At 33.9% G+C, this 71273-nt stretch overlaps 7 protein-coding genes across 33 annotated transcripts; 3 read left to right on the top strand and 4 right to left on the bottom strand.

The window, feature by feature from the left end:
* Positions 1-5931: 5931 nt before the first annotated feature.
* On the bottom strand, positions 5932-7767 carry LOC112722030 (uncharacterized). The gene has a single exon (XM_025773016.1). The coding sequence runs from the start codon at positions 7765-7767 to the stop codon at positions 5932-5934; it is 1836 nt and encodes a 611-aa protein (XP_025628801.1).
* A 4969-nt stretch (positions 7768-12736) lies between these two features.
* LOC112723063 (protein LATERAL BRANCHING OXIDOREDUCTASE 1) lies at positions 12737-14983 on the bottom strand. Its single transcript, XM_025774296.3, has 4 exons — positions 14604-14983; positions 13965-14212; positions 13314-13641; positions 12737-13113 (listed from the first exon to the last, which is right to left on the bottom strand). Exons 1-4 carry the CDS (start codon positions 14862-14864, stop codon positions 12871-12873), a joined length of 1080 nt encoding a protein of 359 aa, XP_025630081.1. The 5' UTR covers positions 14865-14983; the 3' UTR covers positions 12737-12870.
* Positions 14984-22111: 7128 nt separating this feature from the next.
* On the top strand, positions 22112-24193 carry LOC112723062 (pentatricopeptide repeat-containing protein At4g15720-like). Its single transcript, XM_025774295.2, has one exon. It carries the CDS (start codon positions 22210-22212, stop codon positions 24028-24030), a length of 1821 nt encoding a protein of 606 aa, XP_025630080.1. The 5' UTR covers positions 22112-22209; the 3' UTR covers positions 24031-24193.
* Positions 24194-25798: 1605 nt separating this feature from the next.
* LOC112723060 (sucrose nonfermenting 4-like protein) lies at positions 25799-33172 on the top strand. Of its 24 annotated transcripts, none has more exons than XM_025774287.3 (14): positions 25850-26208; positions 26446-26689; positions 26886-26973; positions 27617-27796; positions 28147-28281; positions 28388-28447; positions 28757-28846; positions 29868-30002; positions 30534-30678; positions 30749-30922; positions 31164-31227; positions 31374-31443; positions 32391-32505; positions 32620-33172. In XM_025774287.3, the coding sequence occupies exons 2-14, from the start codon at positions 26565-26567 to the stop codon at positions 32709-32711; spliced, it is 1473 nt and encodes a 490-aa protein (XP_025630072.1). In that variant the 5' UTR covers positions 25850-26208; positions 26446-26564; the 3' UTR covers positions 32712-33172. The 24 variants fall into 24 exon arrangements, with proteins under 24 accessions (XP_029146140.1, XP_025630077.1, XP_025630079.1 ...); XM_072207571.1 differs by having other exon boundaries at positions 25958-26339; XM_025774291.3 differs by having other exon boundaries at positions 25961-26034.
* Positions 33173-34233: 1061 nt separating this feature from the next.
* Positions 34234-45665, bottom strand: LOC112723059 (protein ALWAYS EARLY 3). 4 transcript variants are annotated; one of them, XM_025774286.3, is made up of 21 exons: positions 45314-45601; positions 43916-44119; positions 43665-43799; positions 43367-43465; positions 43076-43138; positions 42588-42665; positions 42172-42358; positions 41707-41957; positions 41242-41620; positions 40933-41010; positions 40194-40396; positions 40029-40079; positions 39430-39756; positions 39163-39341; positions 38654-38936; positions 37492-37725; positions 36699-36860; positions 36438-36581; positions 36106-36330; positions 35286-35582; positions 34234-34860 (listed from the first exon to the last, which is right to left on the bottom strand). In XM_025774286.3, exons 3-21 carry the CDS (start codon positions 43794-43796, stop codon positions 34696-34698), a joined length of 3537 nt encoding a protein of 1178 aa, XP_025630071.1. In that variant the 5' UTR covers positions 43797-43799; positions 43916-44119; positions 45314-45601; the 3' UTR covers positions 34234-34695. The 4 variants fall into 4 exon arrangements, with proteins under 4 accessions (XP_025630071.1, XP_072063670.1, XP_025630068.1 ...); XM_072207569.1 differs by having other exon boundaries at positions 36438-36557; positions 45314-45451; XM_025774283.3 differs by lacking the exon at positions 43916-44119 and having other exon boundaries at positions 45314-45665.
* A 14020-nt stretch (positions 45666-59685) lies between these two features.
* Positions 59686-64154, top strand: LOC112723058 (zinc finger CCCH domain-containing protein 34). The gene is made up of 7 exons (XM_025774282.3): positions 59686-60067; positions 60213-60358; positions 60662-60724; positions 60959-61078; positions 61196-61510; positions 61588-61911; positions 63109-64154. The coding sequence occupies exons 1-7, from the start codon at positions 59980-59982 to the stop codon at positions 63511-63513; spliced, it is 1461 nt and encodes a 486-aa protein (XP_025630067.1). The 5' UTR covers positions 59686-59979; the 3' UTR covers positions 63514-64154.
* A 1487-nt stretch (positions 64155-65641) lies between these two features.
* Positions 65642-67035, bottom strand: LOC112724101 (uncharacterized). The gene has a single exon (XM_025775373.3). It carries the CDS (start codon positions 66983-66985, stop codon positions 65897-65899), a length of 1089 nt encoding a protein of 362 aa, XP_025631158.1. The 5' UTR covers positions 66986-67035; the 3' UTR covers positions 65642-65896.
* Positions 67036-71273: the final 4238 nt, after the last annotated feature.

The following is a 71273-nucleotide window of genomic DNA, read 5'->3' as shown; positions in this document are numbered from 1 at the left end:
TCTGTTATTATAGATAATGATCGGGAGATAAGGCTGACTAAGTCAGAGGTTACCGTTGCAGTTTTCCTCCGTTGCCGATATTTTAGTTCGGTTTTGAGTTTGGCTTTGTTTCCGAGTATAGCGTGGTACACGTCATAGCCCCCAAGCTTAGTTGGTGTTGTGTTAGGAACGGTAGCTGAGCTTTGGTAGTTTGGATTTTGATTTTTCTTTTTGCGCGGTAAATGTTTGGTGGGCCTGCTTTTTGTTTGAAGGGGTTTTTTGTAGTTGGTTTTTTATTTTTAGTGAACTGTGTCGTCTTTAATGTGCGTTATTGTCGTTTCGGTTTCCCACGTTTGTAGTGGGTATGAATTTACTTTGCCCACTAAAATAGTGGGCTCGCAATAATCCCTTCTTTTGGAACTTACGCCTTGCTGCTTCGTCTTCTTCACCGTTTTATCTTGCTATGTCTTCGAAAGGTTAGTGTTTTCTCCCTCACCTTTTACTGTTACTGCTTCTACGCGTTCATGGCGGGAGAAAAGTTGAAAGAGAAGTTGAAAGCTGTTGAGGTTAGGGAAGACGATCCTTATCACTAGGTTCATGAGGATGTTAGAACCCGTTCCTCTTCTTTCACTAGTGTTGATTCCCTTTCTGAGTTGAGAGGTTTGGACTTCGTGAAAGGTGGTTCTGGTGTCACTGTCGAGCTCCTTCCGTGTTCCCGTGATGATAGGGTTTATGAGAGAAGGGGAGATTGGCTGTATTTCTATATATATACTCCATGCATGATTGAACTTAGTGTGAAATTTCCATTTTCCTCTTTTGAATGTGATGTCCTTACCCAACTGAACTGTGCACCATCGCAGTTACACCCTAACTCCTGGGCGTTTCTTCGCGCCTTTCAGTGTCTAATGGATTACCTTTCATTTCCTTGTTCGTTGCCGTTGTTTTTCTCGCTCTTTCAAGCGAAGGGTGTTTGGAAAGGTTTGTGGGTTTGCTTTAGCAGCTTCCCTAGTCGTTCCTTGTTTCTCCTTTATAAATCTTCTTTCAAAAACTTCAAATCTCTTTTTGTTAAAGTTCGATCAGTCGAGTCCGAGTATCCATTTTATTTGGATGATGAGCTTAGTGAGAAATTTCCTCTTTATTGGTGCTCTAAGCCGAGTCAGATTCTTGAGGCTTCCGAAAGGAGTGAAGAGGAGGAGTTTGTGTTGGATTTTTTGGTTGAGAGTGTTGCTGCTGGGGAGTGTATGTCTATTTCCGACATTCTGCGTTTTTATGATTCGGGTGATGTTGAGGGTTTGAAAGCTTATATAGGTAATGTCTTGTTTGCTTGCCATTTGTATTAGTGTTTATTTAATTTTTCTGATATTGATGGCATCTTGTAGGTGGACGAGCTCCTCTCTTGGATCCCTTGAAGTTACAGTCCTTTTTGAACAAGAAAAAGGAGAAAATCGGTGGTTCCGTCGAACAAAAGGATGGTGGCGAGCAAGCTTTTTCCTCTGTTGGTCGTCCGACGTCCTCATTCAAGAGAAAGAGCGATGACCCATCTTTGGAGATTATTTCGGAGGGTGATCAAGAGGTTATTGGTGGTGGCGAGCCTGTCTTTGATCGGCAGAAGAAACTTCACGGTTTCATTGCGGGGTCAAACTCTCATTCTCTTTGGAGTGAGCAATTCAATTTTGCCGAGCTTTCCGACAGGGCATCTCAGTATCCTGGGGACATGCTTATGACCCGTCGGATTGGTATGGAGGGGCTTGGCAAATTCGTTCAGGTTGTATTTTAGGATTCTTTTTCCTATTCTTTTCTTCATATTCTTGTTCTTATTTTGGGGAGGTCTTTGCAGATTCTTGGTTCTCGTTTGATGTGCGTTGGTCATACCACCGAGCTTATTGGTGCTGAGCAGCAGGAGGCGGTGAATAAAATAGCTGCTGTGGAGGAATCGTATAAGGCGAAGATTGATGATTTAGAGAAATTAGTAAAAGAGAAGGATGATGCTGCTGTTAGTGCTGTTGCAAAGGCGAAGGAGTCTGAAGAAGAGGTAGCTCGATTAAGGGACCAGATTCGATTACTGCAGGCTGAGGTGATGGAGAATGATGTTGCCAAAGGGGGTCTCACAGCTCGTATTCATGAGTTAGAGGAGAACGGTATGGAGATGTTCTCTTATGGTTTTGAACGTGCTGTGAGCCAAATTTCTTTGCTGGCTCCTGAGTTTGACGTTGATCGGCTTGACATGACGAAGATAGTGGCTAATGGAAAGTTAGTTGTAGACGGGACTATGGAGGAGCATGATGAGAATGTCCCCCATCCCTCTTAGTTTGGCTTTGGTTCTTGCCTATTTTGTTTTTTGAAAGTGATCATATGTAAGTGTAGATTATGGGTTTGTTATTTCGAACTTTGTTTGCTGGGGCCAACCATACTTAGGTCGGTTTACGTTGATATTTCTTGTTTTTGGGACCCTGTTTTTTGTGACTGTAATAGCAGATATGGGATTTTGTAAGATGTTGTTTGGGACCAGTCATGATCGAATATGTATTTGAAAAATACTGATAATGAGCTGTTTTGATTAAATTTGAATATTGATAATGAAGTATATTGTGCGTCGGGCCTCATTAAAACCCACCTTAGGCCAAAAACCCTTCTTTGGGGAAAAAAAAAAGGCTCTAAGGGGGAAAAAGAGTACCTTCATTCGCTATTTGTACAATATTAAGATCGGTACATCTTTAAAGAGGAGACATTCCAGGTTCCTGATATCGGATTGCCTTGTAGTGTTTGGAGTTGATAAGCCCCCATGCCGAGCACCTTGATGACTCGAAATGGTCCTTCCCAATTAGCTACGAGCTTTCCATGAGCTGGTGGCCGTCTGGCCTCCTCTGTTCTTCTGAGCACTAAGTCACCTTCTGCGAATGTCCTCGGAGAAACCCTTTTGTTGTGTTTTCTCTCAGCTAGTTGTTTTATAGCTCTTTGTTTAATTGCTGCTAGCTCCCTAGTTTCTTCAGTTAGGTCAAGCTCGGCACTCCTTGTACGCAAGTTGTGTTGCTCATCGTATAGCTCGGTTCTCAACGTAGGGATGCCGACCTCAATAGGGATTAGCGCTTCCGACCCATAGACGAGTTTGAAAGGTGTTTCGCCTGTGGTGGTTTGTACCGTCGTGTTGTAGCTCTACAGTATTTCTGGAATCAGTTCCGCCCATTCTCCTTTTGCATTGTTAAGTTTTTTCTTTATTGCCTGCAATATAACTCGGTTAGCAGCTTTGGCCTGCCCATTAGTTTGTGGGTGTTCGACCGAGCTAAAATGATGCTTTATGTTAAAATTTTTTAGAAGTGAGCCGAGCTTATTGTCTGTAAATTGCCTACCATTATCGGATACTATTTCCCTTGGTATCCCAAATCGGCATATAATGTTTTTCCATATGAATGATCGTACATTTTCGGCCGTTATTCTTGCTAACGGTTGTGCTTCTATCCATTTTGAAAAATAATCTATTGCTACTAAAAGAAATTTTACTTGGCCTGGGGCTATTGGAAATGGGCCGAGGATATCGAGCCCCCATATATGGAATGGCCAGCTTACCTCCATGCTATGCAGTAGCTCGGCTGGCCTTGTGGATATAGCTGCGTGTTTCTGACAGTTATCACATGCTTTGACTTTCGTTATGCAATCCCTTTTTACGGTTGGCCAGTAATACCCGGTTCGGACGATCTTAGCTGCGAGGGCCCGTCCTCCAATGTGGTTTCCACAAACTCCCTCATGAATTTCGTCCATTACTTCCTTTGCTTCGTCTTTGCTTAGACATTTTAGTAGTGGTTGTGAGAAACCTCGCCTATATAGTTTTCCTGCTATGCTTGTGTAAAGACTTGCCTTTCGTCTGAAGTGTTGTGGGTTGAGCTCGTCTCTGGGTATTACCCCTGTACTGATATATTCAATAAAAGGTGCCCTCCAATCATGGAGGTGGTTAATATTTGTTATATGTAACAGTTCAATGCTTGGTTTTTTTAATGAGAGTTGTGTTAAGGCCGATGTTTGTGTGTCTGCCCTAGTGGCGGCAAGTTTGGATAATACATCGGCTCTCACATTTTTTCCTCTATTCACATGCAGTATAATGAACGAATTGAACTTTGAGATGAGATCCTTTGCCATGAGCCAGTATTGCTCTAGCAGGGAATCTTTTACCTGAAATTCTCCTCGGATCTATTGGACCACCAAGAGGGAGTCACAATGTGCTGTCAGGCTTTGTACTTGGAAGCTTAGGGCGAGTTTGAGTCCTGCAATTAGGGCCTCATACTCGGCCTGGTTGTTGCTTGCTGGGAAGTGGAATTGGAGGGCCTGTTCAGCTATCACTTGGTCTCCTTCTTTGAGAATTACCCCAGCTCCACTTCCTTCTCGGCTTGATGCCCCATCAACGTGCAGTTCCCATGATTTGTTGTGTTCGCCAGGTGTCAATTCTGAGATGAAATCGGCCAGTATTTGTGCTTTTAGGGCCGTCCTGGGTTGGAACTGGATGTCGAATTCTGAAAGCTCAATGGACCATTTGGTGAGACGTTCGGCCAATTCTGGTTTTGTCAGTATCTGTCTTAACGGTTGATTCGTCCTCACTACTATTGTGTGGCCTTGGAAGTAGTGCCTTAGTCTTCTTGCTGTGATCACTAGTGCCAAGGCAAGTTGTTCTATCCTCCGATACCGTTGTTCTGTTAGTTGCATGACTCTACTGACGAAGTATACCGGCTGTTGTGTTTTCCCTGTTTCGATGACAAGGGCCAAACTTATAGAAAAATCTGAAACAGACAAATATAAATATAAAGGTTTACCGATTTCTGGTCTTTGCAACACGGGTGGTGCTGATAGGATGGCTTTGAGCTCGGCAAAAGCTTTCTCGCCCTCTTCTGTCCAGTTGAATTTCTTATTTTTTGATGTTGTTTGGAAGAAGTGGTATGATCGGCTTGATACTGCGGGTAGGAACCGAGACAACGCAGCTACCCTTCCCGCCAATTGTTGCACCTCTTTTATTGTTTTAGGGCTCGCCATGTTGAGTATTGCCTCACATTTTTCTAGATTTACTTCAATTCCCCGCGATGTGAGCATGAATCCAAGGAATTTTCCCCCCTGTACCCCAAAAGCACATTTCTCTGGGTTGAATCTCATTTTGTAGGCTCGGATCTGTTCAAATATCTCCTTGAGGTCATCACAGTGCGATCTTTCCTGGATGGTCTTGGCGACCATATCATCTACATAGATTTTCATGTTGCATCCTATTTGACGACGAAATACTTTGTCCATCAAGCGTTGGTAAGTTGCACCTGCATTCTTTAAACCAAATGGCATTACTCTATAACAAAAATTTCCATGTTCAGTTATAAATGCCGTCTTGCTTTGGTCTTCTGGATGCATGAGTATTTGGTTGTAACCGGAGTATGCATCCATGAAGCTCAAGCTTTTGAAACCTGATGCGTTGTCTACAAGCTTATCAATACATGGTAAGGGGTAGGCATCTTTAGGGCATGCCTTGTTTAAGTCTGTAAAGTCGACGCACATGCGCCATTTACCTGAGTTTTTCCTTACCATTACCACATTTGAGAGCCACGTGGTGAAGCGGATTTCTCTGATGAAGTTGGCCTGCAAAAGTTTGCTGGTTTCTTCCAGGGCTGCCTTTGACTTTTCTGCTCCTAAATTTCTTTTCTTTTAAGCTATAGGTCGGCTCGCCGTGTTAGTGGCAAGTTTGTGACAGATGACATCCATGCTTATTCCTGGCATGTTCACTGGGGTCCAAGCGAACAGGTCAGTGTTGGCTTGTAATAATTTTATGAGGTCCGACCTTTCTCGTTCTTGTAGCGCTTGGCCGATGTATGTTACCTGTTCCGATTTTGATGTCAGTTGGATTTTTTGGAGTTCGTCTGCTGGTTGGGGTCTTTCTTGGGTGTCACCTCGAGGGTCGAGCTCGGCTAGGGACAAAACCTCCATAGTTTATACTGCTTTGACTTCGTGCTGTTTCTGAATTGTGTCCGACTTCTTTAGGCTAGAGTTATAACACTGCCGAGCTTGTTGGCGGTCCGAGTGAATTGTTGCTATTTTTCCGTCTTGTGCCTGAAATTTAACACATAGATGAAAAGTTGATATCACTGCTTTGAACATGTTCAGAGCAGGTCTCCCGAGAATAATATTGTAAGGACTGATGCAGTCAACTATTAGATACTGTATGTCAAGAGTTCTGAGTAGTGGATCATCACCCATTGTTGTTTTTAACCATATGTAACATTTGATTGGTACCCTTTCTCCGGAGAATCCTACCAGTTTTTCGGATGAGGGTTGTATCAGTTTTTCAGATAAATTCATTTTCAAGAAGGTAGAATAAAAGAAAACGTCTGCGCTGCTACCTGGGTCCAAAAGGACTTTTCTTACCAATAAATCGCCTATTTGGATAGAGATTACCACTGGATCGTCTAGGTGTGGGGCGGCCGAGCATATGTCTGCCTTGTTGAAAGTAATTTCTAGGTCGGGCATATCTTGGCTGCTTGGTGGTGGTGTTCCTTCGATCGCTAGCATAGCTCGGTAGCTGCGTTTCCTTGTTGACGTTGTTTCGCCGCCCCCGGCAAATCCTTCGGATATGCAATTTATAATCCCTTTGGGTTGGGTGTTTTTTGACCATTTGTTGGTGTCTTTGTTAGCCAAGGCTTGTTGGCGTTCCTCCTTGTCTCTATCACCTTCTTTATGTTTCCGTCCTTCGATGTACTTGCCCAGTAGTCCTTGCCGAGCAAGTCTTTCCAAGAGGTCTTTGGCTATTACGCACTCGTTGGTTGTGTGTCCGTATTTCTGGTGGAAGGCACAGTGCTTGTTTTTGTCTACAAATCTCTGGTCTTGATAGCTACCTGCTCTTGCCGGAGGTTTTATGATCTTGGCGTTGAGTATTTCTTTGATTATCTTTTCCCTCCTTGTGTTGAATCTGGTGTAATTGTCAAATTTTGGAGTGAGTTTGAAGGGTCTGCCGAGCTCCTTGTTATGAACCGACCTTGGCATTCGGTCCTCTTCTCTCTTAGGTCTTCTTTCTGTTTTATTGGCCTCACGTAGTTCTTCGATTTCCATTTGTCCGGCTGCCCTCTCCCGGAACTCTTCTAACGTCTTTGGCTTGGTGATTGCGATCGTCTCTCTGAATTTTTTGGGTTGGAGGCCGGCCTTAAGGGCGTGTAGGTGGACAGCGGGGTCCAGGTCGAGTATCTCCATTGTTGCTCCTGCAAACCTGGTCAGGTAGTCTCTCAGACTTTCCTGGGGACCTTGGCGGATGGTGCCGAGGTAATCCGATCCGTGGACGTATATTCGTGCTGCAACGAAGTAATCGATGAAGGACTTTGCCAACTCTTCGAAAGAAGAAATTGATCCTGCAGGTAGCTTCGAAAACCAAAGCAAAGTGGCTCCATCAAGGTAAGTTGGAAAAGCTCTGCAAAGCACAGGTTCATTATTAGAGCCGTTAAAAAACATCATGGACTGAAATTTCTTAATGTGAGCCCGGGGGTCACCAATCCCCTTATACGGCTCAAGTGAGGAAGGCAGTGTGAAATGTTTTGGCATTTGAAAATTCATGATCTCTTCCGAGAATGGGTTTTCTAAAGTTAGTTTCTCCTTCGGGGGATTGGCGATCAATAGGTCGGCGCCGCCTTGGGCTGAGCTCTTGGGATTGCCCTCTTCTCGTTTGTTGGTGTTATTCTGCGCTGACAACTCGGTGAGTCTTTTGACCTCTGCCTGGAGTTCAGCCATCTGGGCTATAAGTTCGGCCTGTGTGAACTGGTGGGCTCCGTTGTCGGCCATGTCTAAAGGTCGTGGGACCCTGCAAAAGGATTCTCAAGAGGTAACAAATAAAAAAGGAGAAAAGTGGGGTTAGTGTAATCGGGACCCCACGGTAGGCGCCAAATGTTCCGTCCCGAGCGATCCGAGGAGTGTGATGGTCCTGGAGTTACTCGTCCTCGGCGGACTTATACGTCGGCCAGTGATGGCGCAGCGACTAATCCTCGGATATCTCTGAAACACGACGGCGGGAGCACCTGCAAAAAGCACTCCGACGCTCAAGTAAGAATGAGTTTGTGAGAGAGAGTAAAAGAGATAGCTTAGCGTGAAAACTGTGACTTGTGGGTTGTGTTCCTTGAGCCTTTATAGGTGAGTGGTGTGAATTAGTTCCGATGTATATGGTCGGTGCCGTTATCAGTATCTTTCAGTTACATGAAGTCATGATCTACTCTGATTAGTGGATTCTGTTATTATAGATAATGATCGGGAGATAAGGCTGACTAAGTCAGAGGTTACCGTTGCAGTTTTTCTCCGTTGCCGATATTTTAGTTCGGTTTTGAGTTTGGCTTTGTTTCCGAGTATAGCGTGGTACACGTCAATAGGGGTTGAAAATTTTTTTCATCCTCAACCTGTTTTTACTTACAAAATCGTTTTTAAGGTTTAACTTAATTTTAAAATCGCCTTCTTCCCCAAAATCAAACAGAAACAGAACCAGAAGCAACAACAACAAAACAATGTAATAAACATTAAAAAAAGGATAATAAATAAAAAATATGTATAATAAAATAATGAAACAATGTAATCAACCAAAAGTAGAAGCAAAAGCTGAACAACAACAACAATGAAACAATGTAATCAACCAAAAGTAGAAGTAGAAACAACCAGAAACAACAATATAAAAAAATCATAATAAGAAATTAATTAACAACATAATAGAAGCATAATGGAATTAGAATCAACAATATAATAGAAGCAAAAGCAGAAGCAAAAGAACAACAACAGCAGTGAGTGATGACCGCGAGGAGGACAAGGAACAGCAGCGACCGGCGAGGAGCACCGGCGACCAAGTGAGGAGGAGAAGTAGAAACGGCGAGCATCGAGCGGCGCGCGACGTCCATCCTTGCGGATTTGCTGACGTTGACATCGAGGACCGAATGACCAGGAGCAGTGGCGAGATCCAGCGACCGAACGACAACGAACAGCGGTGACAATGAGGAACAGCGGCAGCGAATTCCCTTCCCCACCTTCCCTTCCCCCTTTTTTTCCCTGAAAAACCCCAGCGTGATTCTCTTTCCTTGTTCCCGGTTCTTTAACCCGTTTTCTTTTATATATATATATATATATATATATAGGTGAATTCTATGGTACCTATAACTTGATGCCTAACTTTTGCCTAACTTACTTTTTATGGCAACTCTTGAATATTTAATAATTATTTATTTTTATATTTTTAAAATTAAATATTAATTTTTAATTTTTTTGGTAAGTTAGACGAACACTTTTAGGTATCATAGCAATCACCATATATATACATTTTAATTAGGAGTAATTTGGTAATAAAAATTAAAATTTTGGTTAAAAAAACGATTTTAAAACTAAGTTTAACCTTAAAAATGATTTTATAAGAAAAAAATATTAGAGACAAAAAAAATTTTCAACCCTTATTTTAGAGACTAAATTCGTACTTAACCCTAAATATTATAAAGCAAAGGAAACAATCCATTAAAGTCCACATAAAATAATGGGAAATGAAGTTCATGAAATGTGTTAAGTCCTTGCTAGCTTCTCATTTTAAAAGATGGCAAATTGCATTATTAAGATGCGGCGGACACATAAAAGCGAGTTAAACTCTAAAATGGTCCCTGAGATTAGTGTCATGTACTAAAATTGTCTTTGAAATTTTAATTGCACCAATTATATTCCTGAGATTGAAAAAAATGCACCATATTAGTCCCTAACCTATTTTCCATTAACGACGTGATGACATGGCATGATGACGTGGACTGTAAGTGATACGTGTCACTTCATGATTTGGCTACGTGTAATGGTATGATAATGTGGTGACCAGTGACACGTGGCATGTTGACGTGGATGGTTGTGCCACGTGTCACAATGTTATTTGGCCACGTGTCGCAACAGTATTCGTCCACGTGTCATCCATTATGTCATCGTTGTATATGCACTAAATTAGTCCCTCATTTTGCATTAAGTGACACATTTTAGTCTCTGAAATTGAATATTGTGCACCAAACTAGTCCTTTCACCAATTTTTTCTCATTTTTTTTAAATTTAAAATTTTAATATCTTGGATACACTAATTTCAATTCTATTTTTTCATATATCGTTTAAATACAAGTGTTTTCATAAAAATTTTTAAGATTTTAGTTTTAATTATATAATTTTTTTAATAATTTAACATTGGTAAATTTTGTAATATATAAGTATGTTATTATAAAAAAAATAATTATATGATTGATTAGACACATTTTTTTCATAAAAAAATATGTGTTTTTAACAAGAAATTAATAATTAAAATAAATATTTTTTTATGAAATACACGTTTTCGTTATGAGTAAATGAACTAGATTGAAGGCACTTCAAGCATCCTCACTACCATCTTTGACCTCTGCAGTCTAGACGAAAGAGGTCGGAGATGGTAATGAGGGAAGCTTGAAATGCCTTCATGTCAACTCCAAGACGGCGGTTATTAGGGGTATCCGTAAGAAAAAAATATTTTATAAAAGTACTGAAAGAGGTCGGAGATGGTAGTGAAAGTGCTTGAAAAGCCTTCACGTCAACTCCAAGTCGACGGTTAGGGTATTCACAAGAGAAAAATATTTTATAAAAACACTTTTATTTGAAAAACATGTGAAAAAATAGAATTGAAATTAATGCATTAAAAAATATTGAGAATTTTGAATTTATAGAAAAAAATGAGAAAAAACTGGTGAAGGGACTAGTTTGGTGCACGACATTCAATTTCAGGGACTAAAATGAGTCACTTAATGCAAAGTGAGGGACTAATTTGGTGTATATACAACAAAGACATAATGGATGACACGTGGACGAATACTGTTGCGACACGTGGCACAACCATCCACGTCAGCATGCCACGTGTCACTGATCACCACATCATCAGACCATTACACGTGGCCAAATCATGAAGTGACATGTGTCACTTACAGTCCACGTCATCATGCCATGTCATCACGTCGTTAATGAAAAATGGGTCAGGAACTAATATGGTGCACTTTTTTCAATCTGAGAGACATAATTGGTGCAATTGGAATCTCAGGGATGATTTTAGTGCATAACGCCAATCTCAGGGACCATTTTGGGGTTTAACTCCATAAAATCATCACTCCCTTTAACTTTAGTGATCCGAGTAATGTTACACATACAAGTCATTTGGGTTTACAAGTCATATAAGTTGGGCCAAACTACACGCATGCTACTCAACAGTTTTTATAGCGTGCTTTGCGTTCCTCCTCCTCCTCCTCTTCCTTCTTCTTCTCCTTCTTCTTTGCGTTTCTCCTCCTTTTTCTTCACGTGTTTCATCTTCATCGTTGTTTTTTTATTACTGTTATTGCTGTATTTTTTTCCTCTTTCTCTTTCTATTAATTTTGCAACATTATGTATTTTTTCTTCTTTATTTGATTTTTCTTCCAAGAAGAATTATAAAAAAACGAAATAAGAAGATAAGGAAGAAGAAGTAGTAGAAGATGAGGAGGAGGAAGAAGAAGAGTTTTGAATTATGCAGAACTTATTAGAATAAAAATACACCCAAATATCTTCGTGTTACACCCAAATATCTTCGTGTTACACTGAAATTTGCTGCAAATACATAAAAATGTTTTCTCTAATACTACATTTTTTTCTTCTTTTTTTCCTTATTTCTTTCTTTCTTTTAGTTAAATGAATGTAAGTTCATCCTCTTCCAAATAATTTTGCAGTATTATGTGTTTTTTCTTCTTCTTTGTTTTATTTTTGTTTTTATTCTTGTTAAGAGAGTAAAATAAGAAGAAACTTGAGAAGGTAAAACAAAAAGAAAAAGATGAATAAGAAAAAAAAGAAGATAGTGATGATGATGAAAAAAAAAGAAGCAGTAGAATATGAGGAAGAGAAAGAGCTTTGAATTATGCAGAACTTATCAGAGTAAAAATATACCCAAAAATTCTTAAAATACACCCAAATATCTTCATGTTACACCCAAATATTTTCGTATTACACCCAAATTTACTGTAAATACAGAAAAAATATTTTTTCAATGCAAAACTTTTACATTATATTCAATTCAAACCATCAACGATGAAACATCATTCACCTACAAAATTATGAATTACTAACGAAAAAATTAACTAGAAGAAATTCTAATGAAAAAAAGGAGGAAGAAGAGGAGGAGGAAGTGGTGGTGTTGGTAACGACCATAACAAAAGAGAAGAAGAAGAAGAAGAGGAGGAGGAGGAAGAGGAGGAGAAGAGGAAGAAAAACGTGTAACAAAAAAAAAAAGAAAAACATGCAGTAACGACTCGAAGCGCGTAAATATAAATGACTTGTAAAGACTTATATGAAAAAATGTTTGTATGTAGAGAATTCTTTAAGTGATCTACCGTCACAATTATTAATTATATTTAATTTTAGTATACTATTAATATATATATATATATATATATATATATATATATATATATATATTAAATTGTGTAATGTAATATTACGTTAATAAAAATAATTATTTTTTATATTAATTATATAAATAATTATTTAAAAAATAATTATAATTAAACGCATATTAAAATTAAATATTTATTAATTTATTAAATCTTCTGTCCCTGTATAAGATACACATGCAATATAATATCATTATATATAGGATACCTAGATGGGAAACTTAAGTAATGGGCCCAAATATAATTATTCCTAGTTTGTGAAATTTAATACTTGTTTAATAGAAAATTTAGGAGAAAATAACTTTTGTATTTTGTGGTCAATATTTAGTCATCAAAAGAAAAATGAATGATCTTTTATTATTGGATATAATATCACACCATTAAAAATATTATTGATGACCAATTGATGATTATAAAACACAAAAATTACTGCCTCTAACACTCTTCCTTGTATAATTTATATTTTTGCGAAGTCCAATGTCTTTTTTCCCTGCAACTTGTTTGTTACATAATGTTTGCTGTACTCTCCATGATTGTATCTTCTATACTTGCATGTGTTTTTTTCATCCACAAATTCTTGCATTGGACTTAGCTCCACTTCATAGCTTGGAGCATAAAATGTCACAATTGAGAGCCTATCTTTGTCTTTATGAGCCACAGCTCTATGCTCCACACTCTTGTATTTTCCATTTGTTAGAACCTGCATAACTCAAAATTATCTTATTTAACTTAAATCTATAATTTTAGATTGTAATTAAAGAATATAAAATAAAGTAATTTTAGATTATTTTGTGCTAATTTCTTATTGTGTTCTGAATAGTTTATATTTTAAATAATGAGAATTGAGTCCAAATTAGAGAGAAAAGAAAAATGGAAGAGAACAAGTGAAGGGAGACATACTTCTATGGTGTCTCCAATGTTAATGAGCAAGGCATTTGGGATGAGTTGAAGAGGCAGCCATGTTTGATCCTTGAGAATTTGAAGTCCCACAGGGCTTCCCTTTGCTTGCTGCAGAACAGTAAGGGCACTTCCATCTGAATGAGGACTTAGGCCTAAAACAAGGTCAGGTCTTGAACATGGAGGGTAATAATTCATCCTTATTGCTTGTACTGCCACACCAAACATCTTCTCAAACACATCCCCTTCCAAGCCTAGGCCTAATCCTATGTATTTCAGCAGATTCTGGCATACTTTTCTCATTTCTCTTGAATACACTTCCACTGTTTCACTGCAAGATTTTACATGTATGTATATGTGATACTACATTTTAATAGTGAATAACTCATATGTAACAACAAAACATGTTTTATATACTCATTTGGTGTTGTATTCTAGACCAACACACTTTTTTTTATCACTAAATAAAGTATATGATAAAAGCTTGTTGACTTGGTATACCAGACAAAATGAGTACAAATAATATATTTTAAAATAAAATAATAGTTGATGCTTAGAGTTGTTAGATGACAATTTAGTCAAACTGTTAAATCATTTAGTGACTCTCATTTACGAAGTTAAATGCACCGAAATTTCTACCAAAAGAATAATTACCTAAATGTGGCTGGCTTCTTTGGCCATAGATTTGGATTCCTTATAAACTGAGGTTCAATTCCAAGAGCAAACATGTTGCACCAATCCAACTTCTGGTCCTCTGAGAAAACAAAAGCCTGGCCATAACCTTGGACTGTACCAGGAGCCATCTGGTATTTCTGTTTTTCTTCCAAAGGAAGCATAAAAAATTCCCTACTACTTTTCTCCATGATTTCCATCAATGTCAGGTCAACCTCATGATTAAGTACCTAATCACACACTCAACTTTAGTTTGTATAAATATGCACACACAAATTGATGGCTATGTAATTATGATAAGTTAATATAATTATATACAGACATAAAAAAGGTAGCACAAAAGTAAAACCAAGAGGTATACATACTTAGAAATGATTTAATTTATATACATTTTTTGTTTAAAAAGATTTTATACAGGTACTCAATCTATATAAGTGTAAAACTTGGTGTATAAAGAGTATCAAACATTATTGTTATATATAATGTATCAGAAAAATTTCAGGTATTCCAATAATATTGATCTTTTAGTAATTTTAACCGTTGATTTGAATTATAAAAAAAATAAAAAATATATATAATATATAATAATTAAAATCAGCTGTTAAAATCAATGATATATACCTGAAAAAAACCCCAACTTTCACAAGCATCTGCAAGCTTCAGAGTTTCAGTTTGGATTTGTTCAGTGTTCCCTTTGGTGAGCTTAGAGAAATCAATGACAGGCATGTCAGAAGATGGTGGTGAGAGTGTGATAGCAGGTGTTGGTCTCTCACTCATATCTCTTACAAATCTTTCAGGAATGGTTTTAGGCCTAATTTTTCTTAGTTCTTGGACATCATCAATGTGCCCAACTTTGATTGAAGAAATGGGCACTGGAGCCATGAAAGAGAGAGAATATGAAAACTAGAGAATCTTCTATATATGAATTTCTATGCTAACTCTTAATATATCTCTTCCTTCTTCTAAAGTTGGTATTTATAGTTGAATTCAGCTGATATGGTTACACAAATTGAAAAACAAAATTGGTACATGATTGGCATACACAAGTCCCACATGACTTTAAGTGACCTCACTTCTCATATTAAATTCAGATGAAGTCATGTGTTATTGATTACTGTAATGTTGCATTGCATATATACCGTTAATTCAAATAGCGAGTAAAATATCGTTTTTGTCCCTAACGTTTGGGATAAATTTTATTTGTGTCTTTAATGTTTAAATTGTTCTATTTGTATTTTTATCATTTATAAAAGTGATTCAATGTTATTCCGCGTTAATTATACTAATACATCAGATTGTATTTTTCAATTATTCTCATTTTGATGTATTCATTCTCGTCTCACTTAGATATGTTTGATTTCAATATTGTACCCACTATTTATATTCAGGTTCAATTATGTTCCTAAAAAAGTGAATTATATAAATGTTGTAGGAATTAGTTTCAATTTTTAATGAGTTATTATTCGGAGTGGATCATCGGTTCTGTCCCAAATATTTGTATTCTAACTTCAAGAAGAGATTTTCGGACTCCAACTAAAGTTCATGATGTATAATTAATGGTAAGATAATATTGAATTATTTTTACAAATGTTAAGGATACAAATAAAATGATTTAAACATTAAGAATACAAATAAAATTTATCCCAAACTTTTAGAGACAAAACCGATATTTTACTTTTAAATATTTTATATGTTCTGTTCACAAAGACACCATTAATCTAGCACATTGTTGTCGTTTAACTAATTAATTTCCTTTCTCAAACCAATGATTTGCTATTTTATGTATTTTAATATGTTTTGGAATTCCATCAGCTGTGGCACCAAACTATAGCTTATGATTATCACCATTAGGGGCATATAATAGGCCATATGGCTTCTAAACCAATTCGCCACTTGTAAATGTTAAAATTCTATTTTGTTATGGTTATCTTAAAATTTTATAATTTGTGAAAATAGTATTTTTATTGAGACTCGGTCAATTAAAAAAGGCCATGCGTAAAAAATTCTAATAATATTGAATAAAACGCAGTTGAATTTAGATTGCAATTGTCAAAAAGTTCACTTTTTAAAAAATATATAATATAATAAACTTTGTATCGAAAAATACAACTCTAAAATAAATATTATAAACTCTTCTATCCCAATAACTAAATTTTGAGATTATTTCTTTTAATCGATGATTTTAATTAATATATATTTTTTATAATCAAAATTAATGACTAAATCTAAAACTATTAAAACACAAGCATTCTAGAAACATTTGGAATTCGTCCTGCTCTCTATATTTCACCTCCATTACTAAACTTTTTTCTTTTACTAAAAGGAAGACAGGAAAAAAATCAATTAAAGTGAAGAGACAAGAAACATGAATTGAGTTCTGTAACAGCACTTGTGTCATTAGCTTCTTTATTTTATTTTATTTTAATTTTTTTCTCCTACCTTTGTCCTTTCCTTCTCTTCTTTTGGTAAATGCACTTTTTTCTCTTGCTTGCTGCTACTTTCTCATATGCATGATTATATGATATCGTCATGGTTTTCTTAACACTTGTGGTTATGAAGTGGGTTTAATGATGAATAGCAGTGACACAATGGTAAATAGTGTCTTATTGCAAAATTATTCTACATTAGTGTCACCATCCAACATACCAATTATTTTGACCATTTTAAAAATATCTATCATTTTCTATTCTTAATAATTCACTTTAAAACAAGGGATATTCAATCATGCCTCATGAATCATGTGTATAGAATAAAATCGAAAGAGTAAAGAATCTTTTTGTTTTTAATGTTTGAGGTGAGTTCTAAAGTTGTCCTTAACTTTTAAATCTAAGTCTTTAACGTTTCAAAAGTGATTCAATGTTGTCCTGCAGTTAGAGATCTGTTAACAGAATTGACGGCGAGACGAAATTGAAACGATTTTAAAACGTTAGAGACTTAAATAGGACGAAAACGTTAGAAACAAAAATGATACATAGAAATAAATTTTAATTTTATCCTTCAATAATAGCAATCTTCTACGATACATAGCTATTCAATTATTTTTTAATCACATCTAAGTAAATTACACTTAATCATATTACTTTCATTCTAAATAATTTTTTTTATAATTTTATTCTTAAATTTTTTTTATCACAATAAAATATGTGTAGAATGACTAGAATCACATTATTTTAATTTATTGTATATGTATCTTTTTTTTCACAAGTTGATGTACTAGTCATTTTACAAACATTTTATGATGAATAAAAATTTTTAAAAGTAAAATTATATAAAAATAAATTTATTTAAAATAAAAGTAATGTGATTAAGTGTAAGTTACTTAAATGTGATTAAAAAATAATTAAATAACTATGTACAGTAAAAAATTGATATTATTGAAGGATAAAATTAAAATTTATTTCTATGTATCGTTTTTGTCTCCAATGTTTTTGTCCTATTTAAGTCCCTAATGTTTCAAAAATCGTCTCAATTTTGTCTCGCCGTCAATTATGTTAATAGATTCTTAACGGCAGAATAATATTGAGTCAATTTTGAAACGTTAGAGAATTAAATAGGACGATTTAAACGTTAGGAACAACTTTGAGACTTACCCCAAATATTGAGGACAAAAATAATATTTTACATAAATCTAAAATATATAAATATATTTACCATTTATCTTATATAAATTTAATTTTTATACACATATTTAATTACGTAACACTACCTTAACAAAAATAATTATTTTTATATTAATTACATAAATAAACATCTAAAAAAACGCAAATGATATCATTTTAATTTAATTTATTGACAATTAAAAAAAATATTTATACTAATAACATAGCATAATGACAATTGAAAAGGTGAAAATTGTAATTAATCCATTATATAAAACGACGTGCACCATTATTGTATTAAAAATTTAAAATTAAACTCTGTCTCTCGTATGTCAAACAAGGTAGAAACTCACTCGACTGCAGGTGAAGTTGCTTCTAGATGGTTGACATGTGTTATTATATGGTTTAAAAAAAGTCGGTTTATTTTATATAAATAGTTTATTTAAAAAAATCGATTTGAATTGGATCAAACGGTTACTTTTATTCATTTCTTCTTCGTTTTCACACGTTCGTTCTCTTTCAATCCCTTTTTCAGAACTAATATCAAACTTTCAATTAGGTATGTTTTTTTTTTTTGAAACATAGAAAGCTCAACACAGAAAAGTGGAGCAAATAACCAAACAAAGTACTACAAGAAAAAGAAAACCAAAAGACCCTGCCATCTCCCACATTGTTCATCAACAACCATGCAGATTACTACTGGTCCAATCTGTAAAGCTCAGCGTTGTCCTCCTTTGTATGGTCTCAACACCTGCTTCCTTTCCTTTGAAAATCCTATCATTCCGCTCCAACCAGATGTTCCAAATCACTGCAAAGAAACCAGTCAGCCACACCTTCTGCTCTTGTTTTTGCCTGTGCATGCCAATCCAATTTTCAAACAGTGCTCTTATGGTTCCGGGGATAACCCAATCATGACCAACGGATTTCAACCAGCTACACCACACCTGCCATGTTATGTCACAAAGAAGAAATAAATGCTCAACAGATTCTACCTCCTTCTGACATAGTACACAGATAATATCACTGTGAGGGATCACGCCTAATCTGCTCAATCTGTCTTTGGTATTTAATCTACCAATCAGCACAAACCAGCCAAATAGCTCAATCCTCGGAGGTACCACTCCTCTCTATAGGGCACTTGTGAAACTGTAACTCGTGATCTCATCTGACAGAGTCTCCGATTGTAGTACCTGCATAAAGGAGTTCGTAGAAAAAATACCTTTACTCTCAAACTTCCAAACCACCTTATCCTCTCTGCCAGTTGACAACTTGACCGACCTTAGCCTCTCATGAAGCTGATGAACGAGTTCAAGCTCTCATTGGAATAACTCTCTCCTCCACTGGAAATTCAAAATCCACTCGAAGCCATCCCAAAAGCCACAATCCCCTATTAGAGTTTCTTGTTGGTTCGAAACAGAGAATAGTCTTGGAAATGACGCTTTTAGAGGCCCACCTTGTAGCCAATTATCCTCCCAAAACAGGGTACTCGTGCCAGCCCAGCAACCATCTTTTTTCTTATCCTTTGGTTCATTATATTCAACTGACAAATATCTTTCCAGGGTCCTCCCTTAACCGGTAGCTTCTGATTTACAAGAATTACATCAGGGTTCAAGTTGTTACATGAACACACAATCTTCTTCCACAAGGGGCAATCCTCTGTTGAAAACCGCTACCACCACTTAAACAAGAGCGCTGTGTTCCTAAGCACATCTTATACACCACATAAATCTCCTTTGCAATGCAATCAGCTTATCTGCAACTGCCTTTGGCATCTTATACAAACTTAGGTAATATATTGGTAGGCTATTCAATACCGATTTAATGAGGATAAGCTTGCCTGCTTTGTTCAGAACCTTCGCTTTCCATAGGCTAAGTCTCTCTTCCACCTTATCTATGATTGGCTTCCAAGTCTTCACCAGCCGCGGATTCGCACCTAACGAGATCCCAAGGTACCTCACTGGTAACACCGCTTGCTTGCATCCCAGTAGGTCACACGCCTGATCTACCCAATCCTGTTCACAATTCACCGCGATCAGATTCGACTTGTCAAAATTAATGCTCAATCCCGACATCAGCTCAAAACACCGCAAGAGCCTCTTATAATTCACAATCGTCTCTGTTTTCGGGGGACAGAACAAGACCATGTCATCTGCAAACTGGAGATGCGACAGGGCGATATGCTCCCCACCAACCAGTAATAGATCAATGCGTCCATTTCTGACAGCTTCCCCCAACATCCGATGCAACACATCCACCACAAGAACAAACAGCAGGGGAGAAAGAGGATCTCCTTGTCTGAGGCCCTTTCCATATTAAATGGCTTGGATGGTGACCCATTCACCAGGACTGACATAGTGGCCGTACTGACACACTCCTTCACCCAATTCCTCCACCCTTGGCCAAACCCCATTTTCTGTAATACAATGTCCACAAAACTCCATCTGACTCTATCATAAGCCTTTTGAAAGTCCAGCTTAATGATCACCGCTTCCTTCCTCCGTGCCTTGAGCCAATGGACCGTCTCACAGGCAATGAGGGCACCATCATGAATCTCCCTACCTTTCACAAATGCAGTCTGTGTCTCGCCTACCAAACCGGGCATAACTGATCTCATCCTCCTAACCATAATCTTGAAAATCACCTTATACACACAGCCGACCATACTAATTGGCCTGAAGTCCTTGATCTCCTTAGCACCCACAAATTTTGGTGCCAACGTCACCCATGTTATATTCATCTCAGCTGGTAGCTTAGCCCTTTGGAAAAACTCCATCACCGCTGCAGTGAACTCCTGACCAACTTTGTCCCAGCATTTTTTGATGAAATTCATATTGTACCCATCGCTACCTGGGGCCTTAGGTATGTTCTTCTTATTTATATTTCTTAATCAAATTTATTATTTCAAATGTATTTGGAATACGTAGAAAATATTAGTTTTGAAATTTTGTGTTAATGATTTTGTGGGAATCGTGTTTAACATAGTTGGTTAATATGAAGAAAGAAAAAATGAAAATAGAGATTCTTTACAAGTCTAAGAAAGATATTATAAATGCCAACATAATTCATCGCAATTTCATGTGGTAGAAGACAAAAATATAATTATGGTATAATGTAGACTGTTTGATAACATGAGCATAGTTAAAATTTTGGCATGATCTCTTCTATATTTGTTTTTTTTTTTACCAAAGATAGGAGACTCGAACCCGCAACCTCTTAATTGAGTATGGGGAGACTATGCCATTTGAGCTATAACTGATTGGCTCTCTTCCATATTTGTTGCATGTCTCTTTAGTTGATGATGTTATAGTTTATTGTGATGATATGATGGTAGTTTAATTGTATGAGTTAGATCCTTTTTATTTGGTTGGATTTTTTCTATGGCTATCTTATTCTTGATGGCAATGCCAAAATAAATATTTTCATTAGTTGTTCTTTTTTTTTTTCTCTATTTTTGGGTTGATTTTATTTTAAAAAATTTTATTAAAAATTTTTGTTGTAGACAAAATTAATAATATTATGTTCAATTATTTAAGAAGACCAAATTAATATTTTGATTAGATACTTTTGTTTTATTAAAAATAAATTCTAATTTCATTAAAAATAAATTCTAGTTGGTAAGTAAAAACACAAAAACGTGCATGACAATGAAATCATAATTTCTAGACAAGTAAATTATCGTCTTATTATCTTAAAAAAATAATTTATTTATAGAATAATATTAAAAAATTAACAATAATTTGCATGAAAATAATTTATTAGTAAAATTAAAGTTAATTGATTGATTACCATAAAATTTAATTTAACGGTACATTTGTAATTGAGCATATTTTTAAAACTTAATTTAAAATCTGTTTACAGCTTAATTTAAAAGCAACTGAAAATGTAAGTTATGAGAAACAAAACAAAGCTCATCAAGAAGATAGAAAGTAGAGACACAACAAAAAGGACAGATGATACCATTTATGCCATTCCTATAAAAAAATGTGAATTTTGTTTCTTTTTCAGAATATTAAATGTTATTTTTTCAAACAATTTGTATACATATATTTGATGAAAATTAAATAAATAAAAGTTTCCGATAAATTTAAAGAAAAATTGGTCAATAAAAATGAAGAAGAAGAACATACCAAATTCATCTGTTAGGAATTTAGGAATAACACGTAGAAAAAATTAAAATTATTTTAAAGGTAGTTATTTGATCTACTTAAACTGGTTTTTTTAAATAAACTATTTGTATAAAATAAATTGATTTTTTTTAAATCATATAGTAACACATGTCAACCATCCAGAAGCAACTTCACCTACAGTCACGTGAGTTTCCACCGTCAAACAAACACATATTTTTTTGTTATATTTTTTTCATTCTTTATAAAAGACAATGAAAAGAAAAAAAAAATCATATAGAAAACATTTCCTATAGTCGGAAACATGCACAACTTCTAGAACATTCGGTCCCAAAGTTCTGTTTTGTTTGCAAATTTCAATGCAATGATATATAAACTCAACCAACCATCATCGTCGGTTCACAATGCCATTGAGAGCAATAGTAGATAGTTTGCGCAATTACCAGAATGTCCTCGCCTTAAATTTAGAGTTTAGCCTATAGCTAAGGACAATATAGAACACAGATGAGGCAGTCGTTGAAGTGCAATTTGGTAATAACGCACACTGTTTCGCGCCAACACAACTCATTCTTCCATTACGATTCCAATGCCAAAGCCTACTTCATTGAACAGCTCCAAACTTGCAAGAATTTAATCTCTGCAACCACCACCCATTCCAACGTTGTCAAAAGTGGGTTATCAAATGACACTTTTACCACTAACCACCTTATCAACTGTTATCTCAGGTTCCTCAAAATTAACCATGCACATAAACTATTCGACGAAATGCCTCAGCGTAATGTTGTGTCTTGGACTTCCCTTATGGCTGGTTATGTCACCTGTGGTCGACCCAATACCGCGCTTTGGCTCTTCCATCAGATGCAAGGGACACTGGTTCTTCCAAATGAATTCACATTTGCCACTCTCATCAATGCATGTTCTATCCTTGCCAGCCTTGACCGGGGAAGAAGAATTCATGGACGTGTTGAGGTTATGGGCTTTGGGTCCAATCTTGTTGTGTGTTCTTCCCTCATTGACATGTATGGGAAATGCAATCATGTTGATGAAGCTAGGATGGTTTTTGATTCCATGTGTGTAAGGAATGTGGTTTCTTGGACCTCCATGATCACCACTTATGCTCAAAATGCACAAGGCCATCATGCCCTCCAATTGTTTAGGGAGTTCACTCACTTGAGGATGGAGAAACCAAACCATTTCATGTTGTGCAGTGTGATCAGTGCTTGTGCAAGCTTGGGCAGCCTAGGTTCTGGGAAGGTCACTCATGGAATAGTCATCCGTCTTTGCCACGACGCAAATGATGTAGTTGCTACAGCACTTGTGGACATGTATGCCAAATGTGGTTGTGTTCACTATTCTGATAAAGTCTTCAGGAGAATCCCAAATCCTTCTGTAATTCCCTATACTTCAATGATTGTTGGTGCTGCAAAATATGGACTTGGAACTTTGTCTCTACAACTTTTTCAGGAAATGATTGACAGAAGAATAAAACCCAATGATGTCACTTTTGTTGGGGTCTTACATGCTTGCAGCCATTCAGGTCTAATAGACAAAGGACTTGAGCTCTTCAACTCTATGAATGGGAAATACAGGGTGGTGCCTGATACAAAGCATTATACATGCATTGCAGATATGCTAGGTCGAGTAGGTCGTGTTGAGGAAGCCTACCAGTTAGCAAAATCAGTTCATTTAGAGCGGGATGGGTACTCCATGTTGTGGGGAACACTTCTTTCAGCGAGTAGGCTTCATGGTAGAGTAGACATCGCCTTCGAAGCCAGCAGGCGGCTAATAGAGTCCAATCAACAAGTAGCAGGTGCATATGTAACATTGTCCAATGCATATGCATTGGCAGGGGACTGGGAAAATGCTCATCAGTTAAGATCCGAAATGAAACGTACTGGAATTTGCAAGGAACCTGGTAGCAGTTGGATTGAGATAAAGAACTCAACTTATGTGTTCCATGCTGGGGACGTCTCAAAGTACTCTCAAGCGAATGAGATTCTGAGCTTGCTAAAGGAATTGAAACATAGAATGAAGGAAAGGGGATATGTAGGAGGAACTACAGGTTTGGTGTTTGTTGATATAGAAGAGGAAGCCAAAGAGGAAATTGTTAGTTTGCACAGTGAGAAACTTGCATTGGCGTTTGGATTAATAAATATGCCTAAAGGAGTCACAATCAGAGTAATGAAGAACTTGAGAATGTGCAGGGATTGTCATGAGAGCTTCAAGATGATTAGTGATATTGTAGAGAGAGATTTTGTTGTGAGAGATGTGAATAGATTTCATCATTTCAAAAATGGTTTGTGTACATGTGGAGATTTTTGGTAACTATTCATTTTAGGCTATTGGGCATTGCAATATTGCAGCCAAGGAAAGCAAAATGCATTTATCAAGAATAATATTGCAATTTGTTCTTGATTAAAATACTAGTTATGTACCCTTAAGATAACAGTTATCAGTATAGTTATACTTATGCAGCCACTTCCTTCTCCAGGTTAATCTCTAGCACGAGCAAGACCAGCAGAATTTATGGCGTTAATTGCAGTCTGAACCAGCTGTACAAGTTCATCTATATCTTCAAAGCTGAAAGCAACAACCTACCTTAAAGAATTTATACAATCCCTATAACTCACCTATTCCATGATCATGTGGAAGGCTCTCTTGACATTTACTAGAAGCCTCCATTGCAAAATTTATGTCCTGTATCTGCATAAAAAGAGAAAGTAAAAGGAATTAGCCAACATTAGTCTAGTGTTTAGGTTTATAATTTAAAATCTAAAGTTAAAAGTTTATAATTTATGGTCTAAAATTTGAGATAAATGACATAATTTTAAAAAAAATTGACTGATGTTAGCTGAAAAAGTTAATTTTTTAATATTATTTATATAAAATATATGAAAATGGATGTTTCCAAAAAGAAAACAAGTAAATAAATAAATAAAGGAAGCAAGAGCACCCATAATGTGTAGGAAACAAATTACAGGACGACAATTTGTTCATAACCTACCATTAAGTGAGATATAAGTCTCATTTCATCTAAAAGTAAATTATGTTTGAATATAAAGTATTTTAATATTACATGTATTCATAATATTTCACATGTTAATTAATTTTATTTAAAGGATTTTTTTGTTACTTGTATCCTATTCATCTTGATACTAATCCTTCAATTTAATATGGAAGAAAAAAAAAATTCATGGTGAAAAAATTACCTTACATTAATATGGATGTAATACAAAGCTTATCATAAAATTTTCTTTTGGGTTTAGCTATGACATGTTTTAAGATCAGATATTATTATTATTATTATTATTATTATTATTATTATTATTATTATTATTATTAGTAGTAGTAGTAGTAGTAGTAGTCAACGTTTTTTTTAATTTTTTATTTTAATAAAAACATAATAACTTAATAAGTATCAATGCATTAATAAGTACTAATTTATTTATTAATCCATTTTTATAAACTAAATAATAATAATAATAATAATAATAAATACGAGGTTAGTCAACATTAAAAATATCTTATATTTTAACTAAAATTATTTTGAAATTATAAAAATAAATTTTATAATTAAAGCATTTCAAAAAAAGAAATTTGTGCACCAAATACTTTCTTTCTATGTTTTTTTATATATGTAATAGATAATAGATATTAAAATTTTAAACTTTATAATTTATATATTTTATAATTGATAAATTTAAAAAATATATAACTTTAGACAACAAGTTAGTTAATTGTTTTTTTGAAAAGAAAAATAAATTTGCACAATAATTAAATTTCCAAATGTACAGCTTCAATATATTTAATGTCAGTTTGACCCAAGAAACAGAATCGCACGTGCATCCACAACTCCCTTGTGATACTTTACAGTTTAACCAGTTACACCCCGCCGCTTTATTGTACTACTATCTATTAAGCAGTAAACTATTATTATTATTATTATTATTATTATTATTATCTTCCAATATGTTTCTTAAATATTTCTAATCATTAACAAATAAAAATTTAACTTGTATTAAAATTTATTTAAAAGTGGTAAATATATACTCTAATTTTATTAAATAAATAAAAAAAAATTAGATACTATATTGCTTTTGTCAATATTACTTTTTCTGCTTTAACAATCTGTGAATCTGGCACCGCACTGATTATTTTACACTAGTAGTTTCATTTCATTGACCATATTCTTTATTTTCAATAAATAATTAGTAAATATATAAATATAAATATATTATAAATGTAATTATTTAAAGATCAAACTTTTTTTTTTTTGGTTTTTGCCATTCCTATTTCCTTCATTGATAAATTTCCAGCATCTATTTCAAGGTTTCGTCTTTTTTCATGGTTGGATTCTTTCGTACCACACCCATCCTCGATTTTCTCAACTTGTTTCCTCTTTCGTTTCAATAGGGTTTCCATTCTCTCTCTTCCTTTCCTTCATTACACTGCCTTCATTTTTTGCTATCAATTTTCGAATTCGTCCTGTTCGAGCTCGATTCGGTAGGTTTTTCTCGATTTAGGGTTAGGGTTTTGTGCCTGCCAGTCAATGGGGTTTGTTGCATGCAAATTGTTGTTGTTGATTTCCGTGCCCAGCTCAAATGCTTATTTGATTGTGTTACAGTGAGAAATAGGCACTTCCCATTTTCGATTTTTTCGCGTAATATAGTATCAAAATTTTAACCTTTTTTTTCCCCCTCAAGGATTTTGATTTGGGATTTTTTGGAGGGGATTTCGCAGTGCATTGAATTGGGACTGCATTTTCTGGATTTTGCTGTACGACTTGAAGAAGCTGGCATGATATGATGAAGCATAGTTGGAAGGTAATCTCAAAGTAGCAGTTTCAATTTCGAAGCGGAATGTTCAGTTCGAGCATGGATTCTGCGAGAGATACAAGTGGTGTTGCAGGGACGGTGTTAATTCCCATGCGTTTTGTGTGGCCATATGGTGGAAGAAGTGTGTATCTCAGTGGTTCTTTCACACGGTGCGTCTTCTTCTAAATTGCCACACCTTAATTATTTGCGACCCTGTTATTATTATTATTTGGCGAGAATGCTCCTTTTTACTTGATTCATTATAATTTGTAGTGGGATTCACGTTACTCAACTCTTGTTCTCTTTTTCTTTTTCTCTCTCTCTCTCTCTCTGGTTCTAAAAAAATTTCTGTATTTTGACTCTAAGGTGGTCCGAGCTTCTACAAATGTCGCCAGTGGAAGGTTGTCCAACTGTGTTTCAAGTTATTCATAGCTTAGCCCCCGGTTATCATCAGGTTAGTTTACAGTGATGGGCTGATGGGCTTAGATGAATGACTGAGTAAGTAAAAAGTTGTGTGTTCTTACTAGAATATACTTTTGTGTGTGTGTGTGTGTGTGTGTCTTGCTTTGTGGATTTCATAATTTTAATTGGATATTATTTAGAGACATCTTTTGGTTGCAAAACCTTCCGCATAGAGAGGATAGGATGAAGCTCTGTGTTAATAATCTGTGTTAAAGTGGATTGGTCTCTTTGATCTCTCACTCATGTTTTGGTCTTTCTCTTGAATTTTTATGTATTTATTTATTTATTTTCCCACTCATAGGATTTGATTTCAACACCATTGATTACCATTTCATACATTAACCAAAAATAAATGAATAAAATGGATTAACTGGTATGAACTATAAATGGATGCCTTAAAAACTCTGGAGTGTATCTTGTGAATGTGGAAGTGTAATTGACATGGTGTTTGAATTCTACAGAGCTTTAAAATTGAAGATCTGTTTTATACTTTTAGCATTTGTTTTGAAATGTTATTTTGGTTTTTCAATGACTGGTTGTTGGTAAGTAATTCTGCTTGTACACACGTTTGCTGGTATCTTTCAATGATAGGTGAGAGGATACTTATTATATTATTTTGAATTATTTGAATGCAGTACAAGTTTTATGTTGATGGAGAATGGCGGCATGACGAGCATCAACCTTATATATCTGGAGAAATCGGGATTGTTAACACTGTTTTATTGGCTACTGATCCTAATTTCGTACCTGTTTTAAACCCAGACATAGCTTCTGGTTCTAACATGGATGTGGATAATGAGGGTTTTCGGCGTGTGGTAATAATTAGTTATTTTGTGACAGCTGTTATTATTGCTATTAACATGGCTCTCTGTGTGCTGTGTTTTGAGAATATTATAGATCATCGAAATTTTGAAGCATACGCAATATGTTAAAATTGATATTGCTATCTGACCGGTGATTATGTGCAACTCATCTAATGACTCCTGATGTCATGATAGTTTTATTGCCTTTCAATCCAGTTGAATCTTCATAATTCTATTATTAATCATATCCCTGCCGTCACATAGAGTATATTGTACAACATTTTGTTTGTTGCATTTTTAGAACTGATTTTTGCCTGTGTGAAATCTTATTCTTGTTTTTCATCTGAAATTCCTTTGTTCAGGTCCGGTTGACAGATGGTACATTGAGTGAGGTGTTGCCAAGAATATCGGATGTTGATGTACAAACCTCCCGTCAGCGTATTTCAGCATTCTTGTCAATGCGCACAGCTTATGAATTACTTCCGGAGTCAGGCAAGGTTTGGATTCTTTATCGTTGATATCTTAATTTTGGATTTTACGATTAGTTATCAACCTTACAACCTCGAATTCCAGAGTTTACTAATTTAGTGACACCTGCCATAGGTTGTTGCCTTGGATGTTGATCTGCCAGTGAAACAGGCATTTCACATTCTACATGAGCAGGTATCGTTGTCTTCCTTTGACTAGATTTTGTATAGGTGGCTCATTGTTAATGAATAATTTTGCTGAAAATATGGTTGATAATTGCTTTCTGACTCTCCTTGCCTTGACCTTGATAGATAGGTCAGAAATGACGTGTATAGTTTTTTAACCTTCTCTAGAATTTTAGTGATTTTTTCATATGCTATTTGCTTTGACAGTTTATATATATCCAATTTCTTGCGTTATATGCTCTAGCTTTGTTACTGTGTGTTTATCAACTGCTTATTAGAAGCTTGCATATGCAACTTCTCCGAATTGGGTGATTTGCAGGGAATTCCCATGGCTCCTCTTTGGGACTTCTGCAAGGGGCAGTTTGTTGGAGTTCTTAGTGCCCTGGATTTTATTTTAATTTTGAGAGAGGTAAGTCTAGTTTAATATTACTAATAGTGCCAATCAATCCAACATTTTTTATTTTTAGTATAAATTTAAAAATAAATTTTATTTATTTTTCTAAAATTAAGAAAATTAAAAATGTTAGTGGTTTATCATAGTTAGTAGGTAGTTATTTATGTGAATTTAGTGAGAGTCAATGGGTAGTTATAATTGATTATATATGTATATAATAATTAAATATATTTATAGAAATCAAATTTTATTTCAATTTTAATTTTTAGATACCAAGAGGTAGTTAACAAACCCAATTCTCTAGATATAGATTAGCTTATTGTCAGGTTTTCTAAAAATATAAAGTCCTTGTCTTTATGGCTCGTTTCCAAGTAACATAGAAGGCTAGAAGTGCTAATATAATACTATACCACATGAACAAGATGTATTGCAACTTACATAACCTAGTAGCAACATACCTAAAATATTTATTGTATGGTTATAGTGATTTTGTTGCACTAAAGGTTGGTTTTTTGTTCATATTCATACCAAGAAGTTTGCATACATGCCTGGACTAGTGTTGTGTGCAACCATCATGTACCTCAACCTTTGACAATTGAGCTTCATGAATGAGTGGCAGCAGAAATTACCAAGTTTATAGGCAAAACAATATTAGATATTGTTGGCCAATACATTAAATGAACAGATGTTCAATTGATTCTGCATGTTGTTGACTGGGAACAAATGCCAATTTAGCCATGAACATAAGAGAATGACTTCTCTTATCTCAACTTTTTATTTGACCTGGCCATTTGTCGTCTTTGAGTCTTTCACAATTGACTTAGAAAAGATTATAGAAGAGAGGGTAAGAAATTCTTGCCAAGTTCCCCCCCCCCCACACACACACACACACACAAAAAAAAAAAAAAGAAAACACCACCAACTCTAAACCATGCACTAGTGTATTATTTCTTTTATAGTATATTCTTCTAATTGTAAGGTTTTACTCAAGTTCAGTATTATGAAATGTTTTCTATACTTTTTGTCTATTCCTCAGATTGGTAGTCATGGATCCAATCTAACAGAAGAGGAGCTTGAAACGCATACCATATCTGCTTGGAAAGAAGGAAAATCTTATTTAAATAGACAAAATAATGGACCTGGAGCAGTATTTCCTAGGCGTTTTATCCATGTAAGTGTTTTATGTGGCTTTTATAAGGCCTTAGTTTGATGACAACGTTCAATGTGTTTTGTTTCTCTCTGAGGAATAATGAGAATAGATCTTTCCTATGTTTATGCTACAAAGCTAGAATGTGCGTTTCTGCAATTAATCGAAAAAAGTAGTACTAGTTTGTGTTGAACTAAAGGAAGATTTTTTAGAGAGATGGAACCATAGATTGTATGTTTATTTTTTAGAGAGATGGGGGTTACTTTTGTTATCTTCCCACGCATTTATGCCTTGTATAAATTTCATTAATCATGAACTAATCATGTAGTTTGACTATTATCATCTTATGGTTAATAAATGTACCCCTCTTGCACTAGCTATGCTTTTAGCCATCTCAAACTAATGTTGGAACTTGCAGTTTAAAAGCATTATTTTGGGTTATGTATAAAACTTTGTACAATAATTAATGTTTATATGTTACTATGCCAGATGCACATTTGTTCATAGAAGTGACTGCAATTGTTATCTAATCATCTATGATTGATATTGTTGTAGGCGGGGCCATATGATAATTTGAAGGATATTGCTGTGAAGATCCTGCAAAATGAGGTTTCAACAGTTCCTGTTATCCATTCATCTTCTGAAGACGGTTCATTTCCACAGCTACTACATCTTGCTTCACTTTCTGGCATACTTAAATGTAAGTTCTGTGATAACGCACTTTATACTGTTGTTAATCATGATTGGTTCTTACCCAATTGATTTTTCAGGTATTTGCAGGTATTTTAGGCATTGCTCTAGTTCGTTGCCTATACTTCAACTTCCAATATGTGCAATTCCTGTGGGTACATGGCTGCCCAAAATTGGGGAGTCAAATCGACGACCTCTAGCAATGTTGAGACCAAGTGCTTCGGTTACTTCAGCACTAAACCTATTAGTTCAAGGTGTGATTTCTCTGTCTGACCTTGAACATATCAAACCAAAAAGAAAAGCAACATAGACAAAATCCTAGCATGTTTCTGATGCATTAGGCTGGTAGAGGGCACTGTCTCCTACTTTATGTAGAAGGTTGGTTGCTAGGTGTGATTAATCATGATGGGGAAAGGGATGGGTAGTTTCTGATTTGAACAAAATACTAAGAAATATATACTTACCCATACTTACAAAAGCCCCTTGCTTTTGCAGCTCAAGTAAGTTCAATACCAATAGTTGACGATAATGACTCATTACTGGATATATACTGTCGGAGGTTAGTTGTGTTTTTCCTTATTAATATACTTCTTGATGTGTGTTTGGAGATATTTGGAATCAATCTATTGCTTGTCTTGTTGAAAGTTCTTTCTTTAGGAGTGGCTTGTCAAGTTTCTAACTTTTCCTTCCCTACCCACTTTATAGTGATATAACAGCTTTGGCAAAGGACAGAGCTTATACACACATTAACCTTGATGAAATGACTGTACAGCAGGTGAGTGAGTTTGTTAATTTTCTCAATCCTATTCCAATAAACGTCTGTTGACAACTTTTGTTGTGTGAAAAAAAGAATTGCAAAAATTAAATATGTGAACACAAATCTTTTTTCTTTGTAACCTGGTCAAGTAGTTTTACTTATAGTTAGGGGTGGCAACGGGGCGGGTAGGGGCGGGTTTTTGCTCTACCCGACCCCGCCCCGCCTGACATAAAACCCGCATGAAACCCGCCCCGCCCTACCCGCGGGTAGTTAAAATGTTAAACCCTAACCCGCCCCGCCCCTACCCGCCACTATAATTATTAAATCCAACAAATAAAATAAAATTTTAAAAATTATATAACCACCATTTACATACATAACATAAATTAAAGTAAAAATTTATATATGATATAATATTATTAATCATTTTACTAATTATTTTATATATGTTACATATATTATATATTAAAAATATATATATTTATATATATATTATATATACCGGGGCGGGTAGGGGCGGGTTGAACCTAAACCCGACCCCGCCCCGCCCCGCAGAAGAACCCGCCCCGTTAAAACCCGCCCCGGTGTGGGGGCGGGTAATTACCCGCCCCAAGCGGGTAGGGGCGGGGTGGGTACCTGCGGGTTCGGGTAGTGTTGCCACCCCTACTTATAGTCTATGACAGGAGTGCAATAATAAGAATTAATAGATGAAGCAGTACTTGTCTTCTATAAAAATAGAAATGATCTGGCCAGAATAACCAAACACTGCCCGAGTTTATTGACGAACGGTTTGCTTATTTCATATTTTTATATATGCTCAAGCAGTTGAATAAATCCAGTTTGAGCCCATTCATATATTCATTGAACTGATAAGTTTACCATAGATCTTAAGATTGTACGCATTTCCTGAGTATGCGAGCCAACTTCTTAGGATCTAATCATCTCTTGCATGTTTGTTTGTCCAGGCATTGCAGTTGGGCCAGGACTCTTACAATCCTTATGAGCTGAGAAGTCAAAGGTGTCAGATGTGTCTGCGATCTGATTCTCTGCATAAAGTGATGGAACGCTTGGCGAATCCAGGTAGCTTTGTTTTCCCTTAATGTTTCTAGATTGGCTTTATTTCCTCTCCTTGTAGCTTCTTGTGAGCATCGTCTTGCCAAGTATTTAATGCTGCTTTATATGTCGTGGATTTAGGTGTCAGGCGGTTAATCATCGTGGAAGCTGGCAGCAAGCGCGTTGAAGGCGTAGTCTCATTGAGTGACATATTCAAGTTCTTCCTTGGTTAGTTAGTTTCGATTGGTGACTGAACAAGTATGGTTATGATGCTTCTATGCATATATAACCGCCGGGCAACCATGATCGGCGGCCCAGCCATTAAAATAGAGACTGGAGAGTCTTTTACACGGTCATTTCACTCTCAATTTCGTTGAAATACAATTGGATTGACCTCTTGCTCATTGCCTTGTTTTAAGATTTTAGGCAGGAGAGAGAGGCCTGTAAATTTAGTCTTTGATTGCCTCAAATTTATTCCTCCCCCATTCATATTATCTTCAAAATATATATTAGTTGTTCCAGAATCATCATCATCATATAGACATGCAAAGTGGGGAGCCCAATGCTGTAATCGTTCTATATTGTGAAGGTACTAAGTTTGGGAGAAAAAAAAAAGATTTGTGGGAGGACGAATATCTGAAATACTATTGTGTTTTAAGGCTTCTATTTACTAATAATCAGATCTTTAGTTCTACATTGTTCCCCTAAGTTTGATCAAATTTTTCTTTGTTTTTTCTCCCCCCTTCCACTTAATTTAACTAGAAGGGGTCTAATCTAACACGAAATGGTGACGTTAATGGATTCTGTTTTACACTTTGTACATGCGAAAAGCTATGAAGCCAGCGTGTATATAGCTGATTGTATCAATCTGACAAATTTAAAATAAAAAATAGATTTAATTACTCTGTTAGTCTTTATAGTTTTGTAAAATTTTCAATTAGTCTTTATACTTTTTTTCTTTTTAATTGAGTTTCTGTACTAATTTTTTTTAATTAAATCCCTTTTAGTAGTAATTGGCTTAATTTTATAGGGATTTAATTAAAAAAAAAAAATTGGTATAGGAACCTAAATAAAAGGAAAAAAAGTGTAGAGACCTAATTTAAAAAAAAAATTGGTACAAGGATTCAATTAAAAGGAAAAAAAGTATAGAGATCTAATTGAAAATTTCGCAAAATTATAGGACTAATAGAATAATTAAATCTAAAAAATATGGTTTCTGTAGTCAATTTTAATTAAACCTAAAAAATATGGTTTCTGTAGTCAATTTTTTCTTTTTGTTTCAAGTTTGTCTTAATGTCTTTAGTGTGTTATTTATTTCAATTTTAATAATTTTATATCTAAGTTCTAAAACCATTTTAATTATTTTCTTAAATGCTGACAGTTTAAACCATTGAGATGGTGACGTAGTGACATGACAATACTAGACAAATGTGTCAATTTTATATACTTCTATAGTTTAGAATCCTAACAACTTATGAATTTCAAACAAAATGAACATATATTAATTGTGGTTGTTTAGAGTTGGCTAGTTATGAGTTATTTACTTATATTTTTCTTTTTGTTATTTTTAATATTTAAATACAGAATCTCTTAATCAGACTATAAAGTATTTACTAACTTTTACCAATATATCCTAAATTAAAACCCCAAATCCATATATCCTATGGTATATTAGTTGAGTTCAGATTTCCCAAAACGGACTGAATGAGGCGTATTTATATTTTATATACTGATTTCCAAAGCAAGGCATCAAGATTATAATAATAATTGTGAACTTATATACTAATTTGCCTGTTTACAGTTGCCAATAGCATACACTACCTCCATGCTAGGCTTGGCTTCTCTTCTTGAGAGTTTTTTCAATGATAAAAAGTAAAAAAGTGAAATTAAAAAAAAAATACACAGAAAATTTGACGTCACACACTGCTACCCTCACTAATCACAATGGGTTTCGTTTTTAATATTATGTACATATGAAAAGAGAATAAGGTGATGCATAATCTTCCCTTTTCTTTTAGATACACGTGGCGTGTTAAACAGTTCCTAATCGGTGTTTTCCCCTTCAAATGTTAAAATATGGGTTCCCACCAAGGTGAAGGTAATTTATATGTCAAGTGAGATTCCAGAGAACTCTGGCCTCATTTAGATGAACCAGCCTAATAACTCTGATGAGCACTGAAGATTCACAAACAATTGGAGGAAGGTGTTCAAACTAAGCTAAGTTGGTATGAGTGCCAGTATCTGGTTTCTTATGATACCCATGCATTTCTGTATCTCCCCATATATTGGAAGGTTCTTTGAGCAAAATGGCTGCAGACTCGTGACAGCGGAATCTAGTACCTGAGCAACATCAGCTGGTGGAAACTGTCGTTCCGTGCACTTCTGCAATAGGTTTTATCAAAGACAGATCAGGCCGTAGTCTAAGAATCCACCAGGAGAACTTATTCAATCAATTTGCAGAAAATGACTTCTTGAAATATTTAATCTTTTGACTACAAAATATAAAATCAAAACTTGTCGGCAAGGAAGTTGCTTTTTGAATAAGCTGATTAACTCCGTAAAATGGTATTTTCTCATAACATTTTAAACCCCAAAAAGGGACTTAAGAACCCTATAAGTGCATGATAAATTAAAAATATTGGGGGAAATCAATTAAACAGCACTGGATAAGATGTGCATAACTATGCTCGAGTCAGAACTCAGATTTTGTTGAACTGCATGCAATACACACAGCTAACCAATAGGAAGGGGAGATTGACATGAAATTCCTTGTAGTAAATAGCAAAATCAATAGTTATATGATTTACCTGAATCATGAGCAGTGTAGCTAGACAATGAGATATGAGTTCTGAAGGAATTTTCATTTCATTTTGGTCAGATGAACTGTTAAATTCGGCATCTTGTGCATGACAATTTACTGAGGGATTTAATGTGTTTCCTGTCAATTGATCCTGAGAAGCCAGAGTGACGTGAATTGAATCAGCAGGCAGAGAATTTGTGGCTGGAGCAGCAGGGTCATCCACTGAAAGCTGATTATTGATAAAATTTATTGCATCCTCGATCTTTTCAACCTTACTATCTGTCTTCATAAATATTGACATTGCCTGCAATGAATTTATTGAGAAATTGTGGTCTAAGTTGATCACTGGATTGTAAAGCTGAAAATTAATACTGATATATGGTTTGGTCATCCTAGTAAAAAACATAAGTTGCGAGTATGACTCAGCAATACTTTAAGAAAGACCTACCATAAAAGTGAATATAAAACCAGCTATCTATCAGCAGGCAAATATTCATATACGTACTTTCCACTCAAAATAGCTAATTCATTATTCTTATCTAAAAGAAATAATTGTTTGATCAACTTCGTTAATATTTTTCAAGTCCTTGAAATGAAACCATTCCTTGAAGGAGGCATTTGACATCAATAGATGGCAGTCTAACTGTCCACCGCAGGATATGCAGGTTATGCTATATATAAAAAGAATAACATCAAGTTCCATATATTTAATATAAACATTAAGTAATTCTAAAAAAAATTGAGGTTTAGTGTTTGTGTTCTCTGATTTTGTAGTGTATGCATGTTCTATTTATTAATTAGCTGAAAAGAGGGCAGCCTTTCTATACCTGTGTAGCTTGAACAACCATTGCTCGGGCTTTTCTTCTAGAACTTTCAACAATTTCAGCTATATGGCCAAGAGGTATAGATTCTTGGTTATGACATGCTGAACAATTGGAGGAGCTAGCTTGACCACCAGGGTCATCATAATTAGCTATGGGCTTTAGTGATAATTCTGTGGTGCTCCCTTGATATGTGTTGCGTTGCCTCAGGCGAAACAAAGCAGAAGAAACCTGCAGAAGTGCAGCCAATTAATGCAATTGTAAATTTTTGGAATAAGGAAGTATAATGACAGATAAACATGTGATCAAATCTGCTAAGTGATCCATAAAATCCATGCCTGCTCATTTACTTCAGTTAAATGCTTTATCAGTGAAGCATAACTCCTCTTAAAAGGCTCTGAATCTTTCAATGAGTTGTCTCCATATTTCTGGCTTTCTGAAACCCCATCGTTCATGACCTTCAGTTCAGACATCACAAGTTCCTGAATATTCAAATTACCAGCTTAAAACTTTAAAAAAAGGGCTATTACAAAGGCATATAGTTTCTTCTTGTTTTGGCTACACCAAAAATGGGAAACAGAGATTGCTGCAGGCAGTACCTTCTTGTCAAGAGCGCGAGTCAACTCTGAAATAGCCGATATGTCAGCTTCTTTTGAATGAACATGTTCAAAAGGCAAAGGTTGCAAACTTGGTGCCTGTTGAGCATTACAAATCTGATTGCACATAGCTTTCACTTGTGATTTGGAATTTGGTGAAACTCCCTAAGAAATTAATGTATAAAAATGACAAGAAAACTACTCAGGGACCCTTAAAAGCATAAAAATGAAGAAACATTACCAAAAAAGAAAAGAAAAAGAAAGGAAAGTTAAGATAATGCTGTTTCTGACTTGGGTGTGACTGAATCAAACAAAAAATTAAGATGATTATGCATCTGAGTTGGGTTTTGTGTTGAAGTATCTGATTGTGTACAATTCTTTGGGAAGAATAGAACTCATTAAGCAAGGAGATAATTTAGTATCTGATTGTGTCTAAGTCGTATATGACTTCCTAAGATTTTAATACACAAACCATTCTGTCAGCTTAGAGTACTCATAATTTAGTTCCAATGTGCTTGCACTCTGGAATTTTCTATTTTTTTAATTATAATTTTTTAGTTTCACAAATTGATGAATAAACTAGCTCTAATCTGGATATGCATGTGTGAGAAGAATAAATAAATTCTAAAGAGACAAGAAAAGAGGGGGTTAAACATTCTTTTGGTAAAATTTTAGCAAAAATTTAAATCCTGAACCAATGTATTTTACATCTTGGATTTGAAGAACCTGAAACAATCAGATCATCACCATCGTAACAGATTATAAATTGAAATTCCATTTCAATAAAAATTTGTACCTGATTTGATAAAGTACTGCTTCCATGCTTAGTGGGCAATATGTGAAGACCTTTAGTAGTATCTATATTCTCACTAGGGGACAATATTGTGTGATCAGCAATAATTTCTTGTTTCAGTTTTCCATTAAGTCGGAGATCATTAAAGGTCTCGTTTATTCTACAATGAGCAATGTTGTGTCTTGCCATAGATGTAGGCATATTTTCAAATGGATACATAGGCATGCAATCTATATCCTGCAGTATGAAAATAGTAGTGTCACCATTATGCTAGTACAAGAGAAAACTATCAGTTCGACATACTATGAGGATAATAAAGGGAAAACATGATCAAACATAAGATGAGAGGAGGAATAAGATATTTGACACAAAATTATCCACAAAACATGTTTATAATTTGTAATAGTTGCCTAGAATCCTTCAGTTCAATTTATGGTGCCAGGGCCAAATCGTATAGTCTCACATTGGTTAGGTATATGCCCAAAGTACCTCCTTTACGGCAGCAACATCCTCTGCCTTCTCCAGCTCAATACTACCACTGCCCATGACCTCCTTTCATTTTTTTCAGTGAAGCTTGTAATAAATCAACCTAAGTATCTCCTAACTTGCTCCAGTGGTACACATGGGTTATAGTATCCCTAACTTGCTCCAGTGGTACACACGACAATTCCTTGGACAAAGCATTAGGGAGAAAGGAACACATCTAATTGAGCATGTTAAGGGGGTTTATAGATTTAAGAGTTTACCTTGCATGGAAAAAACAATACAGAAAAACCTTCATTTTGATTTTTCATTAGCCCCCCCCAAAAAAACAATAGAATTAGACTCTATAACAGTCTTAAGCCAAAAAGATTTTGCATATGTATTGGATCGTTTGCTATCTGATATGACTAGAATATCATGTGATCCTACAGTCAAATCAAGAGTCTAATTAAGTTTGATCTCCAATCACATCTTTCATACATGCCATATAACTGGATCTACTGTGAGCAATCAATTTCACATCTTTGGCTCTTGGCTATTTACAGAAGCATCTTTTAAACACCTTATCCAATGCAACAAAATGCCCATCCATGATAATATAATCATGGATTTTAATAATAACAATAAGAATAAAGGCAGTCTGATGCACAAGGCTTCTACCATCAAAAAGAAGAAAACATACCATAACAAATTCAGCCCCGAGTTCACGCTGGTCAAACTGAACCAGACACCGACAATGGTCAACAGTTAGTATACTTCCATTATGAATCTCTCTTGTCTTCGGATGAATAGCAATAACTCGCTGGCCAACAATTAATGGCCGAGCCAAATCAGTAGGAAGGCCTTCCTTGGTACCAGCAAGAACTTCAGCATAATGTGATCTAACAGATTCTCGGTATTGATTAAGCTTCTGTTTTTCTTCTATCAAAAATTGCTCTGAAAATCTCCGCGGTTTGCCAAGGGAACTGCATAAAAGTAGCATGATGATTAAGTACATTTCCAGAAACAAAATTAACCCAAATGAATGGTTTTATATCCCAATTATGCTTCATCATGCGAGAAGGTTGATGTAGCACTAGCGCACACATTGAAATCTTGGCCACTTGGATATATATGCTGTAATATATTGTCAATCACGACATTGTCATGATGCATTGGAAGAATTACATGTAAGCATTTCATATCAAATACCTTCTAATGACTCCCCACTCAATACGAGTCAATCTAGGAACATGACCCAGTCCAACATGGTCCAAGTACTCCACGAACTCCCTCTTTGAAAACCATGGGTAATCGATGGCACTATAAAACCATTCAAAAGTGCACCATCTCCGTGCTTGATGTGAAGACAGGCAGTTAATAAGCTTTCCCTACAATAATACAAAATAAATTGGCATCTTTCCTAATTAAAGATTATGAATCAATTAGTACCATTGTATAAAAAGGAATATAATTAACCTTGGGGCTAGAGGAACTATTCTGGACCGAAGCACAGGATTTATTATGCTGACTACTGAAAATATTTCCAGACAACACTGGATCTCCTTCTACCATTGGTTTTGGTTTTCCCATTTTTCTTCTAGGCCTTCCTTTGTTTACTTGACCGACTTGGTTAGCAGATGAAACCTTTATGGGAGATGAAGTTGAATCATCCCCTTCTCTTTTGTCATTACCACTTGAAGACATCTTTCCCGGGGATTTAACTAACTTTGGTTGTCTTGGATATGTTGTAGAAACAGATGATCGCTTACCTTTAACCATTGATTTCTTGACCTCATCAGTATCCTATAATGAAGATAATGTTCGGGTATGATAAGTAGATACATGAAAATGGTAGAGAGGACAGTTTTGGGAGATCAAGGAAATTTCATAGATTTATACAAAATGAAATACAGAAATGAAAACTTCAGAAGCAAAATGGAAAAGAATACATGTGTGTAGAATACAGTGTGTGAACTATGAGAGACTTTTAAGATGTAATAAAACCACTCACCTAACATCTTAAGCATTTGGGCAAAGTCTTGACAATGGTATAATATTAACTAATAACTATGTACCTTGGTTTTCTGGGAGCCACTGAGGTGAGAATCAGTATGTGTTTCATCATTCTGCATCAAACAAGTTACTTCTTAGTGCATACCATATATATAAACATACACAAAATACAGAGAAAGTCAGAAACCATAAATTTTGAAACTGAATTCCGGAAATTAAGTTCACACGTTTAGGCTAAAAGATTTCTGTTTCCTTTTCCTGATTCCTGCATTAAGCTGGTACACACCCTCCCCTTCAGGAATAGCAGCTCCATCAGAGAAGATCTTGCCTAATGCACTTGAAGCAGTTCTTTCAATCTTAGTTGCCTTATGCATTTTCACTTTAGACTCCTCAACATCATGGTTTCCTTCTCTGACCTGTGCTGATGACTCTGAGGCCAAAAATAATAGAACATGAAAAGATTTTATGCCATATATTTCAACAGACCAACAGTTGAGCATGGATGATACATTCTGAGAGAAATTTCTCATGGGAAGAGATTGATTGCTGAAAAGCCAGAAGTGGTCTTGAATTAGAATGATAGGATAGTTGGTTCGAAAAATAGCAAGCAGGATGAGAGAAAACTAGTTACTGTAATCAGTAAGGTGACAGAAAATCTTTGTTTGCAAGACTCTTCTGGTGGCAGATGAGATCTTTATTTGTGAACTCCCATGAAAAGAAGTCTTTTCAAATTTAAATTGGTATCTAGTGTCTGGAAATCAAACCAAATGGCTAGAGAGACCATTTAATATCGGGCAAGGTTATTGGAAACTCCGAGAATTGTGCATCACAAGGGAGGATCAGGACTGGGGTATATAACCAGTTTCATGTCAATGCAAGTTAATTGTTTGTTCCGAATGACTTATGGGAGAAGGAAAATTATAAATGGAATTAGATTAAAATGTCAGAAATCTTAAGATGTCTTACCACTGTCAGCATTCGTAACAGGCATCATCAAAGACAGATCAGCCAAAGTTTTCAGAGCATCAAAAGCCGAAGCTTCATCTACAAAAGAGAAGTGGGAAAGGGATATGGATGCATTAGTAACTTAGTAACTTCTGTACTTCATTTTACAAAGTTGAAGTCCATGAAATGGTAAAAGGAAAAAAGAAAAGGATATGCTAAATACTTAAGTCGTAAATCTTTTTTTTTTCAAATTTGAAACAAAAACCCCCTTGGTTATAAAGTAGGAAACAATACAAATTATTAATTAGATGAAGAGAGTTAACTTTCTACCTTTCTCAACCTGTAGTTTTTTACTTCTCTTCTTTGAACCCTTGTAAGAAGAGGGACTTGGATTCTTTGCATTTGCAAAATCAGTGCTAAAATTCGATTTGATAAAATTCAGATTTTTACCATCATCTGTCCCACTTGAGGCTTCCTTTATCTCATCCAAATGCATGTTTAAATTTTCCTCAGGTTCTAAATTGTTCCCAGTGTGTTTTACTCTCTTTTCTCGATTCCTTCCTTTTCCAGTATTTTCCCTACTTATCCAATTAACTGTTTTTCTAGAATAATCTCCATTGTCTCCTTCTGTGCTTCCTAAACTCAATTCAGAGCTACCCCCATCCAAATCAGAACTGCAAAACTTGGATCCAGCTATTTCTGATTTAACCTGTGTACAACCATAACTACCTAGACTAAGTTTTCTGAGAGAAATAACAAAAGACCACTGAAGTCGTCATAGGAGTAACTTGTTACCTTCTTCCCACTTTTCTTACTAGGCGATGGCGCTGCTCTCTTGTTTGGAGACGCAGAAATTTTTGAGGAGCCACCTCTTTGTGAAGCCTCGGCCAATGCTAATGCAATCTTATGAGTAACATCATTAGTATCAACCATTTGTTTGCGCCCCTGTCTGGCAGATGAAAATAACTTCTCTGCATTATCTTTACCAATGGAATGTGAAATAGGTACTCGAGGAGTCCGTTTTCTGACAGCATGAGGAGTAAGCCCTGAAACAATCTCAAAAAATAAAATGGTAAGATCATTACGGATTTTATTCAAGAGAAATCTAGATATATTTTTTTCTAAAAAAAAATTCCAAAGATAAGTAACAATAATCCCTTAATGCAACAATTAATGAGTTTTTTTAAAAAAGGAAACACATGTAAATTAAATACAATAAAGAGAAAATAACATTGGCATGTGCTTGACAAATTAACCCACCAGAATTCCTAGTCTTCAACAGCAACAAGCAACCATCACCTGATGCAACAGATTGTGATTGAGAATGATCTGAAAAGGGTCCCTCTAATGTTTTATGGTCATTCATTTGTTTTCTTCGCAAACGTTTTTGAGACCTTTTAGATACTTCTGCATCTTCATTGCTCTCCTTTTCACTGTCACTTCCTCCCTGACAATGAAATTACACATATTTTCATTTCTTATAACTAAATTTCCATAAGTTGGTTCTGTTACAAATTGTAATACTAATTCAAACCAAAAGAATGTAACAGGAGGGGAATCTTTAATATCACAGCTGGACGGGAAAACAACTTGCAATTGGACGGTAATGTAGCAAAAATAGGAATGCCAGTGTAAATGTTAAAGAAAATGTGCCAAAAGTTTAAATTTATTCTTACCAGTACACTATAATGATCCGTCATCATTGCTATCAGTCCAACAACAGAAGCAGTGCCCTCTGGAAGAGATAAGTATGCCTAAAAATAAACCCAAAGAATAACATGTTTTACAAACAATAGGCCACTCTTACTAATATCCATTCTACTAGAAATGTAACCCTTAACCAAATGACAACAATCATGGTGTATACCAGATGATACAAAAACAACACCATAAGTAGTATATTTTTTGTCATCCATGGCAATGAGGTTTGAATCCCTCGCTTCATGTATACTACCTAACCCTGTTACCACTAGAGTACTAGATCACTCCTAATGGCTTACAAAGGTGGTATTTAAAAGTATAAGAATACAAAATTGCTAAAATCACTTTAAGACCTCTACACGTGTTTTACAATTTTTTTCTTCATGAATAGTGAATAAATGGAGTATCCAACTCAGTAATATGAATAAAATAATTGCGATGTTCAAACTTATGCAGCATTTACCCTGTTCATTGTGTACAAAGCTTCTACCATTTCCACGGATCTATTACGTACTGCAAGAGAAACCTGTAAACATGGTATAACTGTCACTGAAGGATATTTTCACTAATAACAATGCACAGGGAAATTGTCATGCATCAAAGATACATTCACAAAACAGCCTTGATCCTCCAACTTCCCATGGAGTTTTAAGCAACAGTGCTTTCTAGATACATGGTCATTCATAGTAGATAAAAAACCTGATGATGAGAGTTAACTTTTAGCCATTATGTAGGACTAAAAAATATAACTAACCTTCTTCCAGTCTTTTCCATATTTACGGTAAGCTTCATAGAAATGCTCAAGTTCCTCCTTGCTCCATTGTGGCCCTAACATGTCAGCCAATTTTCTCTTCTGCATATCATCAAAATTTGAAACAATTATAAATATGAAAATAAAATTCATATTGCCCAACCAATTGCACCAAACTTTTTGAATTTTGGTCAAAGGGACAAAATGAACAATAAGTAATGGGGAAAATTCTTTCCCTTCTTTTAATTGCATACATGTGTAAGAAAAGAAGTTATTTCCAAAGAAGTTATGAAACATTCACCTTCTGAGCGCCAGGACTTGCCTTCTGCTTATTCTTGCTAGCATTTTCTGCATTTTTCTCTTTACTCGAAGCAGCTTCACGAACATTAGGAAACCTCTTATTTACACTTTTGGATTTTTTGGAAGGGGCCATAATCTGAAAATAAGCAGAAGGGCATCAGAGTTAGAAAATCATTTTCAAAAGAAACTAGGTCTAACAAAGTAACTTGACAAAGATCTCAGCAAAATCTTCACAATGTAAAGCTTCCATACTTGAGGCTCTAAAGTTTGCTCTAGATGACCAAATACTGAAATGGAATCTCGTTTCTCCCTAAATACAACATGGATGAGGAACAAAATCTAGAAGATACACCCTGAAAATCAGCTTACAGCCCTGAAGTCCATTTGTGATTGAATATATGATGCACATTTGACAATACCATCTTCAGCGTCACAACAAACACAACATTTGTCTCCCTATATACACTATGTTAGAGGGCAGCAGATTGTACAACGACAAATAAGTTGGACAGAAATTATAGTCTTACTATGGAGTTGGATAAAAACAAAACCTGAGATACAAGTATTTAGCAAAAATAATGAATAAGAAAGTTCAAGCTCCTTGCCCTTGTGGGAACTGGAAAATCTACCCACATAGTAACAATGGACGACAGGCCTTAGCCCAAATTGCATCAAGCTGGTCTTTTATAGAGATTTTTCAAGTTCCAAAAGAAGAAGCAAATATAAACAGCTCTTAATTTTTTGATTGCATTGCAAGTTTGAAACCTTTTTACCACAAAGGCTAATAGCCTAGAAGGGATTGCATTGCAAACTCAACTTTGTTATCACTCCTTTTTCTTAGTTAATTTTCATGAACTTGTTTCATTATTTTGTATCCCATCGATAACCCAGAAACCAAGTTACAGGCATCCAGATGCAGCCATAGAAGTTGCTCCTTGTCAGTCAAATAAACTACAAACATGCGCTGAAGAGAAAGATTCTTCCAAGGAAGCAAGACAGCATCACATTTAGAAACTTTCACAGTATGCAATCTAATCTAACAGACTCAAACCCATTTCCCCTCTCTGAAGAACGAGAACACAGAGTTTCTTACTCATTCCTCGATCATCCCACCAACAAACATAAAATCCATTTGAAACTAAGAATCCCAGTTCAGTACTAAACATAAACGAAAGAATAAGAAATCACAGTTAGAAATAGCCCCAACTAAAAGCAAAGGAAACAATTTTCAGCTCAGTTAAAGTTTGGCAGCTAAGATAAGAAACTAACAAGTAGATAGAAAAAACACAAAAGGGAAAATCAAGTGCATGTGTGGGGAATAAACTCAGAACCCATAACCGAAATTGTAGAAACCTTGAGAATTAATTGATCCAGTTAATTCACTTGCCCCTAAGATAAGACCCAACCCAGCCAGCATTTCAGGTTAGCTCATGGAAAAAAAAAAATCAAAACCAAACAAAGAATTCAACTACTTTTGGCGAATCAACCCACTCTGATCCGTGGTCTCTAATTAGCAACCACAATTGAAAAAAGAAAAAAAGTAACGCACAATTGAAATTGGGAATTTAAGCAGAAGGAAAAACAATTGTCGTTTTGCGGCAATAGAATGAGCGAGAAGAGAATAAGGGGGAAAAAGGAATTGAAGCTCACCGATCGTAGAGAACTGAAATTGCGAATTGAAGGCGTAACAGTGATTCTGTGGAGGGATCTGATTGGAATCTTTAAGAAGAAGATGAAGTCGAGAGTGACAGAGAGAAAGCATATAATAGAAACAAGAGATGAAGAAGGAAGTAGTAGTTGTAGTTGTTGGTGTTGTGAACAAAATGAATTCGAGGGCATAACCGCGAAACTTTAAAATAATTGGTGCCAATTTTTTTTTTATTTATATCTTCTTTAGTTTCCTTTCTTTCTTTCCCTACACACGCTTTAAACTGAGTTAAGTGTTGTGAAGTGAAACTGAATTTAAATTTTCAAAAACTAACAATGTTTTTTTTTTCCATTTAAATTTGCAACGTATTGACGATTATTTAAATGAATTAGTTAATGTTGTGTACTTTTAACAATTGTATAATTAATACTACTGGTGGTTTATGTTTATATGAAGTTTTAAAGAATTCAGTTGTTTAATATTTGTATGGTCACCATCAAAAGTTGATTGAAGATAATTCTGGTAACTGGGTTATTGGGGTTGGGATTGGTTTAACGCACAAATGAGCATTGGTTATTGTTATAGCACATCAATGCATCCCAAAAATCTTCTATTTACAGGGTATAGAGTTAAAATTTGTGTTAGAATTTGATATACAGAAGCAGTTCTATAGCTGTAGCAGAGAATATAGCAGCGTTCAAATTGAATCACACGCGCATGCAATGTTCAAGGTGAAGACTTGTTGTCTTTGCGTAAAATTGATAGTTGAAAATCATTATACGATTATTTAGTTAAATTTATCTTAAATATAAATTTTATATGAACATTGTATAGGAGTGCACATGGGTCGGGTGAGTCGAATTTGATGTGATACAGACCCGACTCAAAATATCACCGGGTCTATTTATTAGACACGAACCTGATCCTAGATCCGATAAAACCAACACACTTTCGGGTCACAATTATACCGAATGAAAATCGAGTGAAAACCGGGTCGTTAACATTACATTATGTTACATGGTAAAATTCACTTAGAAAAATATAATAAGAACCAACTATTTTTCAAAATTAAAGCATAACCACAATCAATACTAAAACATAACCACAATCAATACTAATATTGTCTAATAACATCAAATTACAAATATTTAAATCAATACAAATAACACAATATTATGCATTAGTTTAAAGTCTTATGTATTTTAAACATAAAACATTAACTTATAGTCTTATAATGACTAATAATACAAAATATTAAGGTTTACAATACTTAAATTTCACATAAGAATAGCCATGATCCATCACTAATAACACAAAATATTAATTGTGTATGATGATCGAGCCACCGGGCCGAATTCGAGTGACCCAAGCTATGGCCCAAACCCGATCCGAAATAATGATCGGGTCTATTTTTGAGATTCTTAACCGACCCTAAATTCAGTAAAATCACATCAAATTAACCCCTAAAGTATTTAGAGTCGAACCGAATCGGTCCATGTGCATCCGTACATCATACAATTTTTCATAATTGATCAATTACATTGCACATTTGGTGAAAGCTGTACTATTGTCTTTTTCTTTATCTAAGTGTGAGATTTTTTTTATATAATATTTTTAATTCAATAAGTTAAGAATTAATCCATTGGATTACACACAAAACTAAATTCCAACTCTCCAGAAATTTGTTTAGGCAAAGGAGTTAGATAACATCTGCACCCATCCAAATTGGTTAGTCAAAGGTGGGATTTTTTTGCCAGAGAAGTGTGACTCTGAGATTCGTGTTTTTTTTTTCTTTTATATCTTCAATAGTTTGGGCCCTTTAAGCAAGTTAGAAGCCCAATCTCAACTATAAATTGGGCTGTTAGGTGCATTTGTTGGACTATTGTTTCTTTCATTTGACGTAAATGCATGGGCATGGTATTTTTAGTGGTTTTTGTTTCACCTAAAACTTTATTTCGGTTTTCTTATTGTAAAATTAATTTTTCGTTCCTTCTTGAAATTTAACTTAATTCTACCCATATGGAGAAGTGGTAATATAATAGCATTATCATGTAAGAAACAAGATAATAAAATAGACAAACAAATAAAATTGGTAACATTTACTTTATCCGAAGGGAGTATAAGTGTATAACTGATTCAAAGGTGCAACAAAATTCAAAGGCATGAACCCTAAACCCTAAGTTTATAACAATTTTATGACAAATATATGGTTCCTTTTACAAATAATTGCAACAGAATAAAATGGGAGAAAATATTTTAAGTTTTGGGAGTACGTTACTATTTTAAATTATGAAATTTTAATTTAAAACGCTGATAAATTTAAACGAAATTAGTTTTATATCTACTAAAGACGATTTTTATATAACAAAAGTATTCAAATATTAATTTTATTCATGTTGTGTAGATTTATTTACATTTTGAATTTTTATGAATAAAAATAATAAATATTTATTTTTCATAAATATATAATTTATTCATGAATAAATGTTTTAACATTCTAAAATTTTTATAAATAAAAATGGTAATTTTTTTTTGTCGAATAAAATTTGACATGATGAATGTTCATATGACGTTATTTTCTTACATTATAAATAGCACTTAAGAAATAAATTGAAAGCAGAAATTAAAAGAAACAGAAATTTTTTAAATTTTACTAAATTAGAAAATAAAAATAAAAAATTAATTAATTTATAAAGAATAAAACTTATTTAAGAAAGAAAAATTGCAGTCGAGTATAGGCAGGGGCAAAAAATATCTAGCCGACATTTTGAAATGCAAATGGGCCGTTGGATAGTCTAAGATCTAATCTGAGCCGTTGGTTTCACACACGCTATTGCGAATTGTCAGCAGCTGACGTTAACAATCCCTGTCGCAGGAGTCACTTCACGCTCCTCAGTTGTGCGTGCGACCCACTTGCCTTTCACACTTCACACTAGCATTACTGCAACTGCAAGTGGCTTTCTGTTTCATTACTCTTTTTCTTTTGGGCAAAGCTTTTTTTTCAGTTGGTTAAAAATTTTAAAAATATTCTAATTTTTTTTATTTTAAAAGTTTTTATTTATATTAAATATATTTTTTATTATTAATTTTTTTAAAAATTTAGGTATCAATTTTACAAAAATAATTATTAATATAAATAAATTGAAGATATTATTATATATTATTATTAAATTAGTCTTAAATTTTTTTAAAATTTATCTATTAAAGATATATTTAATATAAATTAAAAAAATTTTAGACAAAATTAAAACAAAATAAAATATATGAATATTTTTAAAATTTTTGATAAATTTTAAAAACAAAAAATATTTTTTTTAAATTGTCGTTTTTATTATTTCAAAACAACAAAAAACGAAGGAAAAATTAAGATAGAAATGGCTGATAAATTATAGTTCAAATGACATAATCTTTTCATACTCACTTAAGAGGTCGTCTTTGATAAAAAAAAAAAATCAAGATAAAAGTGATTGTGGATCAGTTTCAATTTGAATTAGAATTATTTAATTTTATTTTTAAATCTGATTTAATCTGATTTAATCTTGCCTTTCGATTTGAATACAAGTAAACAAATCTTCATGGGAAAGCAAGTGCTACGATGAAGTAGAATGGCCAGTTGTCATTTTTAATATTGGTTTCATCCTTTCCCTAATTTCAACTGGTAAAAGAGTCATTTTTTTAAATATTTTATGAAATAAGCTTTATGTTTCATAAAATAAGTATATCTTTTCATTTCCAAAAAACATTAATAAAGTAGAAAAAACAATAAATAGTAAATAAATATTATTTTATAAAATATGATTCGAAAATACTGGAATGCCTACGGGCTACGGTTGCTCCTAGCTAGTATTACTCTCTAAATTAATTTCTTAAAAAACATACAATTTTTTAAACAAAAAAAAATTTACACATCAAAATTAATCGTTAAAATTAATAATTATGTATTATTTGTATATAAATATTAAATAATTTATTTTATTTTTAATGTATAATTATATTATATATATATTAAAATTAGTCATTAAAATAAAATATACATTAAAATACACTAGTTGATTTTTCACTCTTCTGTTTTTCATGGAACTCTGCATGATATCATTGCACGGCAACATTTTATTTTTTGGGGGTATAATTTGCTTATATTATGTAACATACTATGACCGCTAAGATTACATGTTCCTTGAATTATAAGTTATAGCTGGCAATATCCTAAACAAGAAATTTATCACTAAATCCAGTCACTTGATAAATTAAATACTCATAAAGTTATATGTCTTCTATTTGAATTAGGGTTTTGGTCGTAGATATTCTTAAGACACTTTAAAGGTTATAATATGAAAAATGTTTATTAAGAAACATTAAGTTTTTAATAACCTTAAATATACTGGTTATTCTTTTAAATAAGAAAGTTTATATTTATAATGTGAACGAGTGTCAAAGCTAAGTTAACAATCTTTGAATTAAGTGACCCTCCTTGTGATCTACTTTTTTTTTTTCAAAAATATTGGTAGTATTTTATTTAACAGATAAATAAATATAATGTCCAAAAGTTAGGATAAGAGCAATAAAAAAAAGAAAATTTTTAAATATTTACGAATAAGTGAAATTGTAAGAAGAAATAATATAAAATAAATAAATAAATAAAATCTTAAGACATTATGCATAAGACAAAATAGATAGTTCCTGTTTTAACTTAAACAAAGTTGTTAGCACTTTTTCTAGATGTTCTTCGACATGCTTGAAGGCTCGTAGATATCTCTCCTTTCAAATATTCCAAGCAATAACCAAAACTAATCGAGCTCTATGAGAGCTTGTTCCCTGAAGTCTAATTTGTAACACTGAATCCCTCCACCTCGAAGAATAAGGAACATCTAGGGTCAGGAATGAGGTAAGTCAAAGGACTCTTCTTTCAACTAGATTAGCGCCTCCACAGAAAAATAAACAGTGCATGAGTGATTCTGGTGCTGACTTGCTGATTGGACAAATTGTCGAAGTGGATGTAAATCGCTGGTGGATGAGAAGCAGAACTGGAAGCTTACCATGGAGAATTTTTCACGCAAAGAGAAAAATCTTGTGAGAATTTTCAGGTTTCATAAATGGCTCCAAACTGGCCTCTGTTACATGAAGTTCGGACAAAATTCAATGGAAGTATGGTAAAATTGGTAAGCAAACTTGTACACTGATGCAACATCATATATGTTTGCTCTGTTCATCACTCATTGAATTGTGGTTTCACCTTCTCTCGGGGTTATGGAGAGGATTCGCTGAGTAATTTTTGGAGAAAAAATATTTGAATTAATGCTTGGTTCCACTGTTTATTTAACAAAAATAAGTCTTTTACTCATAACAGATGGTAACTATCTGATAGTAGTGGCGCAAATGGTGGGACAATGAAGGGGTAAGGAGGAAGGAGCCATGGTTCATTGAAGATTCAGATATCACCATAACTTACTTTCCAACTAATGCCTTTCTCTACAACTCGTCTATCTTCAAGAATACTTTGTCAACCCGAAGAAGATAAAGTTTTTACTTCTACTGTAAGAATAGAATTAAATCTGAAGTATTTAACAGACGCAATGATGGTGAACTAATTCAAAAAAAAAAATTTGACAGAGTACTTGTTGATGAATCTTGGTCCCAATTATACTCTCAACCCACAGTCTTTAGACTATCAGAGACAGGTTCTGATCATGCCCCTCCTTTTGGACACTAACTACTAATCGGAGAGATCAAAGAGGAGATTCAAGTTTCAATCCCGCTGGTGTGGTGAAGAACAAATTCGTAACTTCATCAGCGAGTTTTGAAACTCATATATAAAAGGTTCAACAATATTCAGATTATTTCAGAAACTTAAATTGGTTAGATACTGGTTCTCTGGCAAAAGAACCGCTCTACCAATTCTAAAAATGAGATTGTAGAATTTATTAATCTCCTAGAACAAAAATGGGAATTGGACATCATGGGAGACACTGAATTACTTGAGCTTGAACAACGGCTTGAAAAAGCATATTTGTATGAGAAATTTTATTGGAAAGACAAATCTAAAATTAAATGACTGAAAAAAGGAGACTAAAATTCAAACTTCTTCCATCGAAAATTTAAATCTAGAACCAGAAAAAATAAGATATGGCATCTACCAACTAGAGAGGGATAATGGGGATATGGCAACAACCAATGCTGATATTGCTAAGGTGGCTAAGGACTACTTTAAGAGTATTTTCACATCTTTTAATTAGACGGATCCTGAGCATTTCACATAATTTGAACCTAAGATTACAACTAACACGAACTGTAGGCTTAGAAGACATGTTTCTATAGAGTATGGGTGTTCAAATCTAAACCGATCCAATTTAAACCGTTCATCTAATCCAATCCAAACCGAAAATCGATTAAAACTGCACTAATTCAGATTTGATTGAATTCTATTTTTTACAAACCACTGGATTGGATCAAATTTCGGATCTACTTTTCATAACCGATCCAATCCAATCCAAACCGCATAATGTGCTATAATATTATTTTATTATTATATTTACAATTATATTTATAACATGTTCAATTTGTTATACATTTTTCTATTATTCATGTATTATTATTATTTAATAAATATTTTATGTTCAAAATATTATTTATTAATTTATTTTAACTAACCTATAATTTTATTTCTATTAACTTTTTAAGATATTGTTAAAACTTGTTATGTCATTGTTGATTATTTAAACTTTGATGTTGAGACTTGTTATATATATTTAAATTTTTTAATTAACAAAATCACAAGTCCAATCCATTCCAAACCGCTTGAAATTGGATCGGATCGGATCGGATTTTTTTTAAAGTCATCCAATCCAAGCTAACATGCTCATAAAATACCAAAGGGCGTTATTCATGTTCAAGCTAGTTTCAACAATACCGTTGTCATTATTATCGATGTACGGGGTCGGGTAATTTCGTGGTCCTCCGCAGGTACTTGTGGATTCAAAGGTACGCGAAGGGGAACACCATTTGCCGTCCAAACCGCAGCAGAAACTGTGTTGGTTGTAAGAGGTGTGAATCCGCCTGTCCTACAGATTTCTTAAGTGTTCGAGTTTATTTGTGGCATGAAACAACTCGAAGCATGGGTCTAGCTTATTGAGATCGCCCCTTTCTTTTTTCAAAAAACAAACACCACGAGAATACGTTTTTTACTGGCAAAAATCTGCGCTCAAAATAGAAAGATATTTCTATGAAGGGTTCAAAACCGAAAAATCTGCGCTCAAAATAGAAAGATATTATTTATGTCGGCTTGAGTAACGCAAACGTTGGTGAGAATCCAATGCCTCAAAAATCTAAGGGTTCCTCCGCAAGGTTCGTCCACGGAGAGTGAGTCAGGGCCTAAGATCAGGCCGAAAGACGTAGTCGATGGACAACAGGTGAATATTCCTGTTTTTAACAAGTGGTTTTGGAGGTTGGTTAATTGGTCACATTTTTTTCATAAAATGGATTGAATTTGTCTGGATACAAGAAAATGTGGATTTGTCCTTTGCGAAACTCGAAATATGGTACAGGCTTCAATGGAATTGAATGAATAATTCAATTCCATTCTTAATATTAAGAGAGTAAGACCGGAAATGGAAATAGAATAGTTAGGTTGGGGGCAACAATATCATTTAAGATACTTAAATGGAAACCAAAATACTGTACTGCGATTCGAAAAATTGTTTGAAATCCTTGTTTTATTTGTATTACCTCAATTTTTCGGTAATATATTAATTGAAACAAAATTGGATTTAGAATTATCAACTTTTATTTCTAAGAGATCCGTTCGAAGAACACGGAGACTAGTTGAAGTAATGAGCTCCCAATATACCAATATTGGGGCTCATTACTTCAATCGAGATAATAAAAAATCATTTCGTCTTTTTAGTTAGAACTTTAGGGGGTTCTCTAAAAAAGATAGCAAAAAAAATTATTCCTAAAGTCGAGACTAAGAGGAATGTATAAACCAATGCTTCCATAGATTTCATCCTGATTTACAATTATAGCTTTCCCCTTATCTTTCTATTTTTTTCGGTTTTGAAGCATATGAGGCTGCATTAGTCGGGGATACACGACAGAAGAAATTTCTTTTTTATTTGTAAACTTCACCTTCAACAAGCGTCGGTTTTTTCCATTTTTTATGAATAAAATAATGTGTCTTTCTCATAAGACTGAAATCGGTAAAAAAAAATAATCAAATCGCACCATCTCTGTAATAAGTAAATGCCTCCGTAAATCCCGCATGGGGTGTAGAAGGTTTTGATCCTTTTGTTCCAGGGGGAATAGCCTCTCATCATATTGCAGCAGGGACATTGGGCATATTGGCGGGCCTTTTCCATCTTAGTGTACGTCCACCCCAACGTCTATACAAAGGATTGCGTATGGGAAATATTGAAACCGTCCTTTCCAGTAGTATCGCTGCTGTATTTTTTTCAGCTTTTGTTGTTGCTGGAACTATGTGGTATGGTTCAGCAAGAACTCCGATTGAATTATTTGGCCCCGCTCGTTATCAATGGGATCAGGGATACTTCCAACAAGAAATATATCGACGAGTTAGTGCTGGGCTAGCCGAAAATCAAAAGAGGAGATAAAAAGAGCTACTTTTAGTATCCATCCTCAGAGTGCACCAACAGAGGATGGTATGAAGGCTAAATTCTTCCAATTCTATTAAAATGTAGTGGGAGAAGACATGTTCCGGTTGTGAGAAATTTTTTTGTTGGAGGTAGAATTTTGAAAAATTTTAACCACACCAATATCTGTCTAGTGCCAAATGTCCCAAATGCGAGCGATATGACTTAGATAAGGTCCATCAGTTTGTCTTCTGTTATCTACAAAATCATTTTGAAGATGCTGGTCTACAGACTCCAAGAGTGTATGAACAAGGTAATTAGTCATACTCAAAGTGCATTTTTAAAAGGTAGACTTATTTCTGATAACATTCTTATAGCACACGAATGTATGCACTACCTTAAACAAAAAAGCGAAACTTGGAATACGAAATGGCACTCAAGCTTAATATGAGTAAAGCCTACGAAAGGGTGGAGTGGTATTTTCTATGGTTTATTATGGAGAAGTTGGATTTTGAATCGAGATTCATTGACTTGATTCGTGAATTGCTAAAAACCGTTTCTTGCTCTATTGTTGTGGAAGGTCAAATTTATGGTTTTTTTAAACCAAATAGAGGTATCCGTCAAGGTGATCCTCTATCCCCTTTTTTTTATTATGTACAGAAGGACTTTCCTTCTTGCTACACAAAGTAGAGCAAAACAGTCTCATTCGAAAAATTCAGATAAACAGAAGATGTCCAACTATAAATCACTTTCTATTCGCTGATGATTCTATTCTATTCGACAAAGTCTTGGAAAATAGTTGTGTCTCTATTCTAAAATTATTGGAATCTTATGAGAGCTTCAGTGAGCAAAGAGTTAATCTTAATAAATTGGCCCTGTTTTTCAATAATAACACTCCAATGCTGATTAGAACCTCTCTAGCAGCCTAGTTGAATATTTCTCACATAGTTGCACAGGATAAAATATTTGGGTCTACCTTCTTTTATCAACCGCTTTAAGAAAGTCACTTTCAACTCAATCAAAGATAAGGTTTTCTAAAGGACACAAGAATGTACAAAGTGCTTGTTATCTAATGGAGGAAGACAGATATTATTCCAAGCAGTTAGTAAAGTCATACCAATCTACACCTTGTCATGTTTTAAACTTTTGAACAGCTTGCTAAATGAAATTTATAGTATTCTAACCTAATTTTAGTGGGAGTAGCAAGATTTTAAAAAGACGAATGATGTGGATTAATTGAAATAAGATAATTAGGCCTAAAAAAAGAAGCGGGTTAAATTTAAAAAATCTCAAGACTCAAAATATTGTTTTTTTGGATAAACAGTGACTCAATCTAATTCTCTTCCTGTGATCGATTTAAAATTTGATTCTTTGAATTTTTAATTAATAATCTTAATATTTACTTTAAATTTTTTTTTTTTTTTTTACAATATCTTTTCATCTAACAGATTAATACTAATTCGTCACATATTTAAACTCTATTTAAAAATCGTTGGACAAAGAGTTATTGGATACAAAAACTTTGAGATTATATTAGCTTTTTGTACTAATTAGAGTTATGATAATTACGTTATGTGGCTCCTATTAGACAAAGAATGCATTGAACAGTTATGTATGTCTCACTAATACATTGTTAACTCCATTGCCATTATGATACCAACATTATAACTACAAAAACATAATAGAAAGTTGCTGAACAACATTATTATTGTAGCTGCTAGGATGGTATATAATACATTATAGGCTGGTCGAAAATATGCATGATGTACGTGTTATATAGGCGAAGAAGCTAAGTTAAATGAAAAAAGAATAAACACATACACACTTATAATTAGTGATAATATATTTTTATTGTTTTACCATTTTTAATAAAATTATCAACTACTAAAATTATTAAATTTTTCAGTAGAATAATAATAAAATTTTAGCGAATGCAAAAAATTAGCAACTAATATATTTTTTATATTTTTATTTGTATTTTTGTTATGAATATTTGATTAATTATTTATACAATTTGACTATAGAAATGTGAATCAAGTTTAATTATATTATTATAAATTTTTATTATATTTTGTATGCATTCCTAATAATTTTTTTCATAGATGACTGATTTTTTGTATTTATATAATATAAAATGATATAAAAATATAATACTACATTAATTCTAAGATATAGTTGTCATTTAAAAATGTTGCTATATTATTAAAAATTATGAAATAGCAGACATTTTAAAACATTGTAAATACATATAATTATTAAATGCGCCAAGAGATATATAATCAATAATTTATTTTTTATTCTAATGAATACACAGTTGTTTACTTTTTAACCTTATTTAATAAAATAAAAATTTTCCAAATTGGGTTGTATTATTACACCAAAAAAGTAGAAAAGGCTAATAAGATTAGACAATAATAGTTCGGAAAACCGTTTTTCCCTTTTATGAGAACATACAGGGACAATAGATTCATACTTAATATCATTTGGTCTAAATTATTTATGAAGAAATCAAAGAAGTATTGTTATATATATAATTTGTAAAACCCAAAGGTAAAATAAACGAAAAGGATATGATCATACAATAAACGTTTTATAATTTTATATTAGTGTTGGCTGTGGCGGAACTTGAAATAAAATTTTGGAGGGGCCAGATAGAAAATAATTGTAAAAATATTTTTGATATGAACCCTATTTAAGATAAGCTCGTCTAATCTCATCTCTCTGGTTTGGGTGATATTGCCAAATTTAAAACAGTTTTTCAAGATCTCGTTCCAAAAAGTTAAGGTTAAAGTCATCAGATGTAATTTTTTGAACTTTTGAAGGTTATATCTCACTTTCTTCGTGATTCATTAAAGTAGAAGAACTATCTACAGGTGTTAATATTATAAAAGTTATATTTTCTACTTCTTAAATATTAGTCTTCCTCTTAAAAAATATATCAATTCTTTTTTTTATTATTATTTTATATAAAAATTTGAATATATATTTTGTAAAATATGTAAAGAAGAAGTTAGAAGGACAAATATTAAAATTTATAATATTTATTGAATTTTTTTTGTCAATTTATACAAATACAATAATATTAATACTTATTGAATATTCTATTATTTTTAATCATATAAAAAATTAAATTAAATAAATAGTAAAATATAAAATATTAAATTAAATATATAAAAAATATCTAATTTTTTATATTTGAACTTAAAGATAGAGAGAGTGTTGTTTATTGAACTTATTAGATACTTTAAGTCATAGTAAAGTATTTAAGTCAATTGAACTATTTTTTATCTTTTGAAAAAGTACTACTAAACTTTTTATAAAAAGTTTGGGGGAGCCATGGCCCCCCCTTGTCTGAACTAAGCTCCACCACTGAGTGTTGGGATTTCAATGGTATTTAATTTTTAAATATTATAGAGATTTGATGTGTATTTTTTATGTGGAGAATACAAATTTAAAAGTTAAATTTACGATTTTTTTTATATGTAAATTTAAGAGTCAGATTTGTTTTTTTATTTTAATTTTTTTAAACATACAGATTTGACTCTCATATTTATATTTTGGTATTTAAAAAATTTTTAAATATACAAATCAAAGAATTCGATTTGTTATATGATAAAAAAATATTATTTCAATATAAATTAGATCATTCGATTTGTTAACTTAAAAAATATAACCTCAAATTTCGCTTATTTTTTAAATTTGAGAATTTAATTTGTGATTTAAAATTAAAATTTATATAAAAAATACACTAATTAACCATTACTATAAATTACACACTATCTTCTGTAATATCTAAAAAAAATTAGCCTATAATATCCATGTTTCCCTAACAGCATATATATATATATATATATATATATATATATATCTTTTTGTGTCGGTGAGTAGTGAGATAAAAGATGTTACATTTCATATATGCATGGTCCCAACATTTCAATTATGCTACATGTTTCAGGAAGTCAAGAAAAAAGAAAATGTAATTTGTGTAGTACAAAGGTTTGCTAAGTTTAAGGTCAAAACTCAAAAGTAATTTAAAAAAAAAAAAAAGAAGTTTGCCAAAGTTGCATAGTTATTTTATGCTAAGTAGTAGGTAGTAAGTAGTAACTAATCATCATTAAGGGCAGAAAGTGACTTTTCTTTGCACAACTAATAACAAACAAATCCAAACCAAAGAATGGGAAGGAGATTATCTTCCTTGATTAGGTTTGGTTTAGTTGAAAACAGCCCATGATGAATGCTCATCTCTTCTTTTATTAATTTTTCTCTTTCTTTGGCATTTAAGTAATTGGATGCTTTTCATTATTGTACTTGTAAGATTAAATATTTTCTATATTGAAACCATTGAAGTTGGAGCATCAATATTTAAAACATGGGAAATACTTTTTTTTTAATTCTTCTGTTTGTTATTTATTTTTATTCTAAAAGCATTCAAAACAGCAACTAAAAATATTAAGTACGTGCAGTTTGCGTTTTGATTTTTTTTTTTGGTCCTTTTCTTTCAGAATTTTATAAAAAAAAAAGAGTAAAAATAATAAATTTTTATTTTTTTACTTTTTATCCTTTTTTTTCATAAAATTATAAAATCAAAAAACCTAAAAAAAAAAGTAAACATATTATTGTGTTTTCATTTTCAATTTTTATTTTTAGTATTTTTAATATTCTATAAATAAAAATAAAAAAATAGTTAAAATAATAAAATATTTAAAACATCAACTTAAAATATTAAAAGCCCTGCCAACGAACTATATTTCAAATGACATAATCTTCTCATATTCATTTAGAGATTGTGGATTCGAATCTCCTATTTTTGATAAAAAAAAATATTAGAAGTCCTAATGAGTCTTCCAAAAATAATAATAAAAAAAAACAACATATACATTAGTAATTTGGTGTGAACTTTTCTACAACTTTTAACGAAGATCCTCCTTTTTGAGCCACGTGGAGCCAATAGAATCCATCTCACGCACCTTTTTTGCATCTGCAGCAGCCACCAGGGCCACCACAGTCACTGCCCATGACCAAAGATCATTTAATTAATTAATTAACTAATTAATTAATCCCTAATTGACAAAATAGATTAATCAATGTCCCCTCATTGTTTTTTTTGTATAAACTCTAATACAAAAGGACAAATCAGTCATATCCAACGTTGTTGCATTTGACTCTCACAAGCACTTGTGCACACACCACAAAAAGGTTCACTTCAAGGGCATTTCTAGACTTGTTGGCAAAACTTCCAAATCATCTTCGACTACTTACAAATAATAATAAGCTTCTTATAACACTAAACTTTCCAATTTGTCTGTGCATATATTAAAAATACCTTGAAAAATCATTCCCTCAAACAAAGAAAACAAGATTGAGTTTAATAATGATTTCTAATTGAACCAAAATTTAATTTTGATACATAAATAAAATACTTCTATACGTACATCTAATTTAATTACGTAATGTTTTATAAATAAAAATAATTATTTTTTATATTAACATTATAAATCATCATAAAAATAGATATAATTAAATGATTATAAAATATTTTATATTATTATTGTATTAAAATTATATTTATTAAATTAAAGTATTATTCTTACAAAGAAATTAAATATAGAGGTAAAGGGTGGGTTTATTTTTAGTAATTTTCTGAGAAATTTGGCGCGTACATAGATAACCAACAATCTCCCCACAGGAAAAAAAAGAAAGAAAAGAAAGAATAAAATAAAATAAAATAAAATAAAATAAAATCTCTCTCAAAGTTAAGACAAAAAAAGAAGGAAAAAAAAAGTAAAAAGAGTAGCATAAAAAATAAAAAATACTAATTAATTAAAATAAAAAAAACGCTTTGAAACTGAAAGTAAGAAGAAGAAACACAGAAGCTGTATTCTCTCTCTCTCTCTCTCTCTCTCTCTCTCTGTCTTGTGTCTCTCTGTGAGTGAGTGTGTGTGTGAGAGAGGGGAGAGAGAAACCCCATAAAATCCCAACCCCATTCTTTTTCTCTCTCTACTTTCTCACTCCTCTGATCGGAACCTCTCATTCTGGTCTTCGGATTCTGGGTGTAGCAATCTGCACTCTTCTTTTGGCTCCGTACAATGGAACGGTACGGCCGTCCCGGCGAAGGGCCGCAGCCTGATCCGCCGCCGGAGTGGAACGTCGGCGCCGGCGACACGGGGCTCGAAGGTAAAATTTCGACCTTTACCCCACTGCATTCTCAATTCCGCGATTTTCCCCTCTCTTTGATTCGCGCGGTTTCGTAGCGCAATGTGGAGCTTCTAATGAGTTATAGTTTCCAATCCTTTTTTCTATTCTATTTTCCAAAATGCAGAGTCTATGTGGAAGCTTGGATTGGGTGGTGGCACCGAATCGTACCCTCAGAGGCCTGATGAAGCTGATTGTATCTATTATCTCAAGACAGGTTTTTGCGGCTATGGTTCGCGTTGTCGGTTCAACCACCCACGTGACCGTGGCGCGGTAAATTTCTCGTTTTTTCATACCCCTTTTGGGTTTTCTTCAAGGGTTCTTTTGCTTTGGTCCTTTGATTTGATCTTGTGCTTCTATATGTATGTGTGCTTTGGATTTCGTTTGATCTTGGCTGCGTTGAGTTGGAGAAATTGTATTTTTTCCCCCACTTAGTGGGGTTGTCTTAAAGTCTTTGAATTTATCTTTTTGCTATCAGTTAATTTTAATCGATTATTATGGAAATTGAGGTGCCTGCGCTGGACACTTATGATTAAATGCTTCATAATTTTGGGGATATGTCTTCGTGCTGTTTAGGTTATTGGAGCTGCCAGGAGTGGAGGGGAGTATCCGGAGCGTGCGGGCCAGCCTCTATGCCAGGTGCTGAATTTGGTTCTGCTGAATTCTATGCTGCATTTACATCATTTGATTGTATTTGGCAATTGGCAATTTAATTCCTCTTGAGCTATACAAAGTTACAAACTAATGCACTCAACAGTTTTTTTTATGTTTAGGCGTAGAGTGTAGTTGACTTCTATTTTGTTTTGATTGTTGTTTTCAAAGTTGTTGATGTTCCTTTCGTGCTGATTCTATCTGCCCATGCTTAAACTGCAGTATTTTATGAGGACAGGATCATGCAAATTCGGTTCTTCTTGCAAGTACAACCATCCTAGGCAGGCAGCAGGAACTCCTGCACTTGTCTCACTAAATTATTATGGATATCCGTTGCGAGTGGTGCGTATTACTTTATATTTTATTTCACAAAATTATATCTCTATGAATGTTGGGGTTCACCCTCTCTAATCATGGAAAAAGGTTTGGTTCCAACTTGAATTTTATAAATAATAACAGGGAGAGAAAGAGTGTTCCTATTACGTGAAAACTGGGCAATGCAAGTTTGGTGCTACTTGTAAATTCCATCATCCACAGCCTGCAGGTGTCCAAATTCCCGCACCATCACCAGTTCCCCCGGTTTCACCTCTACCTGTACAGGTACCTTCTCCATTATATCCAACCGTGCAGCCTCCATCTGGTCCTTCGCAACAGCAATATAGTGTACTGGTTGCAAGGCCTCCGTTGCTGCCTGGCTCATTAGTCCAGGGCCCTTATGGGCCTGTGGTAGTGTCCCCTGCCATGGTCCCCTTTCCAGGCTGGAATCCTTATCAGGTGGGTCTGACATCTTGTTTTGATTGCTTACTCGCATTATATGTGTAATCATTAAAGATGTCAATCACTTGGTGCAGGCTCAAGCAACAAGCCCCCTACTTCCCTCTAGTACTCCATCTAATGTTGGTCCAACACAGCTTTACAGGATAACCCAGCTGCCTTCTCAGGCAACTGGGTATTCTGCACCTTATCAACCTTCTGGCCCCTCTGTTGATCCTTCAGGTAGTAGTACTCAGAAGGAGAACCCATATCCTGAAAGGCCTGATCAACCAGAATGTCAGTATTACATGAAAACAGGGGAATGTAAATTTGGTCCATCATGTAGATATCATCATCCATCAGACCTTAATGCACCGAAGGGGAATGTGGCCCTTAGTCCTGTGGGTCTTCCTTTGCGCCCGGTAAGCATTACATTTCAACGCCTTTGTTCTTTGTTGCCTCATATTGGGTTATGGATGATGTTCTCTGCTGAAAATTTTGGCAATATGTGATAAAAATGATATACAAAAATTGAAAAAAAAAAAAAAAAGAAGAAGAAGCTGATAGGGGAGTAGTCCAAAAGAAGAAAAACTAATAATGGGATATAACATAATTGGCTTCTTCTTCTGCTGCATGTGTTTTATATGATTGCCATTCGTGTTGGGTTATGCTGTGCTTCAGTTATCTCTAAGTTTTCTGGGTCAATGTGTCAAATCTCTAGATTATTGAAGGTTCTTCTAGCAAAATTTGAAAGCAGGTAGATTTAACTGTTGGTTTAGTGGTGGCACCTTGGGTATAATTGTACGTTTCATGATAATGGAATTTTCATTTTGTGCTACATTCATGTTGGGGGTGTAAGTAGTGAGATATATGTTTGTTAAATATTTAGTATCTCATTCTGACTCTGCCTAAGGGAAGGTTCTGTAAGTAAGCTCCTCTTTTCTTTAGTCTTGTTCCCACGCTTCATTTTGTCTGAACATCATTTTACTCCATTTCATTTCTAATATATATCTTTGATTGCTGTTCAGGATTTCAGGTCCTATTTTTTCTGTGTAATTTATTGCATCATGTTTTATTTCACCATGTATATCTTTATTGCATCTCTGTTTTCTGTAATTGATTTAGATGTAATAACTTCTATTTGTGCTTGAAATTTATTTCTAATGAAATGCCTTTCCAAGAAGTAGTGAGATATTGTGCAGGTGTTGTATACTTGTACAAAGTTGTCTGTTTCACCTTTATTGGTTGGATTTGCTTGCGTTCCTATACTATAGCTTGAGTTGTTCAAACTTATTTCGGGAGAACATTTTATGTTTTCCAATTTTGCAATATGGGATTAGCGATGCTTCTAATGTTTCATGCTACAAAGAGATATAGATGTTTCTTTGCCACTTCATGGTTGTTTTTCACTATGGAATAGACTTTAATAATCCTTTTGGCTGCTATTGTTATACTCTTGGTCTCCAGATTGTGGTTCGAGTTCAAGAATAGCACCTGTATTAATTTTGTTTTACAATGATGAGTTTGTCTGCTAAGTTGGCATGTTTTTCAAAATCTGTTCGACTCACCTTCTTTAGTTCTTAACTATCAATCATCCAATGTTTGGGTTTGATAATCAGGGGGCACCACCTTGCACTCATTATACGCAGCGTGGAATCTGTAAGTTTGGTCCTGCATGCAAATTTGATCATCCCATGGGTTCTCTCAGTTATAGCCCATCTGCTTCTTCCTTGGCTGATATGCCGGTTGCACCGTATCCCGTGGGTTCCTCAATGGGCACTCTTGCTCCATCATCATCTTCATCAGAGTTGCGGCCTGAACTTGCTTCAGGATTGAGCAAGGAGTCTGTTTCATCCAGAATGTCTTCATCGATGAGCACTTCAAGTGGATCAGTTGGCTTGACCTTGTCAACTGCAGGACCAATTTCTCAATCGGGCACCCAACCCTCTGCTCAGAGTTCCAGTTCTTCAGCAACTGCCAGCAGCGCCGCAACAAGCAGCGCCACATCTCACACCTCAAGCTAAGCAATGTGAATGCATTCCTCATTATTACTCCTTTTAATCTCAATTTTTCAACTGGACATCATGATTTATTCAAAGAGGTCCTCAAATAGGTTTTATTTTTCAGTTTATCCCAGTTCCACATTCAGGTCTAGTACACATTGCACCAATCAATTATCATTGTGTTCATATAATCTTTTTGTGGCCATCCCTTTTATCCCAAATAAAACCATGGCCAACCTCGAGAATTTTAGCAACTCATACAGCCAGCCATCTTGCTTCCTTCCGAATAACCTCAAAAGATTCTGCAAGTCCATTCTTCATGTCCCTCCCTCCTGATCTCCAATTTTTTTTGGAGTTTGTTGTGCTTATTTATGATTCGATCTTTTTTTATTCGAGAAAAGTTCTATTGACCATGTGTTGTTGTTTATGTCTCTTCACCCGAATCCTTTTTTGAAGCTGGGAAGGTCATGGTAGATACTGTTCCCTACTTGTGTAAGGTTTGCTGTGAAGAGAAGTAATCAGGAGAGTACAATGAGGCTTTGCATTGCTGTCTTATTTTTATGTTTTTAGATACACAGTCATGTTGTTCAATGTTGTGACAAGCTTGCTACTTAAATTTATTACACAATACATATATCAAGAAACACATTTAAGTTAACACATTTTAAATCTCTCTTCCTCTCACATGTGGTGAAGGTGATTTTTCTGTTCATTTATATCTTCCCTTTCTCCATAAATATTTTTAGATTTTTTTTTTTGTTATAAAATGATGATTGTATTATAGAGTACACTTTACTCCAGCAAAAACAGTGGTACAACACAAAGTGGAATTTGGAAACATTAAAGTGCCTGTCTTCATAGGAGGATAAGGAGTAATCATTGCACTTGCTTGCTTACCAACAACTTATTTGAACTTTTTTTTTTTCAAATGTGGAGATTAACCTTAAAATTTGCTCTAATTGAGTATTCTAGCTACTTTTATTTTCGGTACTTAGGAGATAATAATGATGATATTTATACCTTATAATGACCTAATATCTCATTTTTTTAATAATTATAATGTGTTTCTACCATTATATCAACATTTGTGTTAGGTGAGATCATATTAGTAAGATACCAAGAACGTTTAATACGACTGGGAGATGACTGTATTCGTTAAGGATTTATCCAGTTGTTTAATCATATTTATTATTTTGGATAGATGATTATTTATATGATCAATATAAAAAATATTTGTTTTTATTGATGTGACGTTATATAAAAGAAAGAAGTATAATATATTTATTTTTAATTTATATTTATATATATACACACGAACAAAATTTAAAAAAAAAAAAGATAAACAATATTTTAATATAATTACTCTGAGTGAAGTATACTAGATAATGTACATGAATTGTTAACACAAATTAATAATTGAAATTCTCAAGTAATCATATATGTGATTTGTAATTTTAGAATTTGACTTGTGAAAATAAAAAATATCATGTATACATCAAAATTAGTAATTATGTATTTGTATATAAAATATAAATATATATATTATTTAACTTATTTTTAATATATATTTTTTATATTTTAATATGTCTTCTAATACTAATAGCTAATTTTAATAACTAATTTTATTGTACATCCGACATGGTTATATAAAAATACAATTTAAAATCTCATCCACACTCCTATCCCAAATACAGCTTGTATATTGTAAATATGTAATGCTCTTTCAACAGCGGAATAATCATATGCATTCACATTTTTAACTTATATATATCTAGATTGGAGGAGTGAGTAATTTTCTAATTAAAAACATTGACATAGATAGATTCTATTAACAAAAGAGAACATTGTTTTTCCATATGCCCTGCTTCTAAGTTCCTCTCTGTATATATTATTATTATTATTATTTATGAATCACATGATATTGCTTTCAATCAAATAGTATTGAACAGTGAAAGAAAAGAGAATGTAGTGGAAGCAATATATTAGAATCGCGGATTATTGGCTTGCAACATCTGTATAGTATGGTTCTGCTTTTATATTGTGTCCTAAAGTTTGGGCAGCTACCCCCAAAAGAAGCATAAAATCATGCCATCAATATTATAATATAAAAATAACACATACAGGAATATGACTACTACTTTCCCTCTGATCTTGATTTGAAAGTGAGAGCTCATGAAAGCTCATGGAGGACCCTTAAAACCAAAACATAGATCACTCTCTAGCAATGTAGTAATTAATTACATGCATTAGAACAAGAATGAAAAATACTAAAAACAAAGGCTTGGTTAATTGGCTTGACCCAAGTTACAAGGAAGATAATAAGAAGAAACAAAAAGAGATAAAAGAAACATACAAACACATGCAATGCAATGCAAGTACATACATTCACATTGCACCCTCATCATCAGAAGAGTGGGTATCCCATGTCTACTGAGCAGTTTGTTGAAGAAGATGAAGCAGCATTATTATGATTATGATGATTATTCATCATCACCCCATCATAGAAGCTTGTATTGTTATTATTGTTCTCATCAGTTATGATGGGATACAGTGCATCCATGCATCCTCCTCCTTCTAATACCCTTCTTGATGATGATGATGATGATGATGAATTGTTAAATATAGCTGAAAGCTCACTGCAGCTCCAATCCCATGATGAGAACCCTTCACTAACTACTTCACTTGTTGGATAACAAAAGTAGTCTGATGGAAAGTTATTATCACAAGAGAATGATGATGAGTTTTCACTGACATTGCTCTTTCTTGATGAGTAGTTGTTGTTATTTGAACAACTACTGTTGGAACTTGAATCAGCAGTAGTAGTAGCAGTAGGCCTGAAACATTTATCAGGAACTATGCATTCAAGATATCCAGAGTTGTTGTTATTACTATGATGATCAGTTGTTGAAAAGAACAAGTTATCATCATCCTGAACTGAACAACCATATGCAGCAGCAACAACATTAGTATTACTATTATTGTTACTATTACTGTTCTTAATCTTATTCTGATTGGAAGGTGCAAGTTGTTTGGTGTGAGAAGATGGTGGGGGAGGAGGAGGTGGTGGTGGCAAGAGAGCTTGAAGATCCATAGGTGTGAGAAGAGCATGGAAGTTGATGTTATCAGAATAGATGAAGTTAGTTCTAGCTTGGTTTCCTTTCATGGACAAAGCAGCTCTGTCATAAGCAAGAGCAGCTTCTTGAGCAGTGTCAAAGGTACCAAGCCAATGTCTTTCTTTGGTTGTAGGGTCTCTGATCTCAGCAGCATATCTTCCCCAAGGTCTTCTTCTCACACCAAGAAACCTACCTGGCTCTGCTTGTTTCCTTCTCCCTCTTTTTTCACCACATGATGATGATGATGTTGATGTGTTTCTTTGGAGAAGTGTAGACAAGCATATTTGGTTCTGGTTTTGATTGTTGTTGTTTGGTTCTTCATATCCCTTCATGAAGGAGGGGGTGTGTAGTGTATCTGATGAGGTTCTAGAGGTTGACATGGCTTCACAAAATGTGGGGTTAAGTTTCAACTTTGAATGAATGAGGTGATGAGAAAATGTGAGGGACCAAAGTCAAGTTAAATAGTGCAAAACTCAAGGGAATTGAAATACACAAACTGTTATGATTATGAGTGGGAGATAACTCTTTTAAACCTTTTTTTGGACAACCCTTTTGTCTGATTTTTTTTTTTTTTAATAATTAGTCATCAATATTAACTAAAGGAAAATAAAAAGGGGAAATTTTTGTTTGAACAATGTCAATGTTTGGAAGACTATGACTATCCATCATGCATCTTTTTTCTGATCTGATCTCTACCCTTTTTCCTCACCTACTTTTAAAAAATCTTTCTTTTTCTTGTTTCTATTAAATCTTGGTAGTTCTTCATCCAATTCACTTTTAGAGTTGGAACCAAACAGTGAAAATAAAGATTCCCCTTCACTTGTCAAAGTACTCTAAATGGTGCTCTACACACTGCACTTTTGAGTTTTTATTTCTTTGCAACAGTCACTTTCTCCCTAGTTCCAATGACACATACACAAAAATAAATGTCTTCTATATGCAACTTAGTAATACTAATAACCACAAAAATTGTAAATAATAATAATAATAGAATTAAATTTTGATACTTTTTTAATATGAAATAGTTTTTTTTTTTTTATGTACATAATGCTATATCAATAAAAAAAATTATTTTTAACATTGATAGCATAAGTGTCTATATTTAAATCGGATATGATTAAATAATTATGTAAAATGTTTTATTTTGTTTAGTGGGTTAAAATTAAGCTAATAATAATAAGATGTAATTAAAATACATTAGTGTAATTAGTGAGCTAATTATTACATCAGACTCATGCCATGCAAGGTTATTGGGATTTGATAGGGATAATGACAAATTAAAGTTAAATCTATATGCAAATCAGTTCACGTGTAAAGGCCAAGCTAATCAATTAACTACCTGGAATTGACCTCCTCTTTCCAATACTAAGAAAACAACACATGCTTATGTTACCAACAAAGAAAAATGAACCCTATCATTTTTAATTTATGCATAGATATTTCTCTTAGTACTCTTTTATTTTTTATTGCTCATCTTAATTAATGTAACAAATAATAAATATTAATATTTATATAAAGATAAAAATTCAGTACAATTTAGTCAAATTCATTAAATTATTTAACGATTTTTAACTATCAATTTCGTATAAAGATAACTTTACCTAAGTTTTTAAAGTGAAAAAATTAATAAAATAAAAATATAATTATTATTAAATTTATAATTCGCATAAAATATATATTTTATTATCTTAATTTAAAAATAAATAATTTTTTATTTTATTAATTTTTTTACGTTAGAAGATTTTCATTCTGAAAAATAACAATTAGAAACGAGAATAAGTGAGAGGTATCTATAATTTATGTATACATTTATTTTTTGCTCTAGCTAGGGATAATAATAGTAGGTATTTGACCTAATAATTAATGAGTATACAACTTTGGTAAAACAATGTTAACATATAGTAACATTTTTTGAGATGTTCCCAAGATGAGTGAATGATTGGCACAAATGAAATCTTATTATTCTGGAATCATCAATCACAGTCAAAACCAGAAAAAAAAATTTAAAAACAACTGCGTGGTTTTGTCTGCATATTCCTAGAGAGACTAAAAACCATTTTTGAATTTGGTGGTTGTGTTGGTAGATAATATACATAATAGTAATAATCTCTTAGCAATGTCATCCACTAACTATATGCATGCATGTATTAGCTATTAATTAGTGTTAATATTAATAATAATAATAATAATACATAGACATGTGATGAATCCGCGTTTTATGCATAATAATCAAAGTAATTACATGGGAAGCTCTTGTTTTCTTCATGATTTTCAAAGGGAGCAGTTAAAATTATCTCTAACTGCACACAAAATCATCCAACCAACTTTAGATTATTATTTGAGGCTTCCGTGTCTCGTGTCATGCAAACAACCCCACCTTGGACTATAAAATTGAAAAGTTTCCTTTTTGAAGGGTCCACTACTCTTTTTAATTTTCTATTTTTATTTCTTCTGCCAACACTTCACATATCATTTCTGATTTTTTTTTTTAGTTTACAAAAATTATTAAACCAACTCAGGAGTGACTAATTGACTATCTCGAAATTTGAATTTTTTCTTGTACAATAACTTACAATGACAAAATCCTAAGAGCTTGTTTAGAAAAATTCAATGCGGGCAATGCGTTGAGTACCTACCATCGAATTTAGGCTGCGTTTGTTTGATGTTCGTATCTTGCTAAGGCATAGACACAGTGAGATATGTCTATTATTTAGATTTTGAGACACAAAAATAAAAAAGACACGGTTACACACAAGCACACACAAGTTACATGTATTTCATGTCTCGGTAAAATGTTGAGACACGGATGAAGTCTGTGAAGAGTGATGGACACGGATCAGTATCAATATTTTCAGACGATTTTATCCTCGTTAATTTTTTGAAATTCCAAAAGGGTCTCCTATTTGTATCAAACCCTAAGCAGTGAAAATTTCTTGTGTAGTTGTTCTGCATCATCGAAGGTGTACCACTGCCGCACGTTGTCTATGTTTCCCGCCAACTCTCCTCTCTGATTTCTGCATGCTCTGTTCCGGTCGCGGTGAGCTTGTGTTGCTATTCTGCCATCTTTGCCTCTCCATCTGGTAGCCGTGTTAACCTCAAACCCTAGCTGTGCTTCTGCTCCGCGTTGAGTCTTTCATCCTCTGCCGCTGCAACATCTGCCTTCTCGGTGTGCTTTGCCATCTCTGGTATTTTTTTTTTGTGAAGTTTCTTCCTTTAATTTTGATTATTTATCAGATGGGTTATTGTTAGGGGTGGCAAAACGGGTCGAGCCCGTCGGGCCGATCCGCTAAACCCGCTAAAAAGGCGGGTCGGGCTAGGATTTGGAGCCCGCCAAATTAGAAAAGCCCGCCAAACTCGCACCGCCAAATTGGCGGGTTTTGACGGGGCGGGGCGGGCCGGTCCGCTGGGCCGAAAATTTTTATTTTTATTTTTTTATTAAATAAAAGTGTGATTACTATTATAAAATTAATAATTATAGAATTTTTAAACACTTTTTTTTTCATTTTTTGTTTTTATTCTTCTTTTAGTTATTAACTTTATTTATTTTATTTTACAATTTTGTATATATGCTCAAATTATGTGACTTATTTTTTAAAATAAAGATGATTCTGTTGACAAATATTATTTTGAACAATTTTATTGAAGTTAAAAATTAAAAAAATAATAATAAAAAAATTATATTATAATTTGACTATTTTTTATTTGTATTTGATTTTTTAATTATTATTTTTTTATTAATTTTAATGAATTTTATTTAAAAAAAAAAAAGAAACGGGCTAGCCCGCCAATCCACCATAAAGCGGGGCGGGCTAGCATTTTGAACCCATTTTAGTTGGCGGGACGGGCCGATCCGCCCCGTTTATAGGGCGGGCCTAGGCGGGGCGGGGCGGGTTGGGGGCGGGCCGGCCCGCTTTGCCACCCCTAGTTATTGTTGATTAATTGCTAATCCAGAATTTGGGTATGTGGGTATTCGAATTGTATGTAAACGTGGGTATTTGGGTATTGTTCATTATTTATTTTGTTTTCATCCGAAATCTTCAATAGGCAATGGATAATCTCGGTGGTGGTTGTTTTAAATGCATTTTGAAGCTTCATAAGTTATTTTTCCTAATTGAAGATGAAAAAGAATGAAAAAAGCCATCTGCCTAATTAAAAGAAACTTATTATAAGTTATAGTTGATAAATTGTTCTCACCCTCAAACATTTTCTGGCCAACTATGCAGCAAAATCTTCAAAAATAAAAGAGTTGTAGAAAGAGTTGTTGCTGCTGTGATAAATAAAATTTTGTTACTGATCTGCTGAGCTTGTTAGTGCTGATTGTTGATAAAATTAGTGATAAAAATGTTGCTCTAATTGCTGATTAATATGTTAATTAAATTGCTTATGAAATTATTAATAGGTGAGCTTTTTAATTATTATCTATTGAAGAATGGTAGAGGATAATTTATTTGTATTGTGTTTATAAAATTGGTTATCAAACTGCTTACCAAGTTGTTTGCTATCATGATTTGTATTATGTGTTTGTAGAAATTATTAGGATTCTTCTTTTGTGTATTTATTTGTTATTGTCTCTTAGGAAGTGATGATGGATCGTTCTGAACAAATTAAGCTATGTGTTGAATATTACTGAATTATGAGAATGCAATTTGACATGTTAATGCTATTTTT

Source organism: Arachis hypogaea, chromosome 11 (genome assembly GCF_003086295.3).
Source record: "Arachis hypogaea cultivar Tifrunner chromosome 11, arahy.Tifrunner.gnm2.J5K5, whole genome shotgun sequence".
Taxonomy (NCBI): Eukaryota; Viridiplantae; Streptophyta; class Magnoliopsida; order Fabales; family Fabaceae; genus Arachis; species Arachis hypogaea.
The sequence above is the reverse complement of the archived record's forward strand: the minus strand, read 5'-3'. Positions and strand labels throughout refer to the sequence as shown.

Bases quoted from the DNA above. Each gene is read 5' to 3' on its own strand.
- LOC112723059 (XM_025774283.3), bottom strand. From the start codon at position 45,502: ATGCCCTCGAATTCATTTTGTTCACAACACCAACAACTACAACTACTA. The intron at 43,800-45,313 runs GTGAGCTTCAAT...GCTTATTTTCAG, and splicing joins ATTTCAGTTCTCTACGATCG to ATTATGGCCCCTTCCAAAAA. The intron at 38,937-39,162 runs GTATTTGATATG...ACTTTTATGCAG, and splicing joins GAGTGGGGAGTCATTAGAAG to TTCCCTTGGCAAACCGCGGA.
- LOC112723062 (XM_025774295.2), top strand. From the start codon at position 22,210: ATGAGGCAGTCGTTGAAGTGCAATTTGGTAATAACGCACACTGTTTCG.
- LOC112722030 (XM_025773016.1), bottom strand. From the start codon at position 7,767: ATGGCCGACAACGGAGCCCACCAGTTCACACAGGCCGAACTTATAGCC.
- LOC112723058 (XM_025774282.3), top strand. From the start codon at position 59,980: ATGGAACGGTACGGCCGTCCCGGCGAAGGGCCGCAGCCTGATCCGCCG. The intron at 60,725-60,958 runs GTGCTGAATTTG...CTTAAACTGCAG, and splicing joins CGGGCCAGCCTCTATGCCAG to TATTTTATGAGGACAGGATC. The intron at 61,912-63,108 runs GTAAGCATTACA...TTTGATAATCAG, and splicing joins TGGGTCTTCCTTTGCGCCCG to GGGGCACCACCTTGCACTCA.
- LOC112723063 (XM_025774296.3), bottom strand. From the start codon at position 14,864: ATGGCTCCAGTGCCCATTTCTTCAATCAAAGTTGGGCACATTGATGAT. The intron at 13,642-13,964 runs GTAATTATTCTT...AAAATCTTGCAG, and splicing joins AAGAAGCCAGCCACATTTAG to TGAAACAGTGGAAGTGTATT. The intron at 13,114-13,313 runs GTATGTCTCCCT...TGAGTTATGCAG, and splicing joins ACATTGGAGACACCATAGAA to GTTCTAACAAATGGAAAATA.
- LOC112723060 (XM_029290307.2), top strand. From the start codon at position 26,565: ATGTTCAGTTCGAGCATGGATTCTGCGAGAGATACAAGTGGTGTTGCA. The intron at 27,797-28,146 runs GTAATAATTAGT...TCCTTTGTTCAG, and splicing joins ATGAGGGTTTTCGGCGTGTG to GTCCGGTTGACAGATGGTAC. The intron at 30,003-30,533 runs GTAAGTGTTTTA...ATATTGTTGTAG, and splicing joins TTCCTAGGCGTTTTATCCAT to GCGGGGCCATATGATAATTT.
- LOC112724101 (XM_025775373.3), bottom strand. From the start codon at position 66,985: ATGTCAACCTCTAGAACCTCATCAGATACACTACACACCCCCTCCTTC.